The following is a 72,089-nucleotide window of genomic DNA, read 5'->3' as shown; positions in this document are numbered from 1 at the left end:
GGATGTGAGCCCCCCCCCCCCCCACTGGCAGCTCAGTGTGCCTTGACAATTTTAGTGCCTTTCAGTGTGCCGTGAGATGGAAAAGACTGAAAATTGCTGGGTTGGAGGATGAAGAGGAGGTTGCAAGAGTGAGAAAGTCAGAGAACAAGGGGGGATATTTTATGGGAGAATAAAAATACATCTTATCAGAGCAGCTCTTAGCTAGTCCTTAGTAATAATAAATTTAAAAGGCAAAGTAAGCGGTTTTAGAATCGTCATCACAGGCTTGCTCTTTTTAATCAAATATGGGACAAAGTTTATAATGTACAAATCAGCACTAATAACAACATTGCCCTTGAAATATAACTCCTCAGCACAAAATGTAGCCTGTCACAGTTGTTTTTGTATAAAATATGACCCACAGGTTTGAAGCATATGGCTTCATGAGTTCTAATTTAGGTGGCAATGTCTGTAGTCAGCACTGTGAGCCTGCCTGGCTTGTGGGAACTGGAGTCAGCACCATCACTGGCTGCAGTGAACAGCAGTCCTTGTGGACCTGGACATGTTTCCACCATGAGTGTTTGGGAAGAAAACAGACAAACTTTGCTCTGCAGATCAGAGGCACATGCAGGTGCTTCCATCGAATAATAATAATAAAATAATAACTTGGTATTTATATACCGCCTTTCTGGTCACTGGATTACTCCTCTGACTTTATTCAAGGCGATTTACATATGCAGGTGTTTCTAAATCCCTCAAGGGGATTTTTACAATCATAGTGGTTCTCTCTTTCAAGAACCAACAACATTTCAGATGGATCTTCCTGGTTTGGTCTCACTTCTGGCCTCCAGTTCTCCCACGCAGGCTAACAAGCAGCTCCATCTCTCACATGGAGGGCAGCCAAGACGCTTCTTGCTCACACCAAGAGCAGGTGGAATCACTCAGCTGGGCTTGTCAGCTGTTTCAAGGTCTCGCCATTCTCAGCCGTTCAGGGAGCTGCCGGTGTCCTCGAACTGGTGACCTTCTGATGTTATCTTCAGGCTAACGGAGGCTCTATCTAGACCAGCCCTCCTGCCCATGGAATGGAATTGGTATTTGCTTCTGTAGAAAGAATTACTCTTTTTCATGTCTCCTGTAGTCCTGGTGAATGACTTCACACAAGTTCATGCATTCACAGATTACAACAGTGGTCTTCAGCAGGTGGATTGGGATCTAGAATTGGGTCACAACCTGACAGAGGCATAATGCACTGCAGTGACATCACAATGTCATGTGACATTGTGTCATATGATGTCACTACCCAGGGGAGGCACTCACTGCAGTGGAACTCACTACAGCAGCCTTCAAATGAGAAAGAACGGGGGCACGAAGCCGCCCATGCCTCCTCCGTAACTAGGGCAAAACCTGACGGGGAGTCACATGCCCTCCCTTGGCATATTGCCCGGGGCAGGTGAACGGCAGCCAGATCGTGCAGCTGCAAGTGCCTCCTCCTCTAGAAGAACGCAGAAGTGACCTCGGAGTCCAGAAGTGACCTCCGGAGGAGGAGGAGGCGTTGGTAGCAGCAGCTTTGCTGCTGGCCCCAGTTCTTTCTCCTGTGGAGACTCCCCCTTGAAGCAAAGAGCCACTAAGCAGAAGGAACAGGGAGCAGCCAGATTGCAAAGCTACTGAAAAACAAGGCGGCAGCTTCATGATGTGTCTGCCCCCCACTTATTCTACTCAGTGGCATCCCCCTTCAAGGTGGGCCACACCCTAGATGCACCGCTGGGTGGGTTTCCCATTGCAGGTTGGGCTTTGGATCCCACCTCTTGCCAAATTGAAAACTGTTGGTTTAGAGACATTAGGAACCACACACTCAGGTGTCATAGTGTGAATCCAGTATGTTTTGAACCCTTCTACAGGTGAAGGCCGTTGAATGCTGGCTAAATCAGAGATGGATATGGCTCCTGCTTCTGAAAGCTTTGGTTGAACTTGGTTTTGGTCTGCCTTTCTCTGAGTTTCCTGCAAATGAGTCTAATGGAGTTCAGGGATGTAGCGAAAGCTGGGACTGCTGGCAGCTTCTGCTAACTTCCAGTTGCATTTTAGAAATGATTCAGCCCCACTTAGAATCACACATTCGGATATGAATTCTAATTGGGAGGAAATCTATTTACCATGAGTCTCCAGTTCCACGTTCCATTCAACGTTCCTTCCATTGAGCTACACAGTGTGGATTCAGATGTTTTGGAACCACTTAAAAGTAAGAGACAAAGTGCCTGAAACCATATTGGAAAGAAATCATTTGTAGGCTCTGACCATGCTGTTAAGTCTATGGTTACCACTTTCCCACTTTCCCAGAATTCTGGGCAGCTGTGGAGTGAAGGCAATGCTGGGCTTGACCCTGTTGCCAGAGGCTGCTGATAACCACCTCTCCACACTGTATAAGTGTTACAGTGTAAGCTTTAGTAGCAACTATCATATGGCATCCAGTGTAGTGGATTCAGTGTGGCTCACATGCAGTGCAATGATCTTGCAGAGGTTGTGGAGGAGCTGGCTCTCCTGCTTTACATGATGGAGGTCAGTCCCTGATCTCCAGAGAGGGCTGGGAAATGCCCATTTGAAACCCTGGAGAGACTCTACCATCTGCCTAAACCAGTGATTCTCAAACTCACCAGGAGTCTGAGAATAGCTGGTAAGTACTTGCAGGGGCAGGGACTGGGAGGGGAGATGCTCACCGGCAGCACTGCAGAAATCTCAGCACTGCAGGCACCCAGAGGCTTGACGCCCTACCTGGTGGGTGGTTAGAAAGCCTCAGAGAGGGACTGGGAGGTCCACAGCCCCCTCTGCAGGTCTCCCCCAAGCGATTTATCACTCTGATCTGCAGGTGACTTCCAGTTTACCCCCAGTGTCTCCCAGTAGACTAGAAGTTGCTCTGACCTGCAGATTGGAGTGATAAATCACTTGGGGAAGACCTGCAGAGGGGGCTGTGGGCCTTCTGGACCCTCTCTGAGGCCTGCTGATCCCCCCAGGTAGGGCAACAAGGCCTCTAGGTGCCCACAGTGCTGGGATTGCTGCTGTGCCACCCAGGCACCCATTTCTGGGTCACTCCCCTTAAGGGGGAATGGCCCATTTTTTGTTTCAATGGTGGGTTGCGACCCACCACACTGAACACCAGTGGTGTAGACAGTGCTGAGTTAGATGGACCAATGGCTCAATATAAAGCAGTTACTTCTGTAAAAAGGATCAGACATAAGTGTTATGGCATTTTGCAGGAGAAGCACAGACAGGATCTTAAAATGGGATTCAGGATGCAGCATTTCATAATGTGGTTGATGAACAAGCCTAAATGCTCTTTAACTGTAGAGTCAAACCTGTCTCTAAGCCAAGAGCTGTACACTAGAAATGCTATCACTCTGTCTCTGATAAAGGAACCTCAACACTGGCCCCAAGCTTACATATTTCGCCCTTCACTGAAATCAATGACAGGTCTCCTCCCATTAGCTGAACTCTGGGCTTATCTGGAGCAGACATCTGTGACCACTGTCTACAGAGACCTCCAATTGGCAGCAGAAAATACCACAATACAGCCAGTGAATAGTGAGAGGTTAAGGGTCATGTGCTCCAACCAGTTGACGAGAAGTATCTCAATAAGAGTGGAATGAAATAAAAGCTTATTTTAAGAAAATATGCCATTCACTGATGTAGTCATGGGAAACAAAGGCTTCAAATAAGAAGTTCTGCCGTCTTATTTGAGTCTTTATGTTTGGGGATTCACTATGACAACAAATGTGTATACGAGGTATGTCTATAAAATAACGAGACTGCGATTCCACCTAGTAAACAAAGCAGTCAGAACCGGTTATAACTGCATACATAGAAACCTTGAACATGTCTGAACCTGCATGACAAGCAACAACACTTTATGACGTTCAGTTGATTGTGAGTCACCATTTAGTTTGGTTGTGTTTTCTGTAGAGTGCCGAAAAAATGCTAAGTTTAAAAGTTGAACAACGTGTCAATTTGAAATTTTTAGTAAAATTGCACAAAACGCCAACAGAATTGGACGCAGATCCAAACCTGTTTCATAAAGTAATCACTTATGATGAGACCTGGATCTTCCAGTACGATCCTGAAACCAAAAGACAGTCAATGCACTGGAAAACACCGTCATCACCAAGAATGAAAAAAGCTCATGAAAGCAAGTCAAAATTCAAAGCAATGCTCATTATTTTTTTCGATATCAAGGGTGTAATTTTGGAAGAATGGGTTCCAGAAGGCACAACAGTTAACCAGCATTTTTATAAGGAAGTTTTGAAAAAAATGAGAGAAAGAGTCAGAAAGAAATGGCCACAACTGTGGAAAAATGGTTTCATTCTTCACCAGGACAATGTGCCTGCTCACACAGCACTTTCTGTGAAGCTGTTTTTGACCGACAATCACATTATTACACTTGAACATCCTCCATATTCGCTCGATTTAGCACCTTGCAACTTTTATCTTTTCCCAAAAGTTAAATCAGTGCTTAAAGGGACACATTTTGAGTCAGTTGATGCTGTAAAGAAGAAAACGGCAGATATGTTGAAACAACTGACAGAAATTGATTTGCTCCATGCCTTCGACCAGTGGAAAACAAGACTACAGCGATGTATTAGTGCAAATGGGGAGTATCTTGAAGGGGACAAACATTAAATTTGTAATACCAATAAATAAAGGGGAGTTATTTAATCAGTCTCATTATTTAATAGACATACATATATAGACATACATAATAGACAGTCTCATATATATATTTTTATAATTTATGTCCTAAAAAGAGCAAGTCCATCCAGTAGCTTTCCACCATTGGTCTTCCAAACGCAACTCCTAGCCAGTGGTGGACCTCTCCAACCCCACGCCCAGGGCAAAGGTCCACGATGGCACCCTTGCGCGGGCTGTTGCCGCCCCCATGCAAAAATCCACCCCCCCATCTCACCGAGGCTCATGGAGCCTTGCATGACCCAGAGCTGCATCGGGGAAGCCTCTCTGAGGTTTCCCAAAGCTATAAACTGAGCTTCCAGAAAACTGGAAGCACAGTTTTTGACCCCATCCGGAGCCTCAGAGTGGCTTCCATAGGGTCCTAGAGGCTTGTGCCTGGGGCATTTGCCCTATCGGAGCTAATGGTAGGTCCACAACTGCTCCTAGCTTGTACACTTTCTCTTGTGAGGGGCTTAGCGTCAGACTCTTCTGCATTTCAGAGGCTACCAAACAAATATGAGTCACATTTTCTCCTAAATCTGAGGATTCTCAATAAGGTCCATGAAGCAGCCAGGAAGTTAAGCAAGGTTTTTCATTTCTTACCTCTCCTGACTAGCCTTGTCCTTGATCGGCACCCTGGATGCAGCAGATGCTACTTCAGCAGCCTTGAATCCAGCATGACAGCCCAGGATATGATTGGGTCATAAATTGAGCTTCTTTTTGACCAAATTCTTTTTCAATTACTGACAAAAGCATGACAGCAGCTTTCTAATAAGAAGAGCCCTACCGGATCAGGCCAAAGGCCCATCTAGTCCAGCTTCCTGTATTTCACAGTATCTCCTCCATGTGTCATGTATCACATGAATGTCATGTACAGCCAAATCTGATATTTTTTCTTTCTATTTAAAATATTACTCTATCACTGTTTGCATCTATCACACCACCCTTATTCCTTAGATTCTTATTCTGAGATTGTGAGAGCCTTATTGCGAGATCCTTATTCTGTGTTAACTTACCCCTGGTGTGTGTGGCTGAGTGTCTCCTGCAAGTGAGAAATGTTCCCCCCCTTCTCTCTGTTGCTTGTGAGATCCTTATTCTGTGTTAACTTCTGTGTCCTGCTGTATTTGGTAAGTGTGGGCCTTCTACAATCCACAAATGGTGGAACTCTGTTGGTTCTGAGATACTTAGTTCTGTGCTTTTTGGTAAAGTGCTGGAGGGGGTTGGTGAAAAACCTTTCCTCTTGTGGTTCTGCTTTGCTGGGATGAGTTTCTGCCTAGAAATATTTTTACTCATGTGTCCCTGCCCTGCTAAGATGTGTTTCTGCCTAGAAATGTTTGTATTATAAATAAGCTCAGTAGAATTCATTCATTCATATAAGTTCCATCTTTAATGTACTTATTTAGGTAAATTTATGTAAATAGTTAAATTTAAAAAATAAATTAGTTCTTTCTTTTCCCTGCCCCCGACACAATATCAGAGAGATGATGTGGCCCTCCTGCCAAAAAGTTTGGACATCCCTGATCTGGAGCAACTCATTCAACATCTCACAGGATTCATTTTCTGTGATGGGCTCACATTGTTTTTCCTTGGATACCAGCTGACAGTGTTATGCCAACTTCCGATGAATCATTTGGGTGACAGATTTATGCTTTTCTGGGTCCTCTTCTAATGCCAACGTTGCGCACTCAGCTGTTAAATGATGGCTAAAGCCTATGCGAGATTGGCACAACCCACATTCGTGGGACACATGAAGATCCAGGCTACATCTGTTCTAAACATTCATGGTAACTCTCTGGCCTAAAATGGCAATAAGAAGTACCTACACTGGAAAAACCAAAACCAAAACCCTAAATTCATATACAACTACTTCATGAATACAAAGGGAAACTGGAAGTACACTTTCCACCTACAGATTTCTTTTTACAATTATTTAGTTTTGAATTTAAACCTCCAACCTTCTCATATTAAGGCTGCAATCCTAACCACACTTTCCTGAGAGTAAGTTTCTCGTCTTTGGGCACAATCCTATACATGTCTACTCAGAAGTAAGCCCCATCGTGTTCAATGGGGTTTATTTCCAGGAAAGTGTGCATAGGATTGCAGCCTTACAGACCAATCCTAGGCATGTCTACTCAGAAGTAAATCCCATAAGAGTCAATGGGGTTTACTTCCAGGAAATTGTGTATAGGATTGCAGCCTTAGTTTCTTGTTCATTCATCCTTTTGTTGGCTGTTTTTGCTGCTTATTTCATTGTAGTAAATTCCTTCTAATTTTTTTTTAAAGTTTCATTGTATTTTTTGCTTTTAATTATTGTTGTCAGCTGCCTTGGGCATCTTAGAAGCAAGGGAGGAGGTAGGATACAGATGTTTCAAAATAAATAAATTCCTAAACTCCCGATTTTCCCAAGGGATGAGAAACTCAGGAGCAATGCTAGAAACTTTAATTTCCCTGCGATGAGAGAGCACTGGAGACTTCTGATCGCTTTGTAACATTGCCTTTAATTTCAAGCAGAGCCTAAGTAGACCCCTAAAACAGGCCAGTCTTGCATCATATCTTCAGAGAGTCACAACTTCAACCTTCCAAGGCTGCACCCCAGTTTCAGCTAACTCCAACTAATGCTTCTGCCATCCTGTCTTTAGAGATAAATAGCAAGAATGTCAAACGTTTTTCTATTTTACACTTTCACTGGGGGGGGGGGAGTGTCACCACTGGCTTACTGGGGGTGGTGTGTCAATGGGTGAAAATGCCCTGGACATCATGCAGGAGGGTCGCCGAAATCGCCCCCCCCCCCCGCTCAGTGACAATCAGTTGCACCCCTCCATTGCCAGTGTCACTCAAGCAGTGCAGAAAGCACTGAAAGTGGTTGCAATTGCAGCTACCTTCTGAGCCTTTCCCTGCTGCTCAGGGACTGCCCACCCTCCTCCTCCACTTTAAAAAAAAAAAAAAAAAGGAGGATATGATCCCCAGGGCAATGCAGAAAAGCTCCAAGGCTGGCTGAGGTCACCCTTGGAGCCTTTGCCTGCCACTCCACAGCTGCCTGCCCTTTAAAAGAAAGTGTCATCAGAATTCCTTCCAGTGGGGAGGGGGGGGGACTGCAGCACTGGATGCCCTGGGGTGGCACTAGCAGACAAAGACAGCCAGTGATTGTCACCTGATGTGTGTTCCCAAAAGTGGGGAGAGATTCCTAACTATCAAGGAACATTACAGTTGTTTTGTATATGTCAGTGACCTCTGATCTGTTGCCTGTTCACAGTAATCAAGGTGGCTGAACACACAATAAGTTGGGTAGGTTGTGTGTGTGTGTGTGTGTGTGTGTGTGTGTGTGTGTGTGTGTGTGGTGGGGAAATGGAACATACATATATCCTTGGCTAGAAGCAGAAAATTGTATCACAAAGCACTGCAGTATCATTTGGCTGTATGCAGATACATCCAACAACCTTAACATTAAATTTGCAAAGTCTAATTCTAATCACACTTTTCTTTCTTTCTTTCTTTCTTTCTTTCTTTCTTTCTTTCTTTCTTTCTTTCTTTCTTTCTTTCTTTCAGTTCCAGAAAAATGGAAATCTTTGCAAGTAGCTTTTAGGACCTATGTCTTGGGTCTTTGCCTTACGTTATGTCTACAGCGAACAGGAAGTTTTCTGTGTTCCGTCAGGCTGCCCACTGACCACCCTTCTTTTCCCATAATGCCATTACCAGAAGGCTCCATTAGCCTTTGTGCTCAGTGACCTGCAAACCACTGTTTCATTTCTGACTCTTTTCTCAAGGGATGGTCATGGTCAAATTGAAACCATCTGCATGAACTTCTTCTTGATGAATATTCCACACTGTACATGGTTTACATTAACGTTGAGGTTTCAGGGTGTGTGTATGTGTGTTGGAAGGGGAAGGGGAAGGGAAGGTTTGTGATTCTCTTTTGTGACCCACTATTATCTTTACCTTTTCTATAGCATGGAGTCTGAGGCTGAAAAAAATGTGAACTATTATTTTCTATTTAAAAAACAAAACAAAACCCAAGAGAATCTCATCCCCTTAATAAATCAAATTGGCCCTGTTTTTCTATAAAAATACCTTGAAAGGTACATAATAGCCTTGGAGTGTGACATATCTCCACTAATAATACACGTATATCAATGCATGATTATTTGGTGAAAATGCAGTACAAGACATCTTGGCTTTTGGTTCAAAATATATTAAAAGTGCTATTTATCAATAACTTCTGGAAAACACTGAACATTGGTTACAATGTTCATGCCATGGATTTTACATTGTTCTTAGGTTATTTTTTTATCTTCTTTGTCTATTATTATTATTATTATTATTATTATTATTATTATTATTATTATTATTATTATTATTATTATATAGCTCCTTATACAGCTACATAGGCAACAAAATAGATCCCTGTTCTCAAAGAACTTCCAGTATAAATTGGAGGCAGGAGGTTTGGTCTAGAGGGTAGAGCCTCCGTCTGCCTGAAGATAACATCCACAAGGTCGCCAGTTTGAGGCCACCGGCACCATGCGACGTTGAAGCAGCTGACAAGCTGAAGCCGAGCTATTCCATCTGCTCTGAGAGTGGGAGGATGGAGGCCAGAATGTGAAGCCAGATCGGAATGAAACACCTGAATGTAGTGGTTCTTGAAAGAAAGAACCTTCTTTCAAATTGTAAAAATTCCTATTTAATAAGGGATTTAAAATAAAGCCTGCCTATGTAAACCGCCTTGAATAAAGTCTTGAATAAAGACCAAGAAAGGTGGTATATAAATACCTGTTGTTGTTGTTGTTGTTGTTGTTGTTGTTGTTGTTGTTGTTGTTGTTGTTGTTATTATTATTATTATAAATTAATGGGGAACTGGGGAAGATCAGAGAGGGAGGGAAAAAGAAGCAAAAGCTCAGCATTCTCCTTCCCTCCTCATATTCTTTTCCTTTCTCACTCTTCCTTCTCCAATCCAGAGAATGGAAGGAGAAGAAGGAGCAGTGGAGGCAAGTATGCAGTCAGAGATAGGCAACCCGCCCCCAGTAGGGTACCTGGCGAGGGGGTCCAAAGGACCATGTGGTCCTGGGTGGCAGATGGATAGGGGCCACATTCCCCCCTGCACCTGCTGCACCCCCCAAGAAGTTCTGGTCTCCCTGGCCCTCAAAAGGCCTTCTAAGGTCTTCTGGAGGCAAAAAATAATTGCTTCTGGTTTTCAGAAGTGACAATTTTCGGTCTCCAGAAGGCCTTCTGAGGGTTGAGGAGAGCACATGGCCTTACCAACCCTCGGAATGCCTCCAGGGGAATTCGGCAGGCATGGGGGGATGGCACCTCCAGGTGGGGGTGGCATCCCTGAAGGTGTGCACCCAGGTGCCACAGTAGTGAGAAACGCCACTGCACTCCCCCCTCTCACTAATCTCCTGCCTGAGGCAACCACTTCGGTTGACCTCATGAATGGAGCAGCCTAGGAGAAAGATCCTTCTCTGAAATTCTGGAGAGCTATTGCCAGTCAGAATCAATAATACTGAGCTAGAAGGATCAATGATCTCATTCAGTGAAAGGCAGTTACTTAGGTTCATAGAACTACTGTTGGAGAGTTTCCTGCAGAGGAAAATGTTTGAGCCCCACCATTCTTAGTCAACAGAGTGTAAGGCAAATACCACACACCCTGGAAAATGGACAATCCATATGAAAGCACCTGCAGTGTGATTAAGGATAACAGCTTTTGACCTGCATAATATGTTGAAGTAATGCTAATAGACAATAGAATGTGGATGGTACACAGTACAATGGAAAGAAGATCCAATTAAAAGAACTCTAGCCTGGCCCTTGCATGCTCATTTTTCTAACAGAAATAACTTGTAGAAATCCACCCACCCCCAAACAATATTGTTTGGGACTGTGGTGTAGGAAAAGAAAGGGTTTGATTCTGCAGTCCAATCTGAATCAGAGGCCCACAATGTCTGCTGTTTCCTTTGGGAGGGCAGTGTCTGTTGGTAGCAGTGGTGTACTTCTCCAAGAAAGTATTACAAAGGGAAGTATATACTGGCTTATTTCACTAACCCTGGTTTTCCTTTGAGTGAAATGGAGAAAGATGTGCATATACATAAAATAGAATGTGAACCATACAAAAGTAAGGGGTGCCCTCTCTCCAGAACCTTGCAGAAATGCCTGTGCCTCTTTTCATGTAAAAAAAGAAGCTTCTAGCTCAGACTGCACAAGCCTCCTGGTTGAGTACCTTGTGTGGCAGGTGTTGTTTACATGAATCCCCTATTCTGTTTCCACATCATGTGCTCAAGGTTGTATTTCTATGGCAACCCTGCCTTTGATTCCTCTGTGAAAGGCAGTTTGCTGTGGCATAAATCAGCGCTGGGAAAGCTCAGTCATTTGGTTGGTCAGAAGAACCCAATAAGTCATTGTGCTGTGAGCAGAAGCTTATGCCTTTAATAGCACTGTTCTTCTTTCTTTTAAGAGAGGAATTCATTTTGGTGAGCTCATCAAGTACAAAAAGTGGTATTAGGAATGCCATTATTCACCAAAAGAATTAAAAACAAGAAGTTTCATCTATACATGATTTATACTTGGCTCCAATACATCAAGTACCAGCCATATGCTGGATGTGAGACATCCATCAGCAACTGAACATCTGTGTATGCTCCAGGATGGGTCATTGCCAACATCATGAACAAATCATGGATACCTCCTGTATGGACAATGGTTTATAGGCCTTGCCATACTAATACAGAACACGTATCAATGGGTGGGGGGAGAGTTTGGCATGTAGATGACAGTGTATCTTGGGGTTTTTCTAAACCCATGGAAAAATTTGAAGATTGTTTGAGTGCCTTTCTAATTGCTTATAAAATTAGTGCAGTGTACCCAATTGCTCTGAGATGCTGCGTGTGTGATATCCTAAGGGTGTAGTACCAGCCCTGAACGTTTCATGTGATTTGGTCTCTGCTGAAATTGACTCAGAGCAAAAATGAATGGAAAATGAGTAAAAACAATTATTGAATGAATCAAATGGAAAACAAGGGACATGAATGAAATGAGCGCAACAAGAAACAAAGGCTGCAATACTATGCACACTCGCTAGGGGGTAAACCCCATTGATCATAGTGGGACTTGGGGACCTGCTTCTGAGTAAACATATATAGGAATACACTGAAAATCTCTAGAACACACCTATCAGATAAGGCTTTTCAGGCCATCTAGACAGAGATAAGGCAGAAAAAAATGGCAAACATTTGTGGGACTGAATAGAAAATAGACAGCAGTGGTAACTACCAAAAAGGTTAACAATGAAATCCAGCATCAACAGTCCAGTCTTCTCCTGCCCCATATAAACTTCAGCAAAAATGTTGCTGTGGTATACCTGGAGTCACCTGATTTATCCCTATGGGAAGCAGGATGCTGGACTAAATGCGCAACCTCCTGATTTTAGAAATGGGCTATGTCAGAATGCCAGATGCAAGGGAGGGCACCAGGATGAGGTCTCTTGTTATCTGGTGTGCTCCCTGGGGCATTTGGTGGGCCGCTGTGAGATACAGGAAGCTGGACTAGATGGGCCTATGGCCTGATCCAGTGGGGCTGTTCTTATGTTCTTATGTAAATGGTCCTTTAGTCTGATTCATCTGAGATAATCTTACAGTCATAACTTTGAAACCAACAGGGGCATCACTACTTGCACACTCATAGCTTTTTTATTTTTTTATTTTTCCTTTGTTAACTGAGGAGGCTTTCCCAAACGAATGTTTGAGAACTGTTTTATTCCACTCTTGGGATATAGTCAGAATTTACAGAGCATTGAGGAATGTGGCAAAGCCCACCTCTTCATTCAGAGAGAGCAGTTTTCATTTTAGAAAGCATTACCCACACTCCACTTGGCTTGATGAGTGTTTTTATACAACTGCTGACATTGTGTCATTTTTTATTTATTTTACAAGGCATTTTAATGTACAGATTGTACATGCAGGGTTGTGATTGTGGTTGATACCCCTTGAAATAAACACCTCAGGATCTGGGACAGGTTTGGGGACAGGTTTTGGGATCAGCTCATGTTTTGGGACATCAAGTTGCAGCAAGGTGAAATCATTTCACCTTGCTCTGCCCTTGGAGAATAGATACGAAAGTTATTCCAGTCTTTGGGTGTAATTTTACCTATGTCTTTGCTAAAAGGAAATGAGATATCCCCTATCAGTATAAGCTGGTCAAGATCACTTTCTGAAAGTGATCATTTTCTGTGCTGAAGGGCAGATCCTTTATGGGAATATGAATGGCTTTGTAAATTGCCTTCAGAAGTAACACAGAATGTTTCAGTCATCTCTAAAAGAACTGTTTACGGTTGCATATGGCAGTTATTATTTGGAATAATAAACCCTTGGAGAATCTGAACATTCATGGGCCAACAGATGGGTCAACCTCCTTAGCAATTTAACAAAGTAATTTATTTCAATCACTAGGACAGGGTGCAGGAAGATTGCTAATTCGTTTCCAAAGCACACACAGCAACACAGCTCTCCTCTTACAGCCATTATGGTAATGCACACCTGTTCACTTGGGTTTGGGACAGTTCTTGGCTTGGCTCTCTTTGTTCTCTGAAGATATACAGCAAACTGCCTCTGATGGTTTCCACCCAAGCTCATTTGCTGATTCCGCTCAAGGTGAGTGAACCCAATGGCAGCCGGAAATATGTTGCTGAGTAAGGTCACCTGGGCTGCTTCTTCTGGTGCAAAAATGTGAGCAGTAAGCAAGAACAATTTGGATCATACTTGCAGTTTCGAAGAGGCTTTTGGGCATTTAATTTCCCCATGAAAAAGTTGCAGCATTGTCAGCCAGAAAGAAAATCATGCTAGTTCAGATAGCAGCAATACATCTGCAATATATATATATATTGGCAAGACAGTGTCATAAGTGCAGCACCCACCATGTCTTGAAGTGCCTGAGCAAATGCAAAAAAATGGGAGGTGAGCAGTGTGGGAGAATAGTCAGGAAGGCAGCCGGAGTCATGGGGGTTTACGGGGGGATGGTATCCTGAACGCTCTAGCATGTTAATCACTTTCTTAGGTGGGATAGACAATAGCAGTCCTGCATTGTGTTTATACAGTCTGTTTGTGTGTGAATGAGAGAGGGTTGGTATCACTCCTTCTGGCCCTGCTCTATATGCATTTAAGAGACCTTGTGAACAAACCATATGTGCACAAACCATATGCATGATCAGGGAACTTGTTTTCATCAGGGTTCCTAATTGCTAGTACAGAGTCTATGCGCATACTGTATGAGCGTAGGGTCTGCTCACAGCATCTCTCAAGCACACATGGGTCGGGATCAGCGGGTGTGATTCCAACCCTCTTCAACACACATTCCCTATACATGTCATATTGGATGAACAACAGCCCAATCCTAAACTGCCCTGGAGCAGGCAGGCCGCTTGGCCTGCACTGCATCCAGAGCTGGGCTGGGCTGGGTTGTAGCACAACTCAAGAGTTACACCACAACTTGCCACCTAACTAGATGGCGCAGATCCAAGTGGCCCGGTGTAAGGCTAGGACGTCCAGGAGGGGGGTTAGGAACTGGCCTAAGTGCCAGATCCTGGTCCTGCCCCCTTCCAGGTCTGGTCCTCTCACTGGCCTGCCTTCCACTCTCCCTCTCCCACCCTGAAACACCCCCATTCTGCCTTCCCCCCACCCTCCCCAGATCCCTGTTCCGGCCAGAGTAGGCTGGTGCAAACTCATCTGTCTGCCAATGCAACAGGGCTGGATTTGGCCTCTGGAAGCTGATGTACATCCATGCACCAGCCTCCCAACTCCCACAGTAGTGCACAAGTGCCTTATGGCACTTTTGCAACACCTCTAGGCAGTGCAAGGGGCTTGCGCCAGCCCAAGAGTGAGCCTGGATTGTGTTCCAAGGCCGCTATTACCCATACAATAGTTTAGGATAGTGAGATGGCAGAGAAGCTGAAATTATTCTCTGCAGCCGTCTCTGATACTAAAAATATTGGATAACCATCCTATCCTACATTGACTTTTCAGGGAGGCTAGCTCATGACCCATCCATAACTCTTTTGCAGCTCTACTTCCTCCCCTGTGTTCTGGACATGTGCAGCACCCAGCTAGTGCTTATAAAACTAGTTACTTCTTCAGCCTGTCACCTTTAAACCCCTCCCCCCCAACATTAACCGTTTCCCTCCACCCCCAGCCCCTATCTCTGCTTCCTGACTGAACATAGCACACCTGGTTGCTGGTTTCTGCTGCTTGTGCAGATCTTAATGCCCAGCTTCCGGATCACTGCACACGGTCTTTTCAATGACCCAGAAGTGGCGCCACATCAGAGTATGCAAGCAGCACCCCCAAGCCCTGTCTGGACAACTTGAGTCATGTGAATCAATAATGCTTTCTAAGTCAATAGCCCCACACTCAAATGTTTGCCCAAGTCTTCTCCTTCCCACCAGCCGTTTCTTGGAGATGGAAGGCAATTTTTTTAAAGTAACAAGAAGAAAATGTCTTGTGTGGGGGACGGAGCTATTTGTGATTAGCACTGTATGTTCTCTGAGCCTCACTCTAAGCCAAACAATGAAATTCTACCAAGTATAAGGACCTTGGGCGAGACTCTGATTGTCTCAGCAAGGTATCCCCACTTTTCTCAGCATGACAGTGCTTCCTGTCTCTCAATGGCCTTTCAGAAGTCCTCAGTTACTCATATCCTTGTTCTGCATCACCTAAGCCCAAACATGAATCTAATTTAAAGCATGCCCCTTCATTCTGAATGCAGCTTCTTAAGGCATTTCAAACTGGAAAAGTTCCAGATGGTTAGGAAAATATTGAAATGCTGTTCTAAAAAAGGGGATTTAGCCCAATGCCAATAAAAGCCTTTTTCCTTACCAGATTACTTTTCAGTCAAACGTGTGAAGTGTTAACACGCTGGTACAATACAACGTTTTGATAGAATAGTTTCTTGACAGTTGGATATTCCTCCCTCCCATAAATATCTTTTCTCACACACGTTTAGTATTCTAAAAGAGGATAATTTTTTTAAAGGGATACATCAGTCCTCCTATGATTGAGTTGCACTGCAGGGGAATGCTTGATCATTAAGGAAGTAGAACTTTTTTTTTAATTAAAAGGTTGTCAGTGGTGGGCGTTGGGAGGCAAGGGGCAAATACCCCGAGCTTGGGGGGTGGGCAGAATGCTTAGAGTTCCAGACTCCCAAAATATTGCTAGTTGAATTCTGGGAAAACATGGTCTTCACAACATACTTGCTGTGTAGAGAACAGGCATGTCGATCCTGCATAATAAGCGAACAACCATGAAATTCTTACACAACAAAGAGAGACGGAGATCATCTTCATAAGACCACAATGCTCCTTTGCTGTAGAAACATGGCACAGAAGTATGAATTAATGTTTTTTGGACTAAAGCCTTTCCCATAATCGGAATTCATATTTTTTTCTGACACCATATGTTTAAATTTTCAGGCCAAGAGACTGAAACATTTTGCTCTTTTCAAAATTGCTTGAAAAATCCAGATGTTAAAAACACTTCCCCACTACTTGCATAAAAGACAACTTGCCAGGGGGAAAAATGAGACATTTCCTCCTTGAAAGTAATCCAAAGTGCATTAGATTTGTTGGAAAGTCTGTTTTGGTAACGGGAATTAATGATAGAAACTAGGTTCAGCAGGGCCACCAAAGGTGTAGCAACATCCTTTTCACATTCCCTTCTTTACTTTTTCAGAAATTTTTATAAATAGTCACTTTATAATGTATTGAAATAATAGAACCACTGCTACCCAAATTTTGAGGGAATTCACAGGCCAAAGTACATGATACACCAAAGGTGGCCTATCTATGAAAGGAGGTGAAACTGTTGCATGGAACAGCAAAAGCTGGAGGGACAGAGAACTGCCCCAAGTTCGCCTGCCTGCCACTCTGTCCAGCCTGCCACTCTAGCTGGTATTCTGATCCTCTTCTGGCTTATTGAGAGCAAGTTGGAAGAGGAGTGTGGCGGCAGCAGCCTGATCTGGAGCCTGACTCCCTTCCCTTTACTGACCTGAGTTCAGCACACAACCTTCCTCCTCTGCACTGCTCTGCTTTCAAACACACAGGAGTGAAGTCGGGGCTGGGTGGGCTCAGTGAGCCCACTCTCTCATGTGTCCGCCACCTTTCTTTATCCACCATTGGACAGGTGGGTGGGTGTGGGGGGGATTTAGGCAACAGGGAGGCATGGTCTGCCTCTACAGTTCTCTTACTGCATGACTCGGACTTGCATGCTCAATTCTTTTCTTTTTTTCATGTGAGACAGCAACTGTTACCCTGCACATGCCCAATCTCGTCTGATCTCGGAAGCTAAGCAGGGTCAGGCCTGGTTAGTACTTGGATGGGAGACTGCCCGGGAATACTGGGTGCTGTAGGCTTATACCATAGTCTTTCAAGACTGAAGGTTGTCAACCATAAAATTTTCATGTGAAAACGGCTGTTGTGATTGCAAGCAAAACAACCATTGTGGAACTCCAATATAGATCAGGACCATGGCATGGAGGATTGGAACTTTAACCCTTCCCTCCATGGAATGACCAGTTTGGGCTTCGATCAAGGACCCATGACCATCAGAGGATCCACCTGACCAGGCCAGCTCTATTGGTGGCAGTGGCAGTAGTGGACCTCCCATTGAATGAACAAGGCAAATGCCCCAGGTACTGAGTCTTGTGTGCCTCTAGTCTTGCAAGGCTCTGTGGGAAGCCTTTTGAGGTTTCCTGGAAGCACAGTTTAAGAGCCTGGGGAAGCTTCAGTAGGCTTCCCCATTGTGTCCTAGAGTCACACGAGGCTCTGTGCGCTTCAGGTAAGTGGGGGGGGGGAGGTTTGCATGTGGGGGTGGCAGTATCCCACAGAGGCCGCCATCACAGACCTTTGTTCCAGGGCATGGGGCAGTGGAGGTCCGCCACTGGGCAGTGGTAGGGTCCAATGTACCATCAGGGCAGCCAGAAGATACCCTGGAGGGGGAGTGCAGGACTTTGCCTCAGGGCCCACAACACCCATTGGCAACCAGTGCCATATATTTTGACCTGATGGTTTTTGATAAATCATAAAAAATAGAAAGATCTGGAAGTGTTGTAGTTCTATGAATGCATTCCTCTGCAGAAATGTCCCCTTGAAAACGAAGAATATGGACTGCCTCCAGCTCACTGCTCCAAACAGTGAAATTATTCAGGTGTGGCAAGATACTACTGTAATATGGGAAGCAGATGAATTGGAACACAGTCTTGAGCTTGATGAATAAGATTCTTGAGCCTGATGATAGTTTAGTTGTGTTTCGTATAGCAGGCTAGCTTACTCTCAGCTGATCAGACTCCTGGTCCACAAGCCTACTGTGCCAAAATACAAGGATTTCAAAGTCTTTATAAAATTGGTAACCTGCTCTTAAACATGATGACTCAGAAGTATGTTCATTTGAGTTTAACAGGATTACTTCCTAAATGTGCTTAGGAGTGCAGTTTTAATGTTTGATTTCAGTAGAAATAAGATGGTTTAAATACAAGCATGTTGGCTCAACCAGGTTGTGAGATCAGGGCTGATCAAACTCCTTCTACTGCCTGAGGCAGTGTGCCAAATGCTGCCTCCCTCCTTATCTGGTGATGTGCTGACCTCTGCTACTCTCTTTCTGAATTGGAGTGGAGCAGAAGAGGAAGGGCAGAGAAGAGGAGAGCGGTGGGCTTGAGTGTCTCTTCCTTTTTCAATCCAGGGAGTGGAAAGAGGAGTGGCAAGTGGGTGAACGGATGTGCACACCCCCTGCCAACCTGTTGGTTGAGCTGGCCACCTCAAGGATGGGCCAGCCCTATGTGGGGTGAACTTCTCTGCTGCCTTCACTGTGACCGTTAAATACTGTGACCTTCTGGGCCTTAGCTTCTGTACCATAATCACGTATATATGTCAACATGTCTCACAAATTAATGCACATGCTAGGATTTAGATGCTCTTTGGCCCTGTTGGAGAGGAACCCTCATATTTTCCCATTGAGGTGGCTTGGGAACACGGTCAGAAAATACAGCCTTTTACTCTTTCAGCACGCTCACCTTTCGTACATATTTCACCGTCTTCCACTTCTGACACAGCATTGGTTCATTTGAGAAGAAATATGACTAGAAGTGCAGCTTTGGATAATATCTTTTCAGGTTTGAGGGCAAAAAAGCCGATGAAATGATCAGCGCTGATGTAAGACTGTAACACACACACACACACACACACACACACACACACACACACACACACACACACACACACACACACGATTGTGACATCAAAGACCAACCACACAGAAAAGCTTCCAAAAAAGTAAAGAAGAAAAGAAAAGAAATAAATAATGAGAAAAAATGAAAAGCCTACAGTTCCTGCAGGAACAAAGAATGTAATATATGACACCACTGCACTGATAAAGGAGACTCATTGCTATAAACCCAGCCACCTGACATTTCTATTATTGCTCTCTTGCTGTCTTCCAGCCCAAAGTTCTTGATATTTCCATTGTAACAGCACAACCTGTACCTACTTCTCCTTGAGCGTCTGCAGTATTTTTCTTAGTTTTATTTGGTAAGGTCATTGTAAACAGATTATTGTGTGGATTTGTCACAGTTAATGGTGGCAGCATTTTATGGGCTTTGCGTTAAGAAAGCCAGTGGTAGATATTGGCAGTGGAAGAAGATCTGCTTTCATGTGCGGCACACATGGGGGGGAAAAAAAGTGTGGTCTTATCAGGCTACCTGCAGTTCACCTCTAACTTTACCTTCACTGACTTTCAGCCCAATCCTGTCTATTCTCCTGGAATGTGCATTCCAGGGCATAATACACTTTTTGGCTGTTGCAAACTGCAGTGCCAGAGAGTGAAGCCTGGTAGCACACTGCCAGAAGCAGTGAGAAGTTGAGTCTGTGCAGCGATGGAATGCAGGTGCTAGCTGCCTCAGGTCGGGACCACACAGAGGATGAGAGGGAGGTGAGGAGGGGCAGAATGCGGCAGGGTGGGTGGAACAGGGAGGGGGGAGGGTGAGGAAGTGACTGGATCAGGTCAGTGAATGGGGCAGGTTTGGCAGCAGTGGTACCCACCAAATCCGAACGCCCTTCCCAAGCCTGATCCTTCACAGGTCAATGTGGACGTGATATCACTGGTACAGATCCAAATTGACCTACTGGGCCCCCAGGGGCTTATCCTGGGGGAAAGGAACTAATCTTCCCTTACCCCAAGGAATCTTCCTGAGGCCATAACTCCTTCATGGTGTTCAACAGACACTGTCTTGGTGCTGCTGCATTGCCACATAGGGAATGAGGTAGTATTAGATGCTTTGATCGCTCATGGAGTGGTTCGGTGCTCCACAGTTCTGTCATTTTTCAACATGTATTTGATTTTCTCCCACAAATGATTTCTCAGGGGGGGGGGGTGTAGGTGGGAAGAATGATATTTCAACAGCGTCCATTTACAGCTGAGGAAACTTGACTCATCTTCTGCTTTGGTCTTGATAGGATCAGGATGATTAAGAAAAAGAGTGATGATTCAGCTTAATTTGATTATATGCTCCTAAGCAAGTTTTTGGAGATCGTACGATGCTTGTTTTCTGCACACAGAGTCACAAAAAGTGGATCCTGGGGGCTACAGTTTGGGCGTCAGAGAATGTTAGCTCTCATGTTTTCTAACCTGGCAATTCCAGCTGCTGGACACAATTCATCTCGAGTGCGATGCTTCATTCTGTTCACCAGATGATCCAATAAGACCAACCAATCCATAGGTGGCAAAAATGTCTGCAATATCCACCCTCACAAGAATTTGAGATGGTGAGAGGCCCTCAGGCTGTGTACAGATTAATGACTTCATATTTTCTTAGGTCCAGCAATCTCCACTGTTACAGGGTTCAAGAACTGCCTTCCAGCCAACAGATTTGTAGTCTCTTTCAGAAATGTCATGGGTGACTGTAATTGAAACTCAATGAGGTAAGATATGATATTGTTTAAGGAAGTACCTTGTTCAAGGTCAGGTTACCCTCCATATGTCCACCACTCAGTTGAGATCTCCACAAATTCTTGATCAGGGAGTTGTGGGGGGAAAAAACAACATTGGGACTCTACATATGTTATGCTGGTTCTGCCTACACAGAATATAACCTGTGCAAGAGTTGGATGGGCAGGGTGAAGCAGTATACCTTGGGAAGCTAGCTCTGATCAGTGCCATTCTTGAAGATTTGCTTTCCAACTTAAGTAAGCAAAAGGGTGTCCTATTAAAATATCCAGGATTGCTTTCAGTAGTCACCTGGAGATTGAGGTTGATTCCTGGAGACTCCAGGACACCTCAAGGACAAGAAGAAGTAATTTCTTCAGAGCTGTGCCTCAGCTTCTTCTCATGCAATAGGCTGTTGCTTGGATGGTATTGCCCACACTGGTTCTGTTTCTTCTCACATTTACAGTGGTGTAGCTAGGGCATCTGGCACTCAGGGCCGATAAATGTTTAACACCTGTATGCCCTCCATTCTCCCCCCCCCCCCGGGGCCCTGAAAGGCCTCCTGGAGGCCTTAGAAGGGCACTTCCTATTTCCCTGGGCCTCAGAAGGCCTCCAAAGGGCACCTTCTTGATACCCTCTCATGGCATGGTACCTAGGGAATTGATCTTCCCTTCTCCCCCAGCTACACCACTGCACGTTTAAGATTGTCCTGCCATTGTTACGCTTGAAGAAGACCTTCAAGATTCTTTTCTTTTGAAATGTAGGCAGAGAGAGAGAGAGAGAGAGAGAGAGAGAGAGAGAGAGAGAGAGATGTGGAGTCTCTGCTTTATCATGGTCTACAGACATTCCTTCACATCTCTTCATAACAGACACAGCTCAGTGCCTGTATTTAAAATTAAGCAAGATTATTTAGTGCTCATTTTATATCAAATTCTTGAGCGAAACCAACTACTGGTATATATGAAAGGCTGCTTGTTTGTCTTCCAAGGTACGAATCTGGGTTCCTTACTTTTCCTCCAGACGTGTGCTATTAAATTAGCTACCTTTGTGTGTCTGGAACAGCAGACATTAGCCATTGCTGTGACCACTGAACTCTACCCAGACCACTCTGGAAACCCTCTCCCTTTCTGTTTTCCTATGCTGCCAGACTATTTACAAGTGAGGGAGTGGGGAAGGAAATATAACATGAGTCATGGTGATAAAAATAAGCCACTAAATATCCTTTTCCTGTTTAGGTAACTCTGACAAGCAAAATGTCACAGATAATGCAGTCAATGGTAGTGAAGAGAAAGACTATACAGAGGGTATAATGTCCCACCAGGCTTCACAAAGGTTTCTGTAACCTAGAGACATGAGGTCATGGGCTGTAGTCCGGTTTATTCTTCTGGTATTTTCTAATTTGTTCTTCCATTTATTTCCAGAGGTTCCTGCTATTGCAGTAGGGTTTGAAAATTAATATACGGGAGGTGTCATCCATCTTTGAGTGTACTACTATTTATTCATCTTCATTATTGATTTTGTTTTATTTGTTACATTTCTGTCCTTTCTTCCATCACTGAACTCAACACAATGTATGTACAGTTCCCAGGTGGTTACCCAACCAGGTACTAGCTGTTCGTGGAGTTACTTTGGCAGCATGATGCTTGGTGTCCCTGTTCAGACACCACCCTCAATAAATCAATGTTTAACACCTGTAAGCCTCAATAAATCAATGCCCAACATCAACTCTAGGAAAGGATGTTTTAACCTCTCCACAGAACTTTACAATACCTTTGCTGATGTAGTGCAGAAGAGTTTGCTTGGGGAGGGATAGCTATACTGTGCATGGGAGAGGAGTCGTGTTAGCCTGGGAAGGGGATGGACCAGCCCTAGTATCTCACCGCATCCTTTCTGTCTCTTCCACAGTGCTGCTCTGTGCATTGGATTCCCTCCTGCTCATTCAATTCCTTGCTAGACTCCATTTCTCACACACAGGGCTGTTCTGTCCAGGAAGCACTTGAAATATCACCTCAGCCAACCTTAGACCAATGGCTCCCAAATTTACCCATGATGCAACACCATTCCTCCGATGGTGCCTGACGCGGAACCTGGAAGTAAGTGCCAATGATGCAGATGGTATCATTGGCACTTACTTCTGGGTTGCCCCTGGAAAAAAGCTTCAAAATCGGTGTAAAACACATGCAGGGAGGGCAGGTGGGCCCAAACAACATTGCAGAAGGCCCTCAACTAACGGAGCAGAGCCTCTGCTCTGCAATCTGTCATGCTCATGCTGCCAAACAGCTCAGCCAGCGTACAGCCTATGACACCCTTGGGGACTCATTTCAACACTGCAGGGCAGCATGATGTGCATTTGGGGAACCTCTGCCTTAGACCCACACTCTTGTCTCCTCCACGCCTCCTCTTTTGCTTTGTTCTTGGCTTTCTTGTCAGAGCCAGAGTGGGGAAGGCAGTGGCTTGCCTTCTGCCTGGGAAGGGAGCAGTATTTGGTATGCAGTTTCCAGTGCCAGGAAGTTCTAGGCCAGTCCTGGATAAACTGGTGTTTAAGAGTGGGAAAATCTGCTATATGAGTGAAAATATGCATCTGACCAACAAAATTTGGCCCTTGATGTTCATCCACATACATCCAAAGCTAAGGTTCAACTCCAGTGCTGGCAGGTCTCTGAAGAATATGACCTTTCAACCATCAAATTTGGTCTGCTCAGATTAAAATGTGAATGTTGAAATGTGGATGTTCTCCGTGAAATGGATGTTCATGTCCACATTTCATGAACTCATGTCTCTGGGTGTGTTTCTTTTTTTAAGCAAATTTTAGAAATTTGAGAACATGGAATTTCCCCACTTCCCAGAAACTTTGTCTCCTCTGCACTTTGTATTGAAGAGGTTGCAAGCTTTCCAAAGGAACAGTATGATTTAAGTCAAGAATGACATTTATTTAGATTTACAGTGTTGGCAAACTGATAGAGAGAACCGGAAAATAAACACATTGCCAGTGGTATTAACGAGACATGCCAAAGGTTATAGGCACGTATTAGATGACATTGAGAAGTGGAATAATGCAATTTCCCCCACCTAGAGAATGAAACTTCAATAACTCATCGTCAATAATATCCAACCAGACGGTGCAAGACCTAATAACTTATGAATCTCACCCTTAGTAGCTGTGATAAATTCGTTACCACGTTCCCCAGTGCCGCGTACTCTGTAGACGGCAAAACACTTCAGTGCTTCAGACTACATCCTTTCTGATTTCAGGATTTTCCCAACAGAGGAGGTATTAAAAAACCTGAAGGCGTGGATAAAAGAGAGAACTCTGGGACCTCTGGAGTGAAAGGGGGAAAAAATGAACTGCCTGTGGCTGAGAACTTGGAAGACAATGTTGCCTTTTATATCATCTGGCTTCTGGAATTCTCGTTGAGTGGGCTTTGAACAGGGCAACTACAGTTTCCAACACCCCTGCCTCGCTTCCAGTGTGTGCCTCTTCCTCTCTCACACACGCCATCCAGACAAGTGAAAGCACTTTAAAAGAAAATCATCTCCCTGAAAATGTATCTGGGACTGGGGGCAATTATGTCATTGAGTTATCCTTCCCCCCCTTCGCTTCTATTTTAATGCCACTTGGAGCTCTGTAACAACTTTGTGAGTTGAACAAATCTCTATTGCATCTCACCCTCCCGGAAGACACACAACACACCCGCAACCTTTCTTTAGCCCGCATTCTTTAGCCCGCACTTAGAAGAACTGTTGTTGATCTGAAATCAAATTTAAGAGGGGGAATGAGGATTGGCTAATACTCTTTTGTGTATATCCTGTCATCAGTTTCCATGGATTATTTTAGAATAACAAAATCATCACTGCTATACATGGCCTGCAAAAAAGGGGAACAAAATCTGTTTAATATAATTGTGACCTGTTTAGGCTTAACGTAAACATTAGTGTTTGATGAAAACTCAGTCCTTTGGTTCTCTCTCCTCGCCGCACCCTCCATCCTCCCCTGGTAGCTGTTTGCAAAAGTCTGCTCTGGACCAGCAATCAAACTAAGAAAGTGGTGTTATTTCAACAAAGCCAGAGACCTTCTTTCTTGCTTGTAAATATTAGTACATCTTGCAAGCAGGGCTAAGAGCTGCCAGGCATCCTGTCATTTAAACAGAGGCAGGACTGATTGACGCCAAGTTCCTGTCAGTGATCTGAAGAGTGGTGCATTAGCTCAGAGTCATGGTGTAGACATGCATCCCCTTTTAAAGAAAATTTTCACATCGACTGCCCCCCCCTTTGTGGGGAAAAAAAATGTCAACAAATTCCTGGGGAGCTGGTTTCTGTCACAGTCCAAAATAATTAGCAATGAAAGAAACATTTTATTTAATGTTTTAAGAAGCTGGGATTTGGTAACCGGTAAAAAAAGCCAGATCTCCTGCTGACATCATGTAAAACAGGGAGGTTACAGGACATGAAGAGATGGGTGGCCCAGAAGGCCACAGAAAATACACAAGTGAAACCTCTGAACATAGAACAATCAAGATGATTCACATCAGGCTGTGCCCACTGACTTGGGGGGATTAGATGTGTACCTCTGAGCCCCACAGCTCCCACACACCAGGTTTCAGGCCATGCTGATCACCCATCTGTTTGCTTGACTTGGCAGCATGAATGGTGCCAGCCAGGGGTATCCTGGCCAAATGCCCACAATCCACAGATTCTGTAATGGGGAACCTCTAGATTAGTCATTTAAGAAAATACTGCCTCTGCTTTTAGCTGTTACTTGTTCAATTAGTTCCAACAGCTATACACACATTCATACTTTCTGTTTTTAGGAAGTTAGCCAAGAGTCAGCTCGCTGCTTTCTCAACTCTCTTACACCCCCCCCCCCCAAATAACTGGCTCTCAGGGCACATTCCCTTCTGCTTGTTATGGTCTACTAGGAACAAAGGACGTTCTGAGTGCAAAGGATGCCCTCACATTATAAAAATTAACCAGGGCTCAGCCTGGCCAGCGTCTCGATGAGAGACCATTACTTGGAAGCTCCATTCTAATTATGCTGAAAGCAGCAAAAAAAGGGACAAACTAGCAGGGATGTGCCAGAGTCACAGTGCCGAGTCTCAAGCTGAGTCCCAAGCCAGCGACCCCTGTGACTCAAGTTGACTCACAAGTCATAGTGCGCACCATTGAGACTTAACTTATGGAAATTTTTGAGTCATTTGACTCGAATTCCAAGTCATTTCAAGAAACGAGTTAAGTCTTTGAACAACAACAAAAGACCCTTAAGCTTTCCTCCTCCCCTCAACCCCCCAACTTCGCTTCCTGTAACCACCTACCCTCCTCCCACCACTTCTACTGCCGCCGTTGGGTCTGAAGGATGGCTTCTGGATCACCCACAAGGTGTTTTGGGGTGATGTGGAAGCAAAAAGTAATAAGCAAGCAAGCAGACACACACTAAGGAGAATCAGGACTCATGTCAAATTTGAGTCATGACTCTTTTCTGAGTCATAGCCCTGAGACTCAAGTCAGTGCTGGAGCTAGTGAGACAAGTGAACTCGAGTTCCTACGAGCTGCGAAAATGCATGTTTTTGCAACTCGAGTCCAAGTCTTTGAGTTGAGTCCACATCCCTGCAAACCATATGTGATTTTAAGCACTTCATTGACCCTGGCCCTTCCTTTTTTCTTAGAGATCGTATACATGGGGGAGCCCAGTGCAGTTTGGACCATGGTAGGTGGTGTTTAAGGGCTTTGAGCCCATCCTCTACCATGTTTCTGTGTCCAATTGGCTCCAGGTTTGACTAGTTGCCCTGGAAAAAAATGTTTTCATTGGTTATAAATTGAAGTCCCCCACCACCACTGGGGCAAATCAAATACATGGGAAGCTGATTGGTACTATGGTATGTTATCTCCCTAAGAAAAATCAAACACATGCTAAGTTACTATTAAGTAGAATAAGGAAAATTTCTGAGCACAATATTGTTTTCTCCATCACGCCCAATATTAGCTTCAGAGAGACAATGTGAGTCAGGGAATTGATGCAGGGACAAAGGACAAGATCCCCCATCTCCTACACCTTTTTCCTGGTCATACTGCCTGGAGAATATCAAATTTGGCTAGGGGTAACTTTGAGGGCAAACAAGACTAATCCAAGGCAAAGGCTAGGCTTCCTGAATAGGCATTGTATTAACACTGCATTCCTTTCATTTGCCCTCAGTGACCTCTCTACATAGCCAGCTCTGATTGGCTATGGGCCAGTTTGGATTATACTTTTATCATCCACCCAGACCTACCTGTTAAAAAATATGCATGCTGATACATGTGAATTTTTGGCTCCTCCCCTTGCCTCCCCTACTTCCCCAGTAAATCTCTCTACATGTACTGTTCAACCTAAGTAGGTTCAATTATGACGACTGGCGGGGGCAGTCAATGCGCGCACCATGAACACACATGTCTTTTAACATTTGGACTGGGTGGATGATAAATTGAACCATTGCTGATACCAGGCTGAAGAAGGCTGATTCTCTCTCTCTCTCTCTCTCTCTCTCTCTCTCTCTCGCACAAGAGCGCACGCACGCACGCACACACACACACACACACACACACAGAGCGAGAGAGCGAGCCTTGACTTGGATTGTGAACACCAGCATATGGCATTTTAATGGTCTTCCAACAAACCCTGGGACTTCAGAAAGTCCTTTTTCCACGTAGCGCAATGAAGCACCCCTCACGCAGCACCCCTTTTCCATGTAGCACCCCTCAGGCAGTAGGGTAAGATGATGGCAGGTGCCATCCCCTTGCCCCTGCCCCACTTGCCCACCTGCCCACACACCCACAGTCTCTTTTTCTCCCCCTGCCCCACTTAAGTGTGCCTCTTCTCCCTCTCTTGCACCCCACTGCACCTCATATGCGCACCAAAATAGCAGTGCCTCATCTTTCTCTACTCTCCTTCAAGAAGGAGGAAAGTAAGGAAGGTGAAAGAGGAAGATGTGGAAATGGATAGCATGCCTCCACTGGTGAGTCAAGGTGACCTTTTTTTGCCTCATGTCAGGTGCCCCACAAACTTGAGCTCTTTTCCCTGCTCTTTTCCTGCCAAAAATGTTCACTGGTGCACATTCAGCTAGCTCTACTTTTAAACTAACCCGTCTTTGCACATAGGTGGGGAGATAACTGAAAACACATTATGTTGTTTAGATAGCATTCAGCAATTGCACTTGAAACATAATATGCTTTTTAAAAGGGTACATTGTACTTCTGTAGTCTGTGAAGGCTCAGAACAAGCAACATGTCAAAGCATCAGTTCCCCCAGGGAAGATTTTGAGCTGGCTCATTGCTAAACTAGGATTCAAAATGACTCTGAGTTGACTGTCCTACTGTACCGTGTTAGTGTCATGCATTCCACATGTGGATGCACAGGGAGAGATTGTGAGCTGGGGTGTCATTCAAATCCATAAAAGCCCATAACTGAATCCCGATGAGTGTTGCTTACCAAACTCAATAAATGGAAAACCAACAGGGCACCATAGAAACAATTCTGTAATCTTACCGAATTAAAGACTCAGGTGATGGCCAATTAAGCCACCCTAAAGAGTTTAATAATGTGACATTTTTATTTCACAGTTAAGCTTAAAAGTTTTATTCCGTCTTATTAAATTCTTATAGTGCCTTCCCATAAAGGAACATTTGCAGAGTCAATTTGTTTAGCAGGCGTTTTATAGCAGCGCCAAAAAGACACAAGCAATTCATGCCTTCAGAGACACAGCTGAAGTCATAGTGACAAAAATGCTGACTGCATGAGTGCCATTGTGTGCCATCAAACTACACCCTCGAGAGAGGGGAAGGAGCAGTTGAAAAAGTCACATTGTACACAGGCAACATTGCTTGCCTCAAGGATGTAATTTAAAAGTATGCTGTATTCCCCAGCTCCCTTTCCAAGCTGACACTTGCTCTGGATCAACATTGGTGAAATAAAAATAAATCCCGGCACCCACCATCATTCATGCCATTATCCCTCTTATTTTATGCACACCAATGTCAGTTAGATATTCCATCATACAAAATCTCTCTCTCTCTCTCTCTCTCTCTCTCTCTCTCTCTCTCTCTCTCTCTCTCTCTCTCTGCAACAGAGTTTGATTATTTATATTCTAGAACCTCAGGCCTGAGGCTGCAATCCTATGCACACTTTCCTGGGAGTAAGCCCCCCCACTGAGCACAATGGGACTTGCTTTTGAGTAGACATGCATAGGATGGTGCTCTGTTTCACACAACCATGTCTATCATGAACATTTTGTTAGCCCCACCCAACATAATGGGCACATTTTCAGGTGAAATAACATCCCAACCTGAGTTGGTATGTTGGCCAGTGGACTCTGCCTTTATTGTAATTTGAGCAAAAGACTGAATTTTAAAAAATCTGCTAGCCAGTTTGGAAGACAGGAAACGTGTTTGCTTTCAAAAAATGTTTGTTATGGACACAAAACATAACATTAAATAAGCTGTGCCCAAAAATATAATATGGACAGTTTATTGAAGGTGTGGGTTACAGAACAGCTGAGTATCCACAAGGTGGGGGTGTTAACCATATATGCCTTACATTTAACAAACTTAACAGAAAGTTGAGATAATTTACCTGCTGAGATAACCTACCAACCCCAAAACCTGCTTCCAAGATGGGGAGGAAAAAAAAACCATGGCAGATACAAGGATCACGTCATTGTCTTCTACAGGAGTGATGGGAGGGATGCCATGTTGTGGACCAGCAGGCAGTATCTTGGAATAGACCCATAGGCAGCAGGAAGAGATCATGTTACCAATTCTTGCTAATCATCAGTCAGGCACCTTGGCTTTGGTGATGGCCAAAGCCTTCATATTTCTCTAATTACTAGTATTATTTTAATATCAGGGGTAATATATAAGTAGACAGTGAAGAGGCACGATCTGCTGACCTAAAAAAGAGCAAGTTTCATTCTCAGCAAATAGTTGTGGGTAACACTCCAAGCTCCACATTCTCAGCTGGTGTGCTAAATATTCCTGGGTTACTCATACCAACCAGAATCTATGGTCCAGTCCCCTCTGAGAAGGTAAAACTGTGACTGGGCTGTTCCACTTCACATTGCAAGCAAAGTTTCACCTGACCAAACCATTGATTGTATCCCTTATATAGCTCTCCCTACATGTAGAAAATTAGATAGCTAAGGAGAAGAACTTTTATTTTACACTATCAAGCCTAATCACCACCATTTTTGATATTTTTTATCATGCATTATCAGTCCTATCTTGCTTTTCTTGCACCAAATGATTACTGTCACTATTATACCCATTTTACAGATGTGCATGTTCAAGCCCTTTCCAGGTTTCTGGAGGCCCTGGGACAAAGTCTTGTATGCTGGCAGTGGCCAATGGATGACGGCAGTAGATGGTGGCTCTTCCCACCCCACGCCACTGGCAAATGGTGAGGGATGGGGAAACTGTAGCAAGTGACTGGTATTGGAAGGGTTCAGGGCCTCATCCCATCTGTGTGGGCCCTCTGATGGCCATGGCTGCTTGGCTGGCGCCCAACTTGGTTGACATCTGAAATCACCTCTGAAGACAGTGACTCCCCTAGCATCTCTCAAGTGAGTAAAGTTTTAATTTAAGCCAGATCACCCAGACTGGTCCAGACTCCACACCCTTGATGATGGGGCTACAATGATTTTGATGATCAGGATTTTAGATCTGCATTTTAATTGCTTACCATAACAGGTGATGAAGCTGCTGGATAATTTAATATACACATTCTCTCGTTGTCTTTTTCAACATATAAAAAAGAATTTCTTCTTGGGGCCTATCAATATTTCTATTTTTTTTCCATGTCCTTTCATTTTCCTCTGTCTATTATTGTAGGTTTTGGAATAAGTTTCTACTTATTTCTTATTGAAACCAAAAACAAAAACACCCATCAAAACGGCAGGTTTGTGTAGCTGGCCACATTTTCCATTCTGTGACAGTTCTTTCTCAGGCTTCGAGTGGAGATTTATAAGACACAACATGAAACCCCTGGTCTCCCCAGGTTTCTCCTGTGCATTTCAAGATCATTTCTCCTTCAAGGCATGCACTGTGTGAACAGCTGAGAAAGAAATTGACCAGAGGAGACAGGCAGGCAGGCAGTTCAGGTTTTGCGGCTCGCTCTCTGGATAAAGCTTCTGAACAACAGCCAGTTACTTTACACTTAATCCCAAGTAGGGTGTGGTGTTTCCCCGTCTCATCAAAAACTTGGTACTGTGACGATAATGTGCAGTGATGGGTTAACATTATACATACTGTTCGCAAACCCTGCCCCGTTCCTCACAGCAAGCTTAGAAGGAAAATGTGACTGAAAGCTCCCAGTGTCTGAGCCTCCGGTTTTAATTATATATCCCACCTCTAGCCACAAGAAGCATTTAGAAAAGAATTGTTTTAATAAAATCTTACTCAAAGGGGGGTTCCAAAGATACCTAGTACATGACAGGCTGCCTTGTTTTCATATGAACAAGCCTGGAATGAACCTGGTGTTTCAAATAGCTCTTTTCTACATCTCGCTTCAGAGATGTCTGAGCCAGTTAGTGTAATATCACAGCTACGCGGAATTATTGCATCTCCAGCTGTGCCTTGCTAATAATATACCTGCCCACCGGACGAACCTGCCATATGGTCAATGGTCAAACAAGTAGAAAACATGGATCAGGAGGGGGAGAAAATGTGCTTGTCAATAGTAAATGGATACATGTCACCGAAATCAGTCTGGGAATATTGTCATATTTGCCTTTATAAAGGCATAAGGTCCTTTTGCCTTTATAAAGGCTCCCATCTCCCAGGATTAGCTACTGTGCAGGATATTTGATGTGCAACAGAGCAGGCAGATGAGGAATTCAATGTAGAAAATTCTGAATATGGGAAGATAAAAAGGAAGGGTTTAGCATGGAGTCAATGGCATAGCCATGAGCTCATTGCTATAATCTCCAGTCCAAATGCCAGGTGCTGAAAAGCAAGGGGGGTTTACATGGTCCTTCTTCTGGTTGACCTTTGTGGGAAAAGATGTTGAAGGACATGGATCTAAGGCTTCTGTGGCCAGAGTTGTCAACTGATGAGAAATTCATTTTCCGGTTTTCAGGGCCACATTCACCAGTCTAGGCAGTAACCTGACATTTCACCCTAAACTCTGTAAACTCAAGGATTATCAAGGGAATAAAGAAAGATACTATTTTGCAACCTGCCTACAGTAGAACCTGCCGGGAGTAGGTTCCCAGCAGAGATGGGAGTAATCTCTGCTGTAGGCAAGTTGCAATTGTTCTAGGGTTCTTTTGAACTTTGCCACCACCCAGAAGGCAAATCACTGGTAACCACTAGCCTTACATAGAGGGCTAGAAAGCAGGGCAGGTTCCTATGGAAGCAGGCAGTCCTTAAGGTATCTTTCAGGAAGCCCAATTCTATCCCCCTATAGCAGGGGTGCCCAAACCCCAGCCCTGGGGCCACTTGCGACCCTCGAGGTCTCTCAATGCGGTCCTCAGGGAGCCCCCAGTCTCCAAAGAGCCTCTGGCCCTCTGGAACTTCGTTGGAGCCCACACTGACCCAATGCAACTGGTCTCAGCGTGAGGGCAACTGTTTGATCTCTCACGTTAGCTGTGGGATGAGGGCTCCCGCCACTGATTGCTGTTTCATGTCTGTGATGCAGTAGCAACAGAAAAGGAAAGGCCAACCTTGCTTTGTGCAAGGCCTTTTATAGGCCTTGAGCTATTGCAAGACCTTCATTAATTCATATAAGTTCATCCTTAATATATTCATTTATGTAAACATATGTAAATTTATTCAATTTTTAAATGTAAATTAATTCTTTTTCTCCCCCCCAGCCCTCCCCCACAGTCTCAGAGAGACAATGTGGCCCTCCTGCCAAAAACTTTGGACACCCCTGCCCTGTAGCGTACAGTGCCCCCAAAACGCAGGCTGCATGTTATGCTGGGGAGAGGGTGATCAGAGAGCCAGCAAGAGGTCAGGATCTGTCCTAAGAAAGGGGGATGGTATCCAGTATGTGTGACTGTCTCTAAGATCCACCCCCTTTTGCCATTGAACTGCCTCTGATTCAGCCCACTCCCTGCCCCTGATTCAGCCATCGCATCAGCCATTGCTAGATCATCGTAAGTGGCCCATAGGATTGGGCTGTTAAAATGGTTGGTTGGCAACCTTCAGTCTCAAAAGACTATGGCATAAGCCTACAGCACCCAGTATTCCCAGGCGGTCTCCCATCCAAGTACTAACCGGGCCTGACCCTGCTTAGCTTCCAAGATCAGACGAGATCGGGCATGTGCAGGGTAACAGTTGAAAAAGATTAGATGCCACCATAAAACCAATTCCCATTCCAGCGTTTCCTTCACCACCTTCCTCAAATAACATCCACAGTATTTTGTTCTTTTTATTTTTTGAACAAAGGAGGTAGGTGTGGTTGTAACAAGGCAGCCCTGAATTCAAGGATCACAGCCCTGGAAACTGTTGAAAGATTGCACTCTACTGGGGAAAGTTTCCTGACAGGCAGATTCAAGCAGAGAGTGTGGGCTCCATGTATTTCATCCCTTTCTACCCTACTCTATACCACATTCCTCAGCATGTCCTCAACATGCAGCCATCACAACACGACAGGTTTTGGGGGGTGCAGGGAGACATCCCTTCATTTTTCCACTGGCACTACTGGAGCAATGAGAAAGATAAGGAAGCTTGGAAGCAGTGAGTGGGTTGGCTGATGGTATGATAGGAGGCAAGGAAGGAGGGAGGCATTAAATTCCTCCAGTTTGAATTTGAATTTGAACTGGAGAAGAATGTTTGAGTTGTAATGCTTGTTTTGCACTGGAAGTAGGCATTAATAGAAGCCTGCTGCATTGGATTTCTGAGCCACGCTCAGAAGATGTCTGTCAGCACCACAATGGTGTAGTGGTTTAGGAGCTGGACTTAGACCTGGAAGATCCAGATTCAAATCTCTGCTCAGCCATGAAGCTTCCTGGATGTGACCTTGGGCCACTCACATCACTCAGCCCCACCTACCACGCAGAGATGTTGTGAGAACAAAAGAAGGGAGAAGGATGGGTGGTATAAAAATTTGAAAAAAACACACACACACACATATTACACAGCGTCTTCCTGTCATCAGAGATGAGTGAGGTGGGAATATGGGAAAGGGCTTTTTGTCTGTGGCACCCTGACTGGATCATGTTCTGCGCAGGCATCAAGTTTTATGCCAGGAAAAGTCCACAAAAAAGGCTCAAGCCTTTTTTGTGGGGGATAATCTAAACCTTTAAAAAGGGTTTTAACCTCATTAATGTGGGCACTTTTTCACGACCATCTTTCCTATGGTTTTCATACTACGAGGTTTCACTGTGGTGCTGTTGTTTTTAAGCTGAGAAACTGTAAGCCATTCTGGGAGTTTTTAACAGAAGATATATATGTCTTATATAACAACACAGGAAAGTCATAAATGAACAAATAGAAACAGATCTTAGACTTCAAGTTGAGACTAGCTTGCAATAATGGAAAAGACCCTTATGGGCAGAGACCATAGTTCAATGGTAAAGAACCTGCTTGGCATGTAGAATTTCCAAGGTTAAATTCCTGACATCTCCAGGTCGGGCTGGGAAAGTTCCCTGAGCCTGACAGCCCAGAAAGTTACTTCTAGTTGGTGTAGACAACTACTGAACTCCCAGTGGCACTCATTATGGGAGTAAGCCATTATGTCACCATGGAGTAGGCTGGGGGACCAGTGCAGGATTTTGCACATTGCTCGCACAACCTTGCTTACAATGTGATTAAGCAGATCTTTTTAGGTTTCAGGATAACACAGAATTAAATAGGAACTTGTGTTCAGTCACATCATTAGACATAAAAAAATAACAAGAAACAGTTAGTCCTATGGTTAACAAGCAGTTTGTCTTTGGCAAGACAAGCAAACTCTCCCCCCCCCCCCAAAAAAAAAAAAAAAAAAAAAAAACTTGTTATCTTGTTTAGGCTTTTGGAACACAGCCAGTGGTTATGTCGATAGGGGCAGCCAAGAAGGGAGCAGAAACCCAAATAATATTTCATTAGAGCACGAGGGGTGTGAGGCAATGTCCCATCTGCTTGTGGTTAAATCTGCCTCTGTTATTGTTACCATTATTATTATTATTTTTAGAAAGGCAGCAGGTGAAAGCTCATGAAAAGGTGGATGTTGTGCACTCCAACCCCACAAGTCCAACCGAAGTAATGACTCCCCCCCCCCCCCCGGCCAAGGCAACTGACCTGCAAGAGAAGTTTGCCTGTGTGGACATTGGACAGCCAAGGAAAACTCTTAATGATTTGGCCATAAGGCTGAAAATGTTGAACTTTCCATTATGTGATGTTGGGTTTTCACTCTTCTGCCAGACAAGTTGAGGGTTTGTGGGAAGGGGAGGGGAACCCAGCAATAAGGACCATTATATACATTTATAAATTGTCAAGGTCTGTATACACTGAAGAGCTATTTAGGCTGCAATAGTAGACACATTTTCCTGGGAGTAAGCCATACTGAATACAATGGCACTTACTCCAGAGTAGACATGCATAGGCTTGTGCTATTAAAGATGCTGATGCTAAAGAAGCATAGAGAAAAGATGCTGAACCAAAAAGGAAAAGTCCAGAACTTCATCCCAGAACACTGAGCTGCTTCAACCATGTGGGCTGCAACATTCCCTTTTGAAACAAAGACTTCCCCCCCTTCCTCCCTGACTACTTCTTGGGATTTAAATCTTCATGTTTTTCCCTCCCCAGCCTTCTTTTCATTTCACCACCACTTATTAAGAATTCAAGCCTGGCTTCACCTTGAGCCCCGGGACCAATCCCTCCATGTGGGAGCCTAATGAAAATCTCAGAGCCATTCCTGAGCCGGCTATTGGATTCATGTGTCTCCAGATTTACACTATTATTCTAGCGTTTACATGCGGCATCCAGGTTTGCTCCTGTGTTCTTTGCTGCTTGGCAGTTTTATAGCTTGACCAAACCTCAGATTGGACAGTGTCCTGGGTTGCTGGACTATGTTTATCCTGGCTGCTAATCAGACGTTTTTCTTTTTCGGTCTGGGAAGGAGTGGTTTCAAATCTGTCCAATTAAGCAGAGTGTCTCTGCTCCCCATCACAGGCTGGTGCCTGTGCTTTGTAACTACAAATTATATAATGACATGTTACATTTCAAAGTGTATTTGGACTTGGGGGGGAAAATTAAGCCAATAAACAATTCTGATTCTAGGATCCCAGAAACTATCTCAAAGACTGAAATCAAATGAATTAACTTGTTTTCTTCTTTTTTTACCCATAAATCTCAGGAGGAAAAAAAAAAGAAAAACTCAGTTTAGCATAAAAACTGCTTTGCCAGATGGTTTTCTGTTCCATGTTCAGTTATGTCCAGTCTCTCTCCAACAGAGAGATCTTCTGACGCTTGCTGGGATGAGCCAAGGCATTGATTTTGTTTCTATATGCACGAAGAAGTGCCATTCCAAACTACATCAGTTGCTTTTCATATTATAATTACTTTATTGTCATATATTGTTATTATGATCAGTGGCGTAGCTAAGTTATCTGATACCTGGGGCACAAACATTTTTAACACTCCTGTATCAAATTTAACACACCAGAGTTAACACCGCCAGGGTCAGGGAAGTACTCTGAGGCTCCCAAGAGTCAAGGAAAGCACAGCCTCTAGCCTAGCATTTGGTACAAGAAGGGGGGGGTGCGGCTGATTGCATAGTGTTTCACAAGATAGAGCATACATGAGGCTAAAGTTCCGCAGAGGAGAATCTCCTTACTTCCCTCCCTGGAGAGAAGGGCAAAAATACCCACACAGAGATACCTTTTCAGTTTTGTCTTCTCCCTTGTGGCTCTCAGAAGTCCTCCCAAAAGCCTTAGAAGGGCACTTCTGGTTTTCATGAAAACCGGAAGTGCCTTTCTAAGGCTTCTGGGAGGCCTTCTGAGGCTCAGGGAGGCTGCACATGGTCTCCCCATGCCTCAGAAGGCTGCTTTTTCACTTTCGGTCCACCATTGGTAGTGCAAGTTGGCACCCCCTCAAGACGTGATACCCAGAGAAATGTACCCCCTGCTCCCCTTCGTCATGCCACTGACTATGATGGTGAATATTTATTTATCACTTTTCAACCAAAAATATTATAAAGTAGTTTATCTAGCAAAGGAATTAGATGATAATTTCTTATGTCAGAATAACTCAAAATCTCAAAAGAGACATAAGGGAGACATTGGCAAGCAGCCTCTAGGGAAGATGCTATACTGGGAGGAATAGGGACAGTTTGTCAATCATGCCTCCAAATTCCTAAGCTTTTGGATGGCTCCACCTACCACGATGAAGGCAATAACACTGGGATGGGTTTCTGAGGTGGACTCTGATCCTGGCATACAAAATCAAGACCTGTTACATGATGTGCCTTAGACCAGACCTTGTGCGTACAGCAACTTGTGTGATTTCCCACCTAGTTAGGGATACACAGAAGGCTGTTTCCACATACTCATGTTCTCCCAGTGGGATCATGGTGTATATAATTCTCCAAGGATAATTCCATAGCTCCTATTTTATCATCAGATCAAAACTAATTATTATCAGATACAAAGTCTCTAATAACCCACAACAAAGATTGTGCTCCCTTGTGCTGTCTATTGAGGGATCAATGCTAAAATTTATTAGCTGCCTTTCTAAAAACATTTTACTCTGGATGGATTACAATCAAAATAAATAAGGCAGCAAGCTGTAGCCATAAAATAACAAAACGAAAGCCAGATCTAATTGCCAAAAAAATAAAGCTAACAATAGTGGAGTCAGCAGAACAGCAGCTTGAAGTCAATCATTGAAGTAGTGCCATAGGGTTAGTAAGGAAAGAATACCAGAATTTGGCTCCTAAATTTCAGAAACAGATAAACAATGAGGTTCTAAAGATCTGGCACCACTGTGAAGAAGGCACTGATTTGGCCATCTGCTGAGTATAAACTAGACTCAAACTAGACGATCATAATATCCCCTAAGTGCCTCGTACAAGGATTGTGATGATAATAATTCCTAGTAAGGTAACGTTATTTATGTGGTGCCATTTGGTGGTCTTACAGTACAGTGCACGCTTTTGATACCAGATTATTTGGTAAAAATGAATTGTATTGGATGCCATTTGGAGATGGTAGAAGCAATGAGTCAGTCTGTGCTTCTCCCCCTTCTTGGATTGGAAAAAGAAGAGGGGAACAGAGAGGAAGTATGGAGAAGAGGAGAGTGATGGGCTAGAGCGGTGTTCTTCAACTTGTGGGTTGGGATCGCAGTGGGGTCACGAAGCCACATTTGGGGGGTTGTGGCAACCTTCAAAGCCTGTGCAAGGGGGCTTGGATCCAATCCAATCATGGTACTGCCTTATCAAAACTGAGTTCTTGTTATAATCCTGCACAGCCTCTTCATGCTGTCTTGCTCTGCTCCCAAGGCTGGCCTTACTCAAGCTACTACCTCACAGCATTGTTGCAAAGACACAAGAGGTAGGGGGAAACATGGCAGGCAGGGGCAGGAGAGACAGGTGGGCAGATCAGGTCTCAGAAGGGGCAGGATCAGTGGTGGGTCTCCAGTCTCATTCATTCATTCATTTGGGTCATGGCACAAAAAAGATTGAAAACCAGTGGACAAGAGTGTTGGAGACCTTTTGCAATCCAAAGAACAGAAGGCAGAGCAGTGGTGGAGTGGAGGGTGACACTCACCAGTCAACTGCCTGAGGCAACCACCTCATTTAGCCTCATCGCTGGACTATTTCTGGCTGAATAGTTAGGAGACAGCAGCATGCAAGCACAAACCCACTAGTGCCAGAGTTCAGCCAAAGAAAGGTAAGCAGCCTGAACATGCTCTCTTTCAGCCTGGAGACTACAAGGGGACCATTAGGTCAGATGCCATCAGACATGCATTCTCTAAGCTGAAATCTCTCGGCTATAGTACTCATTGCCAGTCTGAATCATGGAAAGAATGAGTGCCTGTCCAGGACATAAACATCTGGCACCACAAGAGTGCCACTCAACAAGAGTGTGAACCCTTTTCTTCCCATGCCACAATTCAGAATGTAGACATGCACGACACGTGGTAAAGGATATTAATTTAAGTTCCACTACTCACTTATGTGTATATGCACATGAGTGCCTCAAACAAAGACTTGAGAAAGGTGAATAATAAGCCTATCCCATGCAGTACTCATTGTCACCAAGATAGATGGGCGCATGTGTGTCTGCTTTGTGTGCATTTGCATGCATGTACATGTAAGAAGACATGATTGGTTTGCACTATGTTGCTTTCAGTGAAATACACACTTGGGTGTATATTCAACCACTTGGGTGCTCTTGGATGCTCTTTGGTATGCATGCATCTCCATCCACACTGCATGGCTTTCAGTGGAATGCACCACTGGATGTGCATCTGAGCGCGAGTTCTTTTGACAGTGGTGCAATGCTGGTTGACTGAATCTGAGTTACCCTGACCAATAAAGCAACTTTTTTTCATGAGTTTACACTTGTTATGCATATAAATGAGAATCCCAAATTCAGTTCACACCTCACATTTCCTAAACACAGAATGGCTCCTGCAACTTCCTTTTGTCTTTGGATGCATGCTTACATATATTTACTGTGTAAAGGGATGAGGTAGGCGGGGTTTGTCATGCGGGTCATGCTTTTCAATAAACCTGTTAAGAGTCATCTTTCCAAATATGGTTTGAGGTTCAAGTATGTGTAGGGGATCACATATAAAATATGAGACTGAGACACTAGAACGCTTGTATCCTGTCAAGGAAATCAATTGTGGGAGACCCTCTCCCCAAGTCAAGAGAATATAATGTGGCAACTGGTCTGGAATCACATCCCACTGACCCCATTGAGAAGTGGGCTTGCTTCTAACTCAATGGGACTATGGGCAGACTTTGCTCTCATGATGGATGCAAACCCAGTTACTCACCTATGAATAAAGAGAGTCTCAGAGCCAGACCTAGAGTACTATTATACTGTATATTTTGTCTCCCAGTAAAAAAAAAAAAGAAATAATAATAATAATAATAACCTGAGCTGGTACTTTATTTTAATTATTCTTGATCCCTTAAATGTAAAATACTTTTTCCAAATGTTCATTTAAGTGGCGACTATTAAGTTTTTATCAGTTCGGAGCATTTCAGCCTCTTGCTTGCAGAAATTTCTCAATCTGACAGAATAAGAAATGCATTTACATGGACTAAGCTCTTAAATTGTCCCTTTCAATTAATGCCCCATCATGGTGCAATCTGGAAACCATTAGTCAGTAACTCTTCATTGTAATTGTTTGCAGCTGAGTATCCAGGCCTTGGTAATATAAGAATAAAGAAAACTCAGTAACAAGTGCAATTGATTCCACTCAGAATTCCCTTGGTGCGCTGCCATGTTTGGCCTGCAGAAGAGGAAACTGGAGAGGTTTTCTCCCGCCCCCTTCCACCCTCCTCTTTTGGGGGGCCAGGAAATGAATTGGCAGACATAAGATGGTTTGTGTGCTGTTTGCCTTCCTTTCTCAGCTGGTCCTTGTTAAAAATGAGACGGTGGGGCTCCAGCATTTTTTTTTAAAGGGGGCTTATTCTGGTAACAGATAAAAATGACAGCGTCTCAATTTGCTGTATGCTAACAGCAACCAGAAGGCTGTCACCTCCTAAGAGATTCCACAGCCAGCCCCAAATTGTTAATTTGGCTAACAAGAAATTGCATTTGGTGACCTTTTGTAGTCAGTCTTTCTAAACAGTTCTGAAAGCAGAGAGAGCCGTTCATTTAAAACAAGAAAAAGAAAACTTTTCTTATATATACAGTTCAAAAAAGAGAAAAAGAACCTGTAAAACAGTGTTTCTCAAACTGTGGGTCGGGACCCACTAGGTGGGTTGTGAGCCAGTTTCAGGTGGGTCCCCATTCATTTCAATATATGTTGGACTTGATGTGTGCATGCTTGCTTATTTTTTTCTCCGCACCTGACTTGCATCATGACTTGGTTTCTCGTAATCACTCATGTCTCAAGTCAAAATGATTCTATAAGCAGCTCTGGTCAAGTCATGACAGCCACTTGTTATGACTCATGAGTCGAGTCAGGGGGTCAGTGACTTGGGTGCAGTAACTCCAGCACATCCCTGGGAGTAAACCTGAAGGAGACCATGGTATGCAGGTAGGAAGATAATAAATTCATGCTGTTTTCCCACCAAAAATTATTCCTCCCCCCCCCCCATCAGGGCAGAGACTGGGAGTGATTAGTGATGGGAAGGGACAAATTAGCAATGGAGAGGGCAATGTTCAATGGGAAAACTGTATGAGGGGAAAGAACTCACCCTGCACTTGCACATCATGGTCTCAGTTGGGACCCCCATGTCTGATTTTTACACCTCTTTACAAAGCATTTAGATGAATGTCTAGTTTGGTCAGTGCTGTCACACCCTTCAAAGAAGGTAAAACCCCTTTTTTGTTTCAGAAAATCTTTAAGGATATCAACTGATTTTACCATGCTTCTGTTGTTTTGAATATTCAGCGTTTGTTTTTTAACTGATTTAGGACACAATCCTATCCAACTTCCCAGCACTGGTGCAGCCGCTATGAAGCCCCGAGATAAAGCAACAAATGTTCCCATATCTTGAGGAGGCCTCTGTGACTGTCCCCCCACCAAAGGATGCAGCAGACACCCTACCAGTATAGCTGCACCGGCACTGGAAAATTGGATAGGATTGGGCCCTTACTCTTCAAACGTGCGTTTTATTGAACTACTAATTCTATGGTGAATTGATTGTGATTTTCGGCAGTTTTTCAGCAGATTTTCGGCAGTTAATATCCTCGCTGTCGTAGTCTGCTGCCTGGTGGGGTCAGCTTTTGAACGGCTGAATAAACAACATTTTGGAGTGAAACCTAGGACCCAATGCAATCCAACTTTCCAGCACTGATGCAGCCCTAATGCAGCACTGATGCAGACCTAATGGTGTGTGTGCCGCATTCTGCAGTGGGGAGGAAGTCACAGAAGCCTCCTCAAGGAGAGGGAATGTTTATCCCCTTGCCTTGGTACTGCATTGCAACTGTAGTGGCACTGGAAAATTGGATAGGATTGGCCCCCTAGTTACCTAACAAACTAGTGGACATTGATTACATGGGCCTGCAAATCTGAGGGTCAGAAAAAAATTTTTTTTTCAAAATTTATGGTGGTTTCATCTGAATTTGGGGCACTGATTCAAAAAATGGCATTGGTTTTGCCCTAACATATCTTGTTTTGGAGATACGACATAGCCTTGTTAGTTAATGGTACAAGCAACTTCTTTGCGAGGAAGCCTACACCATGGCTTCCTCGTGAGGAAGTTGCTTGAATCATTCCCTGACAAGGTTATGCCATATCTCCAAAACAGGACATGATAGAGCAAAACTGATGCCATTTTTGGAATCGGTGTCCCAATTATACCCAGTAATAAGCAGAGGTGTTTGTATTCAGTAAGATAGGATTACAGCCTAAGTTCTACAATGACAATGGTCTTACTTCTGAGTAAAATAAGTAACTGTTTTCAGAAACCTCTAGGAATAGGTCTAACCCAGGGGTGCCCAAACCCCGGCCCGGGGGCCACTTGCAGCCCTTGAGGCCTCTCAATGCGGCCCTCAGGGAGCCCCCAGTCTCCAATGAGCCTCTGGCCCTCCAGAGATTTGTTGAAGCCCGCACTGGCCCAACGCAACTTCTCTCAGCGTGAGGGCGACTGTTTGACCTCGCGTGTGAGCTGTGGGATGAGAGCTCCCTCCACTGCTTGCTCTTTCACATCTGTGATGCAGCGGTGGCAGCAAAGGAAAGGCCAGACTTGCTTTGTGTAAGGCCTTTTATAGGCATTGAACTATTGCAAGACCCTCATTCATTCATATAAGTTCATCTTTAATATATTCATTTATGTAAACTTATGTAAATTTATTCAAATTTTAAATGTAAATTAATTCTTTTATTTCCCCTGGCCCCCGACACAGTGTCAGAGAGCTGATGTGGTCCTCCTGCCAAAAACTTTGGACACCCCTGGTCTAACCTTTAAGATAGCAAAACGTGTGTTGGCCTGTGTTATTTATCAAAAGGCCAACACACATTTGCTGGAACACAATGAAAGCAACAGCAAAGTAGAACTGAAGACAACCGTATTATTACAAGGTTCTTAAAGCATTTCCTCAGAACTTGTGCCCACCTGTCTTTCCAGTTGAACTGACATACAAGTATACCAGCCAACTGAATGTTGCTTCAAATTGTCAGTCTTGCAAGACCCCACCCACTGCCTCCTGATCCCATTCCATCTGGGAGAATTGAACAATGTGCTCTACAGAGAAGGTACCTCAAATAGTTCTGCAGTAAGCATTGATCATCAGTTCCAGATTGAACACCCAAGGCAGGAGTGAGTGAGCAAGCAAGGAACAGCCTGGGTGAAGGCTTTGTCTGTTCATTCATCCAAATTTCCAGCAAGTTGAAATATGCACAGGAAGCCTCCTTAGACCACTGGCCTACCAAGATCAGTACTCCCTACATTGATGGATCTCCAGGATTTCAAACAGCAGTCTTTTGCGGTTCTATGTGCGAGGAAGTGAACCTGTGACCTTCTGCCTGCAAAGCATTGCTCTGTCATTGACCCTGATCACTGAGCTACCATCAGAGTTTGCGCAGCAAGCTCTCTTTATTGAACAGGAACCCAGATCAATACAAAGCAAATCAGGTATTCAAATACATGATGTATCACTAAGAACATGCAACACTGATGAATTATAATGAACACTTAACCTCTGTCATTCATTAATCTATATGTGCCTTTTTCTTTAAAAAAAAAATACAGTCCCAGGTATTTTTTTGTAAGCCAGTCTGATTTTCAACTTAAAAGGATTTCAAGCAAGCAATAGTGTTGGGAAAATGTAACAGCACCCCCAATCCCTCATCAGAAGCAATCAAGCACCATCCCTACAGGGCTTGCAGGCCTTGGATGTGCTGACACCGTGCTCCCAGCACTCATATACCTCTCAGTCTGGAGGTGCCATATGAGAATAACTATGCACAAATATCCATTTAATGGACAGAATGAATAACGCACCCCAGAGGCCAGTTTTGCTCTGGTTCCCTCCTCGTCCTGTTTCTCATTGGCCCTCAGTGATTCTTCCGCTGCACTTGGAAAAGATTGATGGTTAAGAGAAAATGAAAGACAAATTATTCCCGCTGCTGGATGCTCTCAGAGCAAATTCCTCCTTTCATGTGGTTAAAATTGATCCTTCCATTGTCTCTTACAAGGAATTACCAAAACTAACAATGTTAGTTAATCAATATGAAAAGCTGTGCATAAAGAATTAAACTGGAGAAGAAATGGATTGCTGTAACAAAGGGCTCCAGACATTAAGAAATGGCAGCTGACTAGCACAAGTCAAACTGAAATATCTTCCCAGGGCAATTTACTTTGTTCTCCAGGCTTGGAAGCAGATTGCGAAGCCATCAAAGAAGCAGCTTCACAAAACTAAAATGTGCTTATTAATAAAAAGAGCCTATCGAAGGGTTGATTCCATGCCAGAGCTGAATTGGGGGCTACCGAAGAAGGGAGGTGGCAAAATGAATATGGGGATCCCCATTCTAACCAGGATGCAGATGGTTGTTTGTTTATTTACTTGCTTATTTTTAACATTTGTATCCTGCTTTTCTCTCTCTACTTCCCAAAGTTGCTGGGCTTGCGACACCCTTCGCACTGCTCAAACCTGGAAGTAAGTTATGATGACGTGCAACACATCGCACACTGATATCACTGGTCACTTCTGAGTTTGAATGCAGAATGGAGGCCAGGGTGGGCAGAATTTTTCAAGTACACAGTTTTGGCATGGTGTGTGGCAGCTCTGCCTGCCACATCGAGCCTCCTTACTGCTATTTTTAGGCTTGGACTGTGGGCTCACTGCAGAACGGCAGTCCTCAAGATGCTCCAGGGAGTGCTTCACGATGCTCCAGGGCGCCACGACGCGCACAGTGGGAACCACTGGTTTAAAGGTATTCAAAGCAGTGGACAGAAATAATTAAATTTGCAAAATACCATAATTAGCCAATCCAATTGTACCTTTGCCACACTGAGGGCTGAATCCTATCCAACTTTATGGCACCAATGCAGCCACACTGTAGCCCCTACGGAATGGAACAAACACTGCCTTACATTGAGGAGGCCTCCATGATTGCCCCAACCCACTGTGGATGCACTGCAAACCTCATTGGCACAGTTGCATCAGCACTAGAAAGTTGGATAGGACTGGGCTCTGAGAGAGCTCAGATTTGAGTATTACAACAACAACAACAACAATATTGTTAAAGTTGTTAAAGTTATATTGAAGTTATGTTAAAATAATGTTAAAGTTGTTTGCACAACTGGGTGCCCTGGCAACAATACCAGCTGAATTACAAAAGACCACCATAATTGGCACAGCATTCATTCTTTGTCTGTATCTCATCTATACCTAGACATCAGGCAGATGTCCGTGTGGATGAGGATTTACTAGCTGACAAATGTTGTGGTTTTTGTGTGTACATATACAATTGTTATCAGCTGTGTTGTCATTTTGATGTGAACAACAACAACAACAATAATAAAACTATATAATTATATAATTATAATTTTTGTAATTCAGCTGGTGTTGTTGCCGGCGCATCCAGTTGTGCAAACAACTTTAACATTATTTTAACATAACTTCAACAACTTTAACATTATTGTTGTTGTTGTTGTTGTTGTTGTTGTTGTTACAGCTGGAAAAAAATCACAAAATACAAAGATTTACAAGTAAAAATTGAAAGGCTGTGGCAGAAGAAGTCCAAAGTGATCCCAGTGGTGGTTAGTGCCCTCAGTGCTATTCCAAAACACCTTGAAGAGCACCTGAACAACATTGGGGCCACAGAAATTAACATCCACCAACTATAAAAAACCAGCATTACTGGGAACAACTTACATTTTGCGACAGTATTGATAGGATAAAAAGCAGGCATCCCAGGTCCTTGGGAAGGACTCAATGTCTGGATTAAGAAAAACCTGTCAATAACATCTACCTGAATGTGTGAAAATATAATAACAACAACAACAACAACCCCCCAGGTTGAGTCCAGCTAAAGCCAAGTCGATCTAAAGAACCAGTAGCTGTGTCATGAGAAATAATAATTATAATGCATCATCTATGAACATAGCACTTTATAATAGGGATTCTTGCTCTGAAGGGTTCACATCCCTGAATGCATTAGCTGATTTTGAGGACAATCCAAAGATAGCCTTAGGCCAGGCAGACCGTCTGTGCCAGCACAGGAGTGTTATGAACGTGCCGTAAAGCACGTTCATGGCTACTCAAAAGCTGGCTAGGCCAGCACAGAGGCCCACACCAGCTCCTCCCCAGAGGAGGTAAGTTTGTGTTGGCCTGGGCAGGCCATCACAGGGGTGGGAGAGAGTGGTGGAATGGCATAATAGGGGAAGGGAGGGGGGTGTTTGGTCAGGGGAGAATGGACTGGGAGGCACATCGGGACCAGGAAGTACTGGGACTGCTGCGGCAGCCTGCACCAAATTCCAACCTCATCCCTGGCCCGGGCAGACTTTCATGGGCTGCTCAGATTTGCACCAGTGATTCTTCTGGCATAGATTCAAGTAGCCCTATAGTGGTGACTGGGGTGTTACTTGGGGTAAGGGGAAAAATATCTGAGGTGACCTCCAGTCACCACCTAACCTGTGCTGGAGACAGCGCAGGTCAGTAGGCCTGCCTGTTCCAGTGCAGGTTAGGATTGGGCTATTTGTTATTGAAGGTCAATAAGCATTAACAATAACTGCCCTATTGATACTATTGTTAAAAAATCTATTTAAGGCACAGAAGGTGTGACACAAAATCCACTGCACCTGCAGAAAAACTAAGAAAAAAAGGTCAACAGTAAGGAAAAGGCGCTCGTGTAGGGCATGCAGCCCTACATGAGTGCCCTGGATCCTGTGGAGCGGAGCTCCGCAGATCCTCCTCCCTCCCTCCCCCAGCACGCCCGCCGCCCACCCCCTGGCACATCTTGCCCCGCCCTCTCTCTGCCCCCCACCGGCCTCCCCCCTCCCAGAACGCCTCTTCCTCACGCCCGCCTCCTGTTCCAAGAGACCACCGAGCTGCGGGAGCTGGGTGACCGCCCGGCACTAGCCCAGCTCCAGCCAGTGCTGGGCTAGCGCAGGCAGGAGCCTGGCAGTGTGCCCCACAAACGTGCCTTATGGCATGTTTCCGACTGTGCTCGGCATAAGAACATAAGAACAGCCCCACTGGATCAGGCCACAGGCCCATCTAGTCCAGCTTCCTGTATCTCACAGCGGCCCACCAAATGCCCCAGGGAGCACACCAGATAACAAGAGACCTCATCCTGGTGCCCTCCCTTGCATTGGCATTTTGACATAGCCCATTTTTAAAATCAGGAGGTTGCACATACACATCATGGCTTGTAACCCGTAACAGATTTTTCCTCCAGAAACTTGTCCAATCCCCTTTTAAAGGCATCCAGGCTAGACGCCATCACCACATCCTGTGGCAAGGAGTTCCACAGACCCACCACACGCTGAGTAAAGAAATATTTTCTTTTGTCTGTTCTAACTCTCCCAACATTCAATTTTAGTGGATGTCCCCTGGTTCTGGTATTATGCGAGAGTGTAAAGAGCATCTCCCTATCCACTCTGTCCATCCCCTGCAAAATGTTGTACGTCTCAATCATGTCCCCCCTCAGGTGTCTCTTTTCTAGGCTGAAGAGGCCCAAACGCCGTAGCCTTTCCTCATAAGGAAGGTGCCCCAGCCCCGTAATCATCTTAGTCGCTCTCTTTTGCACCTTTTCCATTTCCACTATGTCCTTTTTGAGATGCAGCGACCAGAACTGGACACAATACTCCAGGTGTGGCCTTACCATAGATTTGTACAACGGCATTATAATATTAGCTGTTTTGTTCTCAATACCCTTCCTAATGATCCCAAGCATAGAATTGGCCTTCTTCACTGCCGCCGCACATTGGGTCGACACTTTCATCGACCTGTCCACCACCACCCCAAGATCTCTCTCCTGATCTGACACAGACAGCTCAGAACCCATCAGCCTATATCTAAAGTTCTGATTTTTTTCCCCGCTCTTACAGTCTTAAAATTAACACAAGTAAAACAACAGAGGAAGGGAATGGAAGCAGGAGTGAATAGGAAACAAGAAGCATCTGTGATTCTTGGGCAGCCCTATCCTACTTAACTTCTCATGTGGTGACGCAGTTGACCAACATGGCACCTGCTGCATCCTGTAAGGAAATGTCAGCCTCTGGAGTTGAAAATAGTGGATCTGGAAGAGCAAAGGGCACTGGCAGGCAGTGGCGTAGCTAATGATCGTGTAGCCCGGTGCCACACTCAAAATGATGCCCAGAAGTAATGTCACAATTGGAAGTGATGCCTGCCTGGGACTGAACTTTGAGGAGTTTTGCAGCCTCAACTGGCCCCCCTTTTGGCAACTGGCAACCAACCTTTATATTTTGCAGCCATGGAGCACCTTCCCACCTTAAAAAAAAAAAAATTCTTCCTCATAGGGATTTGAACCCCTAGACCAGCACTTTAGCCATTGAGCCATAAGAGCTCTTAGGCTCAAAGTGTTTTGAACTAATACTTGAGGCGCTGATGGCCACCAGCTGGGCTCAAGACCTTATATATTAGTTCTGAACACTTTAACTATAAACTTTCCTATAGCCCAATGGAGAGAGTTTCCTATAGCCCAATGGAGCCCCTCCCCACCTAAAAAAAATGGGGTATTTCACTCCAGCTGTGGCAGGAGTGCTTTTGCTATCAGGGAGCTCACACAGGATGGACGTGTGTGTGTGTGTGTGTGTGTGTGTGTGTGTGTGTGTGTGTGTGTGTGCTTATTGACTACGTCTAGTTGTATCTTATTACTTATTTCTCTGATAAAAAATGGTTTATAAAAGATTAAGAAGTTGTGAGTTCCTGCACCTTTTTTTTTTTTTTTTTTAAACAAAAAAGCACTGGCAATACTACTGGAGGCTGGTGAATGTCCCCTGCCAGCCACCTTAGTCTGCCCCATGGATGGACCAACCCTCCTGGGTAAATTCCTTGTCTGTCTACCCTTGTGGTAGGAAATTTCCATTATTCCTCTGCGAGCAGGGCCTCTTTCCTAAGCCTTCCAGCTTTTCTGTTCTACTGGTAAGGTGAACAGAGAAATGCCACAATAATGTTGGAGTCTCCCAAACAAATTCAAACATATATTATTGAATGGTGAAGTGTTGCAAAAGAGCATTTACAAAACATTGACCTGACCTTCTGAAACCACGTAGGGTCTCATCATCACAGAAGAAATCTAGATCAATTAGGATGCCCTCAACCCCAGTTCCATTTCTCCCTTCAGTGACAAATGCTGTGTACAACCATGCCATGATACTAAATTAGGCCTCATTAGCCAGCTACCCTCTTGATCCAGCCCTTCTTTACATGGTAATGAGGTCTGATTTATTGTGATCATTACTTGGGCATTGCAGGTCACTAAATAACATGGTCTGCCCACACATGTCTTCTGAGCTCATAAATATTCCACTAGGAAAGAATTTTCAGGGAAATACCTTAAAGGTTGGTTTGGTTACTTGGCTTGCATTCATTTTGTTCATGCATGCATGTGGCAACCTGCATAGGTTGAAGCAAAGAAGTCCCCTAAATTCCAGCACTATGAAATATGGACATCGAAGGAAGAACATTGCTAGAAAAATAACTTGAGCATAGACTAAGAGGTTGATTTAGAGGCCTTAGAAAGCAATTAAGGCTGGAATCCTGTGTGCATTTACACACTGAGACAGCATCATTATATGAGAAAATATTCTGAGGTTGACTTCATTGCATATCTGGCCACCCCAATCATAGCTTTACAGACTGAGGTTGTAATCCTAGGCACACCTTCCTGAGAGTAAGCTCCACTGACTACATGACTTCTAAGTAGACATGTATATGATTGCACTATAAGGCTGCAATCTTATACACACGTACCTGAGAAGAAGTCCTATTGAACTCAGATTGACTTACTTCTGAGCAAACAGGCGTCGGCATGTGCTCTGTGGCAACTGGGCAACTGCTGAACCAGGATCTGAACGGAGATCCTTCAGTTTATATTTTATAAGTTACCAGCCCAACTATGATAAGAACTAGAATCTCTACTCACGTTCAGAGAGAGAACTACCCTTTCTCTCATTCTTTAGATCAGGGGTGTCCAGACTTTTTGATGGGAGGGCCACATCATCGCTCTGACATTGTGTCGGGGGCTGGGAAAAATAGAATTACATTTCAAATTTGAATAAATTTACATAAATGAATATATTAGAGACGGAACTTGAATGAATGAAGGTCCTGCAATAGCTCAAGGCCTATAAAAGGCCTTGCACGAAGCAAGGTCAGCCTTTCCTTCACTGCCGCTGCTATATCACAGACGTGAAACAGCAAGCACTGGAGGAAGCCCTCGTCCACAGCTCATGTGAGAGGTCGAACAGTCGTCCTCAGGCTGAGAGCAGTTGCATCAGGCCAGTACGGACTCCAGCAAATCTCCAGAGGGCCAGAAGCTCATTGGACACTGGGGGCTCCCCGTGAGCTGGGTTGGGAGTCCTCAAGACCCATGTAGCTTTGGTAGCCATGTAGCTTTGGTACTAGTGACTGTATTGCTCTTGAGAATCGCATGCTGTCTTTTCATTGGGGACAGCAACACTGAAAACAATCAAACAAATTGTTCCAGTCATTGATCTAATAGGCAACTAACTGGACATGACTTGGACTGACTGTTATGGAATCTCCCAATATCTATTTCTTTCATTAAAAATAGCTTCAAGGTGAGTTTGTACTGGGGCAATGGCATGGGGGGGGGTGGATTAATTTTTTTCTCTTGTACCATTTATATGATACGATGCACCCCACCTCCAGTTCTTATTATTCATGGGGGTGGGAACACAGTACCCATATTGTGCCTGCCTTCCCCTCTCCCACCTCCACACAGCTCATAGCAGCTTCAGGGGCTGATTTCCATCAGTGAAATGGGAATTGTTACCAAAACGGGCTGTTTTGTTTTAAGGGGAATTATTATAGTGCCCTCATTGGAAAATGCAAGATCACAGGCTGGATAACAAGACGGCGTAATGCAGAGAGATTCCCTTTAGTTCAAAGAGGAGACTGAGAGAAAGATCACTTTCAATCAAAGATTATATTTTTATTACAAAAACACACAGGTATACATAATGCACAGGGAAAAATGGAAAATATATGTCTACTTGAATCCTAGTACTTGGATCCAGTGTACCTAACCTTCATGGTGGTTGTGTGTGGAGTGTATTTGGTGCATCCGAGGAAATCAGAAAAGGATAGGTTGTAGGGAAGAATTTTAGGGGTCCCTGATCTGTCAACCCAGTTGCTGCCTAAAGATGGGGAGAGAAGGGGAGATAAAAGGGGGGGGAAGAAGGGAAAAGGTTCCAGACGCAGATATAGTTACCTGTCTTGTGGAGCAGTTGGATGGGGGGGGGGAAGTCCTGGAAGGAGGACCTCTGCCTTGGAGGGGCAGCCAGAGAGAGACCATGTGGCGAAGCTCTCTCTTAAAAGGGGTTTTGCTGACCTGGATGCTGACCTGGATGACCTGGATGTGTCCCAGAGGTGATCTGGATGCGCTTGCTCACTACACACAGTGGGGCATGTGGAGTATGTAAAACAATGAAAGGATCAGGAAGTCAGCTATCAGCAAAGGCTGGCCTCCTGGGGGGGTAGCTGGCCGTTCAAATCTGCATACGGTGATTGAGTTAAAACAATACATTGAATAGAAGACATTTAAGCAACGATTTACTATTCCAGCCTAGAAAGGTGGAAGTTGTGTTGTAGCTTGACCAGGGTTTCTTGGAAGTTTTGCCTGTGAGAAGTTTAATGTGTTTGCATACCCAGTGATTGGATTAGAAGACACAGTGATTGGGTTAAACAATACACATTTTTAGGAGACATTTAGGAGAATAGGAGACATTTACTTGTCCCTAGAGAACTGGATGATCTGTAGCCATGCGCTTGTGACTTGACTTGATTGTGGCCTGAATGTTGAGGTTTGGCCTGCATGATATTTTAGTCCATAAAACATAAAAATCACAACTTAAACGGAAAAAGGGGATTTTCACGTAACAGAATGGGAAAGGGATATTCCCACCTCTGACCTCTTCCATAGCCCCAATCCAGACCTCCCTTTGAGTTTACTTTCAACCTAAGAAAATATATCAGAAGAGCCACAATCAGATCTCCCAAGTCATGTTCCCTTTAGTTCTCAGGCCTGGTCTACACAGCACTAGAACCGAATTGGCAGGGATGGGCAAATTCAGTGCAACTTGACTCAAGTTGACTCAAGTTGAGTCACTGAGTCTTCATCCCCCATGACTTGAGTTGAAAATGAGTCATAATGGGGCACTTTCCTGGAGCGTTTTTGCAACTTGAAAAGACTCAAGAAAAAGTCACAAGTCTTTTTGAGACATGTGTCAGGAAAAAAAACGGAGCTGCTGCAGGGGTGTGTGTGTGTCGGAGTCCTCTTTAAACAGATGCCCCATCCCATCTGTGAAGAATACGGGAGGGGATGGGACGAACTGCATAAGAGAGGGGACAGAAGCAGCAAGAGGGAGGAAGGTTACACTGAAGGTAGGTTACAAGGTTACACGGAGGAAGGTTACAAGGAAGCTGCAAGACTTACCAGGATGACCCAATTCTTTGCAGCCCTACTCAGAAGTCATCCCACTGCAGCTGGTCATTCAATGGGGCTTCCTTCCCCCCCCCCCCAAGTAACAATGGAGCACACAGTAGCCATACGATTGAAAAGTGACCGTGGGCACAGTTCTAAACATGTCTACTCAGAAGTTCTTTCTACAATGGGCCTATTCTCATAAAAGTGTGGTTAGGACTGTAGCCGATGAACCCCCTCCCATGCTTCCCCGCCTCCTTTTTCTCAGGGCTTCTCCAGCAAATTTCAAGGCAAGAACCCATTGGGCTCCTCCTCCTGCCGTCCCTCATCCAAAGAAATAAATCAGACCTCCCATCCTTTATCCAATGATCATCGGATCCTTCAGAGATGGGCAAGAGAACAAACATTAACCCTTCCCTACCTCCTGGCTGGAATTTCCCTGCTGCTTGCCCAGTCTGAATGATGGCCCCACAAGGTTTTTCATGCTGAAAAACAGTAAGCAACCACACCCAGATACAGGCAGACTCGAGTCTGCATGCACATGGACCAAGTGCCGAGTGCCTTGACACAAGTGTTTTCCCAAGTCTTCCATGTGTGTGACTCAAGTGTACATGAGTCAGCAAAAAATGCTGATTTTCACAACTCAGACTCAAGTCACTTGACTCGAGTTCCCATCCCTGCAAGTTGGTAAAACCCTTCCCAGATTGTTGCATTTTTTTAGACAGGAGCACATGATTGAATGCATCTCCATAAAAGTCTCCCTCAATAATCCAATCTAGACTTCTCAACATTCTATGTGTAGTGATTTTTATTCCCATAGAAGAGTAATCCCATTCGCTACCATTACTGCCTGCAAAATGAAGTGATACAGTCCAGGAATATTTTGTGGGAAATGTGGGAAGAAGAGGTACTTATTCTGGAAAGCTGGTGGTAAATGTTTCTCCCAGGTCCCTCCTTACTACTTGATGTGTACCACCAAATATACGCTTGCCATCTTCACTTACTACAAGAAAAAGGCAAATCCAAATGCTGTAAGAATGGGATGCTGAGATTACAAAAAATGCAAGTTTTAGATCCGATAAAAAGACTTTCATGGTGGAATGTCATGCAAAACATTATATGATATCTGAGGACCATTATATGAGAACCCCAAATCTATTGATTGTTTGTCATAGTTACCATGCTACAGAATAAATATAAAATGAACTCAGTTGCATTGATTTAAAAATTGGACGTAAGCATGCTTAAGTGTGTGTATGCTGACCTGTATATACATTTTTTCATTTGAAAGAGCTTATTTATAAATGATAGTTCTGTATTTGAAAACTGGCAAGAGGTGCACACTTCAATGAAAGGTGTTTTCTTAAAGCCAGTTCATATCTTACAATTGGTCACTTATTCACATATTTAACACACTGAATGCTCTGTTTATCCCACCAGTGTAAACTTGGGGTGTGCCTTAGGTACAGCATAGATGGAGAAATGATTATGTTTTTTAAAGAACGCTGTATGTACATACCACTTTGTCACAAAAAAAATTTTAAAAAAAGTTCACAAAGTGATTGGCAAATAGGGTTCCCTGCCCCGAGGGGTTTGCAATTTTCAAATAACACTAAAATGAAACAAAGGATAAGCAGCAAGCAGCCCCTGCAAAATGAAGAGGCACATAAGTTCATCTGCTCTGTTAGCGAGCCGTCCCTTAAAACGGTTATTCATTGTCCAGATAACAGGAATCAATACGATAAATTGGATACCTTTCATTCAGTTTCACATTTGTGATGAGCTAAACACAGTAGCAGAGAAGGAGTCATAGGAAGAACCCTGCTGGGTCAGTCCAAAGGCCCACCTGGTCCAGTATCATGTTTCTCACAGTGGGCCATCGGGTGTCTCTGAGAAGCCCATAAGTAGGGCATTGGCATTGTATAGTACAAGGGTGGCCAACCCACAGTATACCACGTGCCACTTTTTATGTCGAGAATCTTGAATGTGCCACTCCATCTTAACATAGCTTTTAGCAATTACCATGGTAGGTAAACAGAGCCTCCACATTCAAGGGCAGTGTATCTTGGTGCCAAAAGGTACAGAGCATGAAACAGGGGAATGCTGTTGCCTATTTGGAGCTTACCAGAGACACCTTCTGCACTGCCCAGACCCCCTCTGCCTGTCCATCTTCTCATTCTCAGATGATCTTAGCCAGGATTTCTTTATGGATGATTTTCCTGAAAGTGGTATCTCTGCCACCTGGGCTTTGTGGATCTCATTGGCCATCTCTTCAATGATTTGCTCTCCCCCTGCTGCCTTCTACAGCCCATCACTTACCAGCCAACTCTAACCTCTACAGTCCACCTCTTACCTCTTCAGCACTCCACTGGGAAGTAAGGGAACTGCCAATTAGTGGAATGCAACTTACTAGCATCTCTTATTGGCTTTCTCTCCTGTCCTTCGTTCTTTTCCCACCTCTCTCCCCAAGTAAATATTAATATATATGTTCCATTATGAATGCCTCACATGCATGTCTCAGGCTGCAATCCTATATGCACTTGCCTGGGAGTAAGTTCCATTGAGCTTATTTGGGCTTCCTTTGAATAGACACGAATAAAATTGCGCTGTCTGCATCCAGTGTTAGGCTAGGATGGTATCTGACAAATGCAGTAGCTTTTGAACAAGTTGGTCTCCTCCACTAATAAAAAGGTTAGTCCCTAAGGAAAAAGTATTAGGCTTTTTTAAAAAGGGACACAAATCCTCTCTTTCCCAACTTATTATGCAAAATAGTTTTCTAGGGGATTCAGAAAAAAAAACACAAGCTTACAATCAATAAATTTCTATTATTTATAGAAATAATCTGGGGTTGGTTACCATAAAGGAACTGAAGAGGACAGTTTTAAAAATTGCAGGAATTAAGTGAAATCGGGCTCTGTGAATTATCCATGAGCTCAAGGTTAATATAATCAATACTTCAGCCATTACAGGCTGACGTTACATCTCAAGACCATTTTCTAGCTTAATAAGATTAGAAATAATAAACCAGTATTATTCTCTGTGAATTGGGGCCTCTGACCTAGTAATTTAATGGCTTCATTAGTGTGACCGTGGAATGCAAAAACCTTTAGCAGGCTGTGGATAATCATGACTTTGCCTTGTCCAAATGAAAATGGTACCATTAAAAAAAATAAACATGTTTTTCAATGGGATGAGATGGGATTTTGTTTTGAAAAACCAAAACCCTCAAAGAAACATCTGAATTGGAGAAATGGGGGATGAAACTGCTTCTCAATAATATGGTGGGAATTATTCTCTCATTCTAGGTAGAGAAACTCATACATATATTGTCCATCACTCTCCAGTGATATAATGGGAATGGTTACAGTGAAATCTTACAGTGATGTCTGCATTACATTGTACAATCATTCGTGTTGGACTATAATTCTTTTTTGCTCGTTTCATAGGGAAGTGTCTTGCAATTTCAGGGTAAGGAAGACAAAGATGCTCTCTGAGGATCTGGATTCCAATAATATCATTGTACGTTTTTAAGTTCAAAGGCCAAGTTCACAGTATGTCTTCAAACCATTTTGGCTGTTAATGTAAATTAAGCTCCCATTGGCTCCAATATACTGAGAACATAGTTATTGTTATAGCATCAGTGGAACATCATGTCTTGAAAGCAGAACTAGTGGGGCTTCCAGCTCACAATAGATTAGGATTCCTGTTACTTCCTCTGATTCTCTCTGATGACTGTTTAGCATTAAGGCACAAAGAGACTGAGTGATGACTTAGGGCACAATCCTAACCCGGTCTACTCAGTAGTAAGTTCTATTTTGTTCAGTGGGGCTTGCTCTCAGGAAAGTGTAGTTAGGATTGCAGCCTTTGACACTGTATTTCTCTGGGTCTGAGTTCATAGTATTTGCATATGTGAATGCTTCAAAGGATACTACAGAAGATATCCTCATTCTCAGAGGAGTTCACTTGGGAGTAGGGTTTCCGAATGTTGCTCATCCAGGAACTAATTAGACATACTTAGGACCAAAAAAAATGTGATGTTATTCCCATCATTTGGCCCTTTAAAAAATGTAACAAGCCATGGGATCTGGACTGGGACTATGGCAGGATGGCATCACAACCCATTCCCATTGAAGACGCCATCTAGCTGGGCTATCCCCTGAACCCTCAGTACTGGTAGCACCCAATGTGCTATCAAGGAGTAGGCAGGGAGACCATGATGGGCCCATCAAACTGGTGCCAGCACTGGACAGTGGCATGACTTTGCCCCAGCACAGTCCCAGTCCAGACTGAGATTCCTTAAGTTCCTATTTGCTCCAAGGAAGAAATTGCCTATATTCCTAATGTCCATGAAACTTTTCTCTCCCCATAACTATACCCACTTTTCTAGTCTGTTGTCATGCGTAGAACGATACCAAAATATTAAATATGGCTGTGGTAGGAATTATTAACATTATTTTTGAGAAATCTGTGGTCAGATCTAGAACAGGAGTCAGTGCAGAGAAATATTTTACTATGGGTCCTAGATTTCTGGCTTCAAGTCTCTAGCCAAGGGCAGCCACTGGTTAGAGAAGATTGGAGGGAAGGAATTCAGAGCAATGCTTGGGAGGGACCATTACTTCTAGTCTTGCACCCAGGGAATACAAATATTTGAAACCATCAGAAGTATGGCCAAGTGAATAGGTCACTGGAATACACTCCTGAAAATAGCAAATTGGAGAACCACATGACGACACACCAGACTGCTTCATTGCTTTTGCCATAAGTGCACATAGGATTGCAGCCTCTGGAGTTTCACAGAATTAGTCCTTGTGTGTATTATACTATCCTTGTGAATATATAATCCTTGTGTATACTTTGCAGAATTAGTGCAGGATTAATATTAATCCTTCCAGATTCCTTACAGACAGTCAGGCAAAGGAAAATAAAATAAAAAATGAAAACAGCAGTTTAATTCTTAGATACTAGGTGTCAATTCACATTGGCTTTGATTTGGTTACGTCTGCTCGAAAAACACCTTTGAAGGTACTGGTATTTGTTTAGAAGCCATCCTTGGACTGAACCCATGGGACTTCTGAATTCATGCTCACAAGTGCAGCACATCAAGGACTTCCCATTTTCTTCTGAAAGAAATATAATGGGACTAGATCAAACATCAGAAAAATATGAAATATTTGTTCTGTGTGAATAAGACAAACATCCATCCATTGGAAGCTACTGAAGTTTCTCTTGTTGCAAGACTATGAATGAGTGAGGAACGCCTGGATTTGAAACTTGTTGAAAACTAGTCAGCCCATAAAAAATATAAATGCTATAAACAGCTAGTTAAAAATGAATTAGATCAAATTGAAGAGCCAACTAATTATCTTAGTACAATAGAAGCACTTCCTCGTCATTTGACAAAAAGGCATTTCAAAGTAATTGTAATGTAAGTTAGAAATTGGCTGGGAAATGGGAATTAACAGTGAGGTTGCATGTGGGGCACTGGATATGAAATCATGCTTCTTTGATTCAGATGGGGAAAGAGCTGTTTACCCACTGTGCTCAGAAGATGTTTTCGGAACCATTTTCATCTTGATTTCCCATACTGCCGTTTTAATTTGTGCCCACTGAGTGCAGTGCTGTCAAGTCGGTACCACCCAGAGCAGGGCAGGGGAAGGGTGGCAATGGGGGAGGGCCATGATGGGGACAGGCAAAGAGTGCAATGGCCAGAAAAGGCTCCAGAGCCAAGGTCTACCGGGCTTCCCAATGTAGGTCCACGTCTACTAGACCTGGTCTCCCAGTTGGCCTGATCAGGAAATTTCTGGCTCCCCTCCTTTGGTGTCACCCCCCCCCCGACTGTGTTTCCTGGAGCGTGCCACACTCCTGCAGCCCCTAGTAACACCACTGGCTTAGTACATGCATGGTGGGGTAAGCCTAGGACTAGGGGAAGTCTGACTACTTGAAGGCCACACCTTCAAATCTGTTTGGGAGCAGTTTCAGAGATCTGCTTCTGAAATCTAAATGAAAGTGTGTAAATCTGGGTTTTACTGAAAGGTTGATTTCCAAACATTGACTTTTTTAGGACTGAAAGTTAAAGGAGCATTTTACCAGATTCTGGTGGGAGGCAGCCTCCCTTCTTGGAAATGATACTATCTGCATTGATCCCCCCCCCCCAAGGTATAGAGATAAGAGGTTTTGGAATGTCCTTCTCAATAGGAAATTTGAGAAAATCAAGTTTCTTGATCTCTCCAAAGCGTGCTGACATCATATGACCTTGGAAGAAGAAATCAGTTGGATTTACAGTTTTGACTTAGAGGACCAGTTCACCCAGCAATTTCAGAAACAGAGAGGAAGGCGTAAGCAAGAACATGGTCCTACTCGCTTATTTATTTGATCTGTTCTGTTTTTCATCTGGTTCCAATCCAGTTGTTCATTGATGACATCAGCTAATTACAGCATTTGGCTCCCAATAACTCTGGATGTTTCCAATACACGCAACTTTTATGTCATCTGCTATGCTTTGGGTGATACACTACAGATTTTTTAGCAAATGTTATTACTGTAACAAGAGATTTGTTTTAATAATAGAAATATTTATCTCAGCCACAGGAGAGATGGGGGGAACCCACAGTACAATGTGTTATTAGAGTTCACATAACCCTTGAATTAGAAGAGCTGTTGATAGCACAATAAAACAAATGCTTGCCCAGTTAGAATAGACTCTTACACTGATATTATTTATTGTTTCTCTGGTCCTCACTGCAGAGTCAATGCCCATTTACAAACGTGGCACTTGATTAAAAAGCCATCGAGCCTTGCAAACTTTAAAAGCCGTAAGCATGGTTCAGTGTTCATTCCACACATGCTCTTGGCTTTTCACACAATACCCTTCCCTTTCGTAAGAGAGACCCGTCTCTGGTTAATGTCGCTGCAACAGCCTGTTAAGAACGTTACTACAAATTACAGTCCGGATCATTCCAAACTGAAAATAGACTTCTTTCATCTTCCAGATGGCTGTCTGATTGGGAACTGGGCAGGATCACATTTCAGGTTGTGACTTAATGATTCAGGACAGTATTTATGGTTATTACCTGACAGAGGGCACTGAAGAAAATTAAAGCACAGCCCCATGCTTCATTTATGACAAAAAAACAAATTCTTGACAGTTTGGTATATTAAAGGTGGCATCTTTAGCTCAGGGCAAAATCCAGGCATAGCTCCACATTTAAAGCAGACCTGCCAAGCGCTACCATTAGAGGCTAGCAAGGCAAAATTAGCCATCAGCTCTCTTGATTTATATGTATCCATCGGAAACATTCTGGTGCTTCCCTTGAAGTTGGCCTTCCGCACACAAGATACAAACCCGAGTGAGAGCAGCACTCCAAGGAAACAAATAACATAATTACGGGAGGTCTTTGTTGTTTGATCCTGGATTCTCTTGCCTGAAATACTGTTCTTGGGGGCATATTTTTTGACATTATTATGGTAATGGATAACCCTGTTAGAAGAAAACATGGGGTAATTATGATCGCCAATTGTTCTGGATAGCTTTTTAGTGTGTGATTTTGCATTACACGTTCCTGGCAAGTATGATATCATTCTGGGAAGGGGAAGGGAACAGGAGGGGGGAAGGCAAATGGAGCAATTTGGATGAATCAAACTTAAACCACGAGTATGACAAGTAAATTTAGGTTGTCCTCATGAACAGGACTGGAAAACATATCGAGAATCAATCTCTGTGTGTGTGTGTGTGTGTGTGTGTGTGTGTGTGTGTGTGTGTGTGTGAGAGAGAGAGAGAGAGAGAGAGAGAGAGAGAGAGAGAGAGACCCTCCTTTACCAATCCTGCCTCGATGCACATTTTTTTTCTTCTATACAAACAATGTCATTTTTCTTTCTTTTATACAAACAATTTTGTTTTTCAGAGGCATGAAAAGCAGTTGCAAGCTGTCAGATGTTTGAATAAAACAAACTAAATGTGGAGAGAGGACTAGAGGGAAACCATGAAATGTGTGTGAGGGGAAATGATAATGCGCAAGTATCACTAAGCTGAAATATGTGCTTTCTGGTTTTTAAAGATTGATTACTGAAATATCGCTGCAATTAGGAATATTTTGTTTTGTTCTTTTTTTCCTTCCAAGAAAATATATCGTACCCATCTGTTGAATATTACTGGGAGTCTGCAATCTGTGAATATCTTATTGTTGAAGAAACTTTTTTCTTTTACCCATGAGATGGAAACGGGTATTTTTTTTTTAAGGGAGTGAGAGAATACCCATCTTGTCTTTTCTCCATTGTGAAACATCCAAGATATTTAGCAGAGATTGTTAATTTGAAGCATATATAGATGGATTGTTAAATAAAAATGTGTTGGAAATCTCGAATGATAAAATCTTGCTTGGGTTGCACTCATGCATACACGCAAATGCCATTGCAAAATACTATACTTTTTCCAGATGCAGTTCTTAAGTAAACAATAGTTTATAATTATTGTTTCATCGATTCATACTCACTGAAGATAGCTTGGCACCCACCACATCTTGTGCCTGGATTATTTATTTATTTATTTATTTATTTATTTATTTATTTATTTATTTATTTATTTGATCAATTGCCTGGAGGGCTGCCTGCTACACTTGTGGATGTCTTTCCAGGAACCGCCCATTTTCCCCAAGACATATAAAGGATGGTGGAATTGCTTTTACCCTGTGCTGTGATATTAACGGTTGTATTTAGATTAGTTATACTTATCCAAATTGTGGCTTGTTTTTTTTTTTTGTTTGTTTTGATGATGATTGCGAGCCACCCTGGAACTGATAATACTGAAAGGCAGGATAGAGATGTATTAAATAATAAAATGGGATTTAAAATATTATTGAAACCACATGAATAAGGACACGTAAGAAGCAAAGGGGAAATGGTCAAAAATTAGGACATTGAATTGCTGGATTCCTTGGGGAGACTTCCAATTACCAAGGCTATCTTGGCTTTGCTCAGGGCTCTGCAGAGCAACAAGGGGAGGGAATAAAGCTTCTCAGTCTCTGGACAGTAGTAGTACTGCTGATTTTACTATGGTGCGCTGCTCTGGAGCATGGGCTGATAGTGGATGTTCCTCCTTCCACATTGCTACTATTGTCACTGCTTCTCCTGCCACCATGCTGTCAACGAGATGGGTGCATAAAGGGTGCAAGGCAAACAGGGAGGCTGAAGTCATGTTATGATTGCATGTCAGTTGAATAAAGGCAATGGAGAACATCTGAATCAAAGTATTCTTAGGAAGGTCAAATGGAGGGGCATTGTGGCAAGATCCCATCAGGATTTCCCTTGTGCTCATGGGCGATCAGTGCAACTGTTGTTGATTTTTTCTTTTTATACATGAAGTCACAATCCTCATGTGCAACAGCAATCATTACACTGGAAGGGTCCATGCTTGTGTCAGTCATGGGTATAACTCACATGTATAAATAAAGAGGTGCACAGCAATGTAGGACTTGGCCTGATTTTTCTTCCTGAAATATTATCTGTATTACACCATCCTCATACTTTCACCTTCTTTCCTGACTATCAGGGTTTACCAATATTGAAAAAGGGCAACTGTCCTTAATTACACAGTGTCCTGTGTCTTTTGAACAACATGGTTCTTTATTTAATTAAGATGAAAGTCTACGAACTATCTGATGGTGTCACTATTTCTAGTTCAATGCATGAAATTACACCAGGAACAGAAGACTCTTGTCTGGAGAAAAAAAATTCATTTTCTTGTCATTTTTATGGCTATGAGAGATAATAAAATCAGGAGAGATATGACTGGAATAACAAAAATATCTCTTCCCAGGAAAGAGTAGGAGAGCAAAGGGGCGGGAGGAGATTGATGCTTGAAAGCTCTTGTCTAAGTAAACAATCTGCATACATTTGCATTTGTATGGGACCATTGTGATAAAGTTGTCTTCATTAACATTAGAAGCTGAAGACATATGTTATTTCCCAATCTCTGGTTCAAACAGGAGATTCTGAAGCATCATTTCGGGGAAGATGGACTTGCTGCTCCAGTGGCTGGTGTGATTAGATCAAGAGACAGCAAGCAATTAATAGAGAGGTGACAGTGAGCTTGACATTAATGAGAGCCAAACACTCACGTCAAGGACTAAAGTAGGTTCCAAAATGATATTTCCTTGGAAGAAGGAAGAAGAGAGCCAAGGAAAGAACTACTGGATAATGAAACCGACAGCAGTCTGCCAGGCTTACATCATGTACTTGCCTGAAGGGCATTTTAATACCAAGGGAAAGAGATTCAAGATTCTCAATAGGCACAGCCTGTGAAAACAAGACCATGTGCTGACTTTCTGTTCATCTGGGGACACACACTGATGGAAACTGGGGATGGGGACTTTCAGGTAACAGATTGCAGTGGCTAGCTCCACTTGGAAGTGCAACATTTTCCCTCTGGCTCTATGTCCTTGATGATCTTCCCTTAGTCATTAAAACCCTCTCACCTATTAAAACTCTCTTTCCTATCTACTCTCTCACCTATAAGTCCTTCAAGCAATTAAAAAAATTTTTTTTTAAATAAAGAATTATTTTTTTTAAACACATGCACACATTTTGTGGTAAAAATAAAAGGCGCAGGAGGTACAGATTTCCACCACTTGTTCTAATGTGCTATTCACACAAAACTGTTTCTTGAAAAACGTTTGCCGAAATCCAACAAGATAAATTGATGTGGCTAACTAGGGTTTCAGACCTTGCCAATGAAGATGTGTGTCTTAATGCTGAGCCAGGACCTAGGAGAGGGGGGTAAAGGGTAATTTTTACCCAGGCCGAGGGTCAAAAGGGGGGCCCAGTAGCTAAAGGAGGGGCCCCAGAAATTTCCTGGAATTTTATGTTTTCCTATCTACTCAGACTTGTTGCCCGCATGGGATGCTTGGGACACTACTGATGCCACATGGGTTGGTAGACCTGGGCTCCAAAGACTTTTCCAGCTGTCTCAACCCTTCCTCCCACCCTGTTTTGCTCCTCCCTGCCCCTGTTTCTGCTTGCCCGTCACCACCCTCCCCTGCTTTGTTTCACCCCTTCCCCTTTGCAAAGGGGCCCAAAAGAAACTTTGTACCCCCTGATAAAATTCCTCTCAGAGGCCCTGTGCTGAGCCTCATTCTCACTGCAGTGCTTATCTGAGCCCTATTGACTTGTCTGGTACATCTTTCAATGCATACCTGCACCAAAAACCACTAGGTTATGTCATTTTAGATTTCTGTTGCAATTTGCGTAGCTGAACCTTGATGCTTAATTCTGATTTAGGTTAAAGAAATCTGGTTGTTTCTAGAGATAGGTTGAAATGATAAAAGTACAGTGATGGGGTTTCTTTGCTCAATCCTGCATCCAGACTATAGGATTTTTTTTTTGGGCCTGTGAATTTGACTGAATTCAATGTTTAGGCATTCTGGGGGAGGCCAGCGGGGGGCAGACAGAGGGCGGGGGGAGGCATGACATGAAGGCATGACACAAGGAGGGGGCCGGGCGGGAGGCATGCTGGGGGGAGGGCAGGAGGCAGGTCCGTGGAACTCCACTACACTGGATCCAAGGCACTCATGGAGGGCTCGGCGCCCTACACAAGCGCCTTTACTTTACCGCTGACCAAGAGAAGGGGATGAAAATTCCCTTCTCCTGAGGCGCCTCCTGCGGTAGCCCAGGGCGCGCAGGATCCGGTGGCAGCCTTTCTCGGTGCCGCTGAGGCTGGGCGCCCCAGGCAGCTCGGGATTGGGCGGGCATTTGTTTGTTTGAGAAATTTATATCTCCCCTTTCCTATGCCAACGCAAACGCTTAAGGTGGCTTGCAACACTCTGTAATAAAATACAAAGTGACATAACAGAGAAGAAGCATTAAAAACATTAATTTTAACATTAAACAGTGAAACATAAAACCAAAAACAAAGCAAGACGTAATGTTACGTGAAAATCCCCTTTTTCCCTTCCAAGTTGTGTTTTTATATCTAGTTATGTATTTTGGACTAAAATGCAGGCCTAAAACTTCTCTTTCAGGCCACAAAAGGAGTCAAATCTTAAGCTCACTCATCTCTCATGTTGATTGTCAGTCTGGGAAGACTCATTTTCTCCAGAGACACTGGAAATGTCTTTATTGTTTAAGTCAATCACTGAATATGCAAACACCTTAAAGGAGGAGGACTTTGGCAGCAAAGTCTACCACCTATTGTTAACTAAATTACAGCCATTAAGCCACCTCCAGCCTCAAATCCTGTAGCAACAGGAAGTAAGCTACTCCCCCTCCCCCAGAGTCAAACTGAGTTCTGGACTCTTCCACCTTTTCTTTACGTACTCCACGTGTACCATTGTGTGTTACTGAGCATGCCCACAGCTCTGGGATACTTCCGGTCAGTTTAGATCAACTTCCAGGTCCAAGACAAATCTTATAAGAGAGTACTCAGAGCACATGCGGTCTCTCTCTGACTGCCCACCGGCCGGAGTGGCCAGACTCTTCCTCCAACTCTCCCCCCCCCCGGACAGGTAAATATATCGTTGCGTCTAAACTCCCCCCCCCTTCTTCCCTACTTATTCCTCCCTGCTCCCCCATCTTTAGTCAGCAACTGGGTTTAGCAGATTAAGGAACCCCTATAATACCTCCCTACTTCCTGTCCATTTCTGATTCTTTTTCGGATGCACCCAAAATACACAGCACACGCATCCACCACTAGTTAGGTACACCAGACCAGTACTAGAAATCTATACTTATCGATTCTCCATGTGTATTATGTTTTACCTTTGTGTATTTTTGCAATAAAAATATAATCCTTTGATTGAAAGTTATATTCCTCCCAATCTCCTCATTAAGCTAAACAAGGGATTTCTTTGCTCTACGCTGTCTTGTATCCAGCCTATGGTCCCAAAAGTTTCCAGAAGGCTAATATAAATAATTCCCCTAAACAAAACAGCCTTTTTGGTAACATTATTATTGGTGGAGAAAGCTGGGCAGGCATGTGTTGGTGATGCCAGTGTGACAGAGCTAACACAGGATCAGACAGTAGTTCTGCAAAGGTCCTTTTTGAAAGTTTGGAGATGCTAGGAAAAACCTTGCTGAATGTTAAAGGAAGAAAAAGCATAGGGAGTAGGAACATAGATTTGAGAAATGCTAGACTCACAGATTTGTGATTTTTGGAGTTGGGTGCAGTACCTGCATGCAGACCAGGAAAATTTTACACCCATGGCTCTGGTTACAGTCTGCAAGAAGCAGACCCTCCAGTACTCACTTTTTGCTCTTGATCCTGCTAAAAGGAGTCAGCTGTTTGCTCCTTATGAGTAAGCAAGCCTCAATAAAAATTCCTTCCCAGTGTGCTTTTAACTGAAGCAATTAGCAAGCACAATATATGAGAGGGAAAAACAAAACCATGAAAATGAATGAAGCAGAATCTAAAGAAACCCAGAACTTGTACACAAGTTCAGGAGTTAATTGTATAGAGAAATGGTTAGGGAAAAAAGGGCAGAATCCATGGAAATTAGGCTGCTTTGAAAACAATGATATTTGTGGAAAAATAGTTGATCTTTGTGAAGAATTCAAAAAGAAATACAGACCAAGAGGGGCTAAGAAGGATGCAGTTTTTGCTCATGCTTTGTGGAATGGTATTTTGACCTTCCAGAAAAGCATACAAATCTTGAAGAAGGAGTTTGATGAAAAACAGGATCAGTGGAATAAAGAAAAGAAGAAGAAAGAGGATAAAATAGAAAGACTAGAATGTAGGACAGAGGATCTTAAAAGAGAGCTAGAAACACGGTTAGCAGAATTTAAAAGAGATCAGGAGATTCAGTTAGAGAAGATAGCAGAGAAAGAGGCTAGGATAACTGATCTGAACAGGCAGTTACAACATTACACAAAAGAACTTGCCATTTACACCCTAGAAAGGAAACAGTCCATAGAAGAATATGATCAGGTTCTTAAATATGAAAAAGAAAACAGAAAACTAAAGGAGGATCTAGAACAAACCAGAAATTTAGTGTTAAAACTCATGACCCAGGCCCAACAAAACAAACAGTCTGTAAGCCACGTGAGTTGCCAGAAGGAAATACAGCAATTAAAAGAGGCTCTAAACTCACACAAAGCTGCAATAGCCGCAGTCTATGGGAATGGAGCAGAAGAAATATTGGAATCAGAGCAAACTTTGCCCTCTGATGCAGTACCTGCGTCTCCATTTAACCCTCAATGGGAAGGAGAGACACAATGCCCAGTTGATCCTGTTACCACAAAGGAGATAGTGGCTAATAATAACGTTACCACAGAACTAGTATATGCTCCATGGAAACCTTCAGAACTAGAAGCAGTTGCCAGAGAAGTGGGTACTCTTATCAAGAGTCAGCTGCCTTGATTGGATGTTCAAAGTTCACAGGCGCTATCCCCAGTTAACAGGTGTAGACCTCACTCCCCTAGCACAAAAATGTGCAAAGGGTCAAGACAGTGCAGCTTTGGATAGTCTCGTGGCTGCTCAGGATCTGCGTAGTTTAGAAACCTTTCCTTGGATGAGGACGGTTTTACACACCTTGGTACCGGACACCTCAATGATAAAAATCTACTGTAACACTGAACAATATGAAAATGAGAGCCCAGTTGCTTTCTTAGAAAGAAAGAAATTAATGGCCCTGTTAGCTGGTGCAGTTCCTCGGGTAAATGGGCAGCATGATTTTGATAGACCAGATTTCATATCTGGAGTTTATGATACTTTAAATAAGCAAACTAAAATTCACCTGGGCCTGATCAACACTGCCCATCTGAACTATGCTCATCTGCAGCGTAAGCTCGCTCAGGTATCTGAATTGATGAGAGTTACTGGAACAGAGTGTGCAACACACAAACAAAGGGAGATTCAAGAAGAACCAATTCAGGCAGTAACCTTCTCTAATTATGGCCCTCACTCCCGATTTGGAGGCACTAGAAACAATAGACAAAACTGGGAGAGGAATGGGAACCAGAGATCCAATCCATTTCATAGTCAGAATCAGAGCAGAGAAATGAACGACTCCCCCGAAAGGAACAAAGAACGAGAAGAGCTTAAAGCTTACCTCAGGAAAGACCTGGCGGAGAGGAAAGTTCCAAAAGAGTTATGGGACAGAGCTACTCTGCAAGAGTTAAGGGATTTAGCTACAAAATACAGTCCCAGAGCTCCTGAGCCTGTAGCAATGAGCTATAGCAATGAGCCTGTAGCAGCAGTTCAACAGGTAGAGCCATCTGCCTCAGAACCAGTTTTCCCCATGATGTTCTTCAGTGCTTGCACTTCCAAGCCCCCTCCTAGCAAAAATCAAGTTTTTTTGACTGTTAATGGGAAAAAGATACGGGGACACATAGATTCTGGAGCCAGACTGACCTCAATTCATAGAAACTTAGTGAAAGAATGTCAGATTTTACCTGGAGAAACATATAAGGTAAAGCCTTATGAAAGTCCAGAGATTTTTGTACCTAAAGCAAAGGTGCATTTAGAATTTAAAGGATGGAAAGGTACACGTGTTGTGGCTGTACATTCAGACACACCTACATCATTTCTTTTAGGACAAGATTTTTCTGATGTTTTGAACAAGCAGAAGTATAATAGGAAAGCTCCAGTAGGCAGAAGTCCATATGGACACATGGCTGCTAAAGCAGGAAGAGAGCAGTCTTCAGTCATCTCTTCCATCAGCCAAGAAGCTAGAGCAGAAATAACTTTCAAGCCTAGAATTAGGGAAAAAGGAACCATAGGAAGTGGGAGATTTCTTGCAGCACCCCCACGAAGACATTATAGTTGGAGAAAAGACTGAACCATGTGTGTGTAAAATGCATTTTAAAACCTATTAACATTTTTTTTTCTTCTTTGATGCTAAAAGTTTAGATTATAGTGGCCTTTGGAACTCCCTGCCACTGTGCCAGCAACAAAAGTTTTACTAATAACTTTGTTTCCTTGAAACTTTCTAGGTCTTATGTAAGCAATGCAAGAAGCCAATGCATTGTTCCTAATGAAAAGAAAAGCAGGAGGAACCCTCCTAATCCTGTTGCTTCAGGGCATGCACAGAGTGCAAACTAGTAATTGTTTTTTTTTTTCCAGCAACTTAATGCAAGAAGCAAACAAAGCAAAACCTCTACTGCCTAATTTAGCAAAGGCTATCTTTTAGTTTTAACCCTTTTTTTTTGCTTCAACAGCAAGTAAGGACAAAGGAAAAGGAACGAGGACATGTCCTCCAAGGGACAAATGTCCTCCAAAGAACAAAAATTTACTTGAATCTCAAATTCCTTCACAGGAGCTGAGCAATGAGCCTATATGAAGTGATTTCCTTTTATAGTACAAGTATTCTCAGGACAATTTATGTCGTTTATTTACAAATAATACCTCACTTTGCCTGTTGTATGTCACCCACAACAGACACTTTAACTGATGGACAGTGCGAGACTCAGAATGTTTATCAGCCCTTCTGATTCTCAGTCAAGTCCAGTTTATTAAGAAATTGGCTATCCAATGCTAATCTGGTACGCAGCACAAATTGGGTGATAATAAATTCCAAAATCCATTTTTGGGTTTTTCTCTTCTCTCTCTCCCTCTTCACAATCTTTATACACCTTATGCATGTAACCTGTATTCATGTAAATGTAATCCCAACAAGTCTACCTCATGTATTCTGTTCCAAGCAAGGCAACCTGAAATGCAGTGAGCAGAAGGAGAAGTTTTTGCATCAAGAAATATTTCTCTATGAACTCTATAGCTAGAACCAACAGGTCTCCAAGCAAGAAAGAGTTATGGTTTTTCTTAAAGTTTTTTTTTAATGTGTTTAGCTCTTGGTACCCTCAGAAATCATGAATGCTCAGCATTATCTGGTGTACTTGATGTTTTTTAGCTAGGCGGGGAAAGAAATAAAAAAGGACACCTCAAGCATCCATCTGTGGACACAAGTTGAGCAACCTCGCATCCCTGGAAACTCTGGCGTGGACGGCAAGACAAGCTGGACCCGTTTTCTGTTGGACTGTACCTCTCTTGGAAGCAGCATGGCTGTCAGAACAATCTGACTTTTCACTCAGCCTGTGGACTCTCTCTCAGCGAGACAGCAAGGCAACAAGTTGACTGCACGCCATGGCGATCGCTCCAGATGAATAGGTCCAAGGTATGCAACGGGATCCACAACCTTCTTGAGTTCCAGCTGTGCCAGACGACACCCCTTCAAGGAAGACCACAACTTCGCCACCCTGATGCTGGTGACAAGCTGCTCTGTACCGCCCCATAAGCAAGGCATCATACTAATGAGCTGTGTTTTTAAGCATACATGATTTCTCAAGTACAAGAGATTTTATTATTGATGTTCACAAGATTTTTTTATTATTGATTTTTTTTTGTGCAATAATCTTGTCTCAATGTGTTTTACTTAGTTTGATTTGGTGTGGGGCCATGAGACCACTCATGTGATCTCGGCCCCAAGGCGGGGAATCCTGTTACGTGAAAATCCCCTTTTTCCCTTCCAAGTTGTGTTTTTATATCTAGTTATGTATTTTGGACTAAAATGCAGGCCTAAAACTTCTCTTTCAGGCCACAAAAGGAGTCAAATCTTAAGCTCACTCATCTCTCATGTTGATTGTCAGTCTGGGAAGACTCATTTTCTCCAGAGACACTGGAAATGTCTTTATTGTTTAAGTCAATCACTGAATATGCAAACACCTTAAAGGAGGAGGACTTTGGCAGCAAAGTCTACCACCTATTGTTAACTAAATTACAGCCATTAAGCCACCTCCAGCCTCAAATCCTGTAGCAACAGGAAGTAAGCTACTCCCCCTCCCCCAGAGTCAAACTGAATTCTGGACTCTTCCACCTTTTCTTTACATACTCCACGTGTACCATTGTTACTGAGCATGCCCACAGCTCTGGGATACTTCCGGTCAGTTTAGATCAACTTCCAGGTCCAAGACAAATCTTATAAGAGAGAACTCAGAGCACATGCGGTCTCTCTCTGACTGCCCACCGGCCGGAGTGGCCAGACTCTTCTTCCAACTCTCCCCCCCCCCCGGACAGGTAAATATATCGTTGCGTCTAAACTTCCCCCCCTTCTTCCCTACCTATTCCTCCCTGCTCCCCCATCTTTAGTCAGCAACTGGGTTTAGCAGATTAAGGAACCCCTATAATACCTCCCTACTTCCTGTCCATTTCTGATTCTTTTTCGGATGCACCCAAAATACACAGCACACGCATCCACCACTAGTTAGGTACACCAGACCAGTACTAGAAATCTATACTTATCGATTCTCCATGTGTATTATGTTTTACCTTTGTGTATTTTTGCAATAAAAATATAATCCTTTGATTGAAAGTTATATTCCTCCCAATCTCCTCATTAAGCTAAACAAGGGATTTCTTTGCTCTACGCTGTCTTGTATCCAGCCTATGGTCCCAAAAGTTTCCAGAAGGCTAATATAAATAATTCCCCTAAACAAAACAGCCTTTCTGGTAACAGTAACACATATTGTTGAGTGTCATGAATATATACAGTTTAGGCCTAGTAGCATTGCAAAGCCTGAACCACAGAAACCCAGTAACACAGAAGGGGCTTGCAAGGGGCTTGCATTTCCTAGCTGCTAGGATTTACAACTCAATGGAAGGTGATTATGTAGCACCTAGGCAGCCAGAAAGACACCCATCAAGGATGGAATGCAGCTGCAGATCTCCAGGGGGGAGGGAAGAGCTGAGAGGGGGGGGTTTCCAGCCCCACTTCCTGAGGACAGGGTCTTTGTTCCTTGTCTCTTGGTGAGAAAGGAGGTGGGTGCACATCCTGCCCCACCAGGACCATGTGGCCATAGGTAACTGGCCTGAGGATCTACAAAAGAAGCTGACCCAGGTGAGGGTTAGAGAATAATAGAGTTAGCAAGTTAGCTTTGTTGTTTTATGCTGTTATGTTTCCTAGAAGTTTTTATGCCTCTAGCATTTGCTGCCTTTTGTAACCATATGTATTTAATAAAGTAGAAAATCTTTTTACCATGTTGGTTCATTGTCTGTTGGGGACAAAGGTTCAGAATCCTGCCTAGCCGTTCAGCAAGCTACCAAAAATCCTCATTGTGGACTAGAAACTTGAGGACTGAGACTTTAAGTAAAGAAAGTGCTCAGTGCCTACAAGGGATATAGTTAAGCCTAGAGAGTCTCGGTTTCCCTGGACTGAGGCACTGGCTCTTACAGGGTGGTGGCAGTACTACCGAACAGGGATCTTTGAGGACTCTAGGGTTCAGAACCAACAACTCTGAGCACCCAAAACCCTGGGAGTGAGACCCAAGTGTACGACATTGAGCCACTGGGAAAACAAATAAGTCCAGAGAGGCAGTCAAGTCACAGCAATATTTCAGAGGCACAGAGGGCCAATATCTACTCAGCAACCAAATGCCTGACGAAACAGGTGTGGTTTGAGCGTTCTTCGAAAAGCCATGAGGGAGGGAGTAGTTCTCAATTCCCCTGGATGGGAATTCCATAGTTGTGGTGCCACTACAGAGTAGGCGTGCCCCTGAGCTGCCATCCCTCTCTCTCAGGACAGAGGCAGCACTTGTAGAAGAGCCCCCTCAGATGACCTAAGAGGGCAGGCTGGAATGTATGGAAGGAGGCAGTCTTTCAGATAGTGTGGACCTAAATCATGGAGGACCTTAAAGGTTAGATCTAGCACCTTGAATTGGGACTGGCAGGGAATGGGCTGCTGAAGCAATGGTCCAGAGAAGCAACTCTTCCTGCTGCCTCCCCAGAGCTTTCTAATGCAGACATCCTGCTATTTTTGATTAGCTAAC

General features: G+C 43.6%; 1 pseudogene; it reads right to left on the bottom strand.

Annotated features, from left to right (window-relative positions):
• Positions 1-32,827: 32,827 nt before the first annotated feature.
• Positions 32,828-32,944, bottom strand: LOC136655127 (5S ribosomal RNA; annotated as a pseudogene).
• Positions 32,945-72,089: the final 39,145 nt, after the last annotated feature.

Source organism: Tiliqua scincoides, chromosome 5 (genome assembly GCF_035046505.1).
Source record: "Tiliqua scincoides isolate rTilSci1 chromosome 5, rTilSci1.hap2, whole genome shotgun sequence".
Classification (NCBI taxonomy): Eukaryota; Metazoa; Chordata; class Lepidosauria; order Squamata; family Scincidae; genus Tiliqua; species Tiliqua scincoides.
This window is presented reverse-complemented; position numbering and strand designations above follow the sequence as displayed.